The sequence below is a fragment of the Aethalodelphis obliquidens genome, unplaced genomic scaffold, assembly GCF_003676395.1.
Source record: "Aethalodelphis obliquidens isolate GAN/ISIS:26980383/991018 unplaced genomic scaffold, ASM367639v1 scaffold10, whole genome shotgun sequence".
Lineage (NCBI taxonomy): Eukaryota > Metazoa > Chordata > Mammalia > Artiodactyla > Delphinidae > Aethalodelphis > Aethalodelphis obliquidens.
The window spans coordinates 31,819,331-31,891,419 of NW_020837954.1; the positions used below are offsets into that span (position 1 = coordinate 31,819,331).

At 41.1% G+C, this 72,089-nt stretch overlaps 1 long non-coding RNA gene across 1 annotated transcript; it reads right to left on the bottom strand.

The window, feature by feature from the left end:
* Positions 1-14,534: 14,534 nt before the first annotated feature.
* On the bottom strand, positions 14,535-48,162 carry LOC113622799 (uncharacterized). Its single transcript, XR_003433664.1, has 5 exons — positions 47,532-48,162; positions 45,181-45,299; positions 42,429-42,551; positions 16,720-16,863; positions 14,535-16,317 (listed from the first exon to the last, which is right to left on the bottom strand). It is a non-coding gene; the product is annotated as an uncharacterized LOC113622799 (long non-coding RNA).
* Between the last annotated feature and the right edge of the window lie 23,927 nt (positions 48,163-72,089).

Consider the following 72,089-nt stretch of genomic DNA (forward strand, 5'->3'; position numbering starts at 1 on the left):
ACATTTTTCACAAAAGTCACAAAAGTTGTCGTATTCATCCAGTGAATACAGTTTGTGGAGCGCAGAACTCCAGGTCATCTTTCTTTCTCCACAAATAATAAATGTTCTCCCTGTGCACTCCTTCAAGGTTTTAGCAGCCTACAAACCTGTGGGGACAACATGGCTTTCTAAAGTTTGACTCGTTACAAAAAAAATCAGTGAATAGTTTTTATTGCAGGTTATATTTAGCTTATATTACCCTTTTTCTTGCTTAAAAGAAAGAAAAACCCTTAAAGGATAGAATTGGACGTTTTTAAAGTTAGGAAAAAATAATCATGGCTCTAAATGCTTTTTATCAGTTGGGAATCCCATCTTAGATCTCTGCCAGCTGTGTATGGAAATTTTCTAGAGGTTCTGTGGAAGGACAGCAGAGAGGAAACTCAAGCTCTTTTCCTATTCTGAAGCCACCTTCACAAGATTGAGAAGCAACCACTTGTCTTCTAGTGCCCCCTTTTGGGCAGCCATCAGCATCTTCATGAAGCTATGAGGCTACATTTATCCATGGAAAAAACTAATACCCAACATACACTGAGCACATGTTATGTGTCAGTTATTATATTCATTATCTCATTTAAACTTGACAAGTACTCTTTGAGATAGATTTGATTTCCATTATTCAGATTGTGAAAATAAGGCTTAGAGAACCTAAGAATCTTCCCCAAGGTCACCTAACTAGTAAGGGGAAAAGGCAGGATTCAAATCCAGCTCTATCTGTCTCCAAAGCCCACATTCTCTAGCATTACACCATGCTGCCTCCCAAGAAGTCATTTATCTTACTTCAGAAACTTGATCTCCTTTATAAAACTAAACTGAGATAACTTGTGGGTGACTCAATTCAAGCTCCTTGTGTCTAAATGCCTAACTCATAACCGATGCTCATTTTCCATCTTTTATTAGAATTCCCAGCTTTTGGCAGCTTTTTCCTTCAAAAAGAACGAGGCTATGTTATTCTTAGCCAACATGTCCATACATCCTCTTTCCTGGACCACAAGACACTAACAGCCAATCGGCAAGAGACACAGGCCAAGCTTTAAGGTCTTAGTTCCTGCAAACATGCTTTGTAGGTGCCCTGTTACTCTCTGCTCTTTACAGAGCTAAATGGAGTAAGGAGTGGGCAAAATGGGTAAAGGTGATTCAAAGTACAAACTTCCCGTTATAAAATAAATAAGTCCTAGGGATGTAATGTACAGCATGGTGACTGTAGCTAATAATACTGTATTGTATATTTGAAAGTTGCTAAGAGAGCAGATCTTAGAAGTTCTCAATACAAGAACAAAAATTTGTATCTGTATGGTAATGGATGTTAACTAGACTTAGTGAGGTGATCATTTTGCAATATATACAAATATCAAATCATTGTATTGAACACCTGAGTCTAATATAATGTTATATGTCAACTATATCTCAATAAAAAATGGTAAATTAAAAAAAAAGAAATAGAAAACACAAAAGACCCCGAATAGCCAAAGCAATGTTAAGAAAGAAAAACAGAGCTGGAGGTATCAGGCTCCCTGATGTCAGACCATACTACAAAGCTACAGTAATCAAGACAGTATGGTACTGGCACAAAAACAGAAATATAAATCAATGGAACAGGATAGAAAGCCCAGAGATAAACCCACACACATATGGTCACCTTATCTTTGATAAAGGAGGCAAGAATATACAATGGAGAAAAGAGAGCCTCTTCAATAAGTAGTGCTGGGAAAAATGGATAGCTACATGTAAAAGAATGAAATTAGAACACACCCTGACACCATACACAAAAATAAACTCAAAATGTATTAAAGACCTAAATGTGAGACTGGACACTATAAAACTCTTAGAGGAAAACATAGGCAGAACACTCTATGACATAAATCACGGCAAGATCCTTTTTGATCCACTCCCTAGAGTAAGGGAAATAAAAACAAAAATAAACAAATGGGACCTAATGAAACAAAAGCTTTTGCACAGCAAAGGAAACCATAAATAAGACCAAAAGACAACCCTCAGAATGGGAGAAAATATTTACAAATGAAGCAACTGACAAAGGATTAATCTCCAAAATATACAAGCATCTCATGCAGCTCAATATCACAAAAACAAACAACCCAATCCAAAAATGGGCAGAAGACCTAAATAGACATTTTTCCAAAGAAGACATACAGATGGCCAATAAATACATGAAAAGCTTCTCAACATCACTAATCATTAGAGAAATGCAAATCAAAACCACAACGAGGTATCACCTCACACTGGTCAGAATGGCCACCATCAAAAAATCTACAAACAATAAATGCTGGAGAGGGTGTGGAGAAAAGGGAACCCGCTTGCACTGTTGGTGGAAATGTAAATTGATACAGCCACTATTGAGAACAGTATGGAGGTTCCTTAAAAAACGAAAAATAGAGCTACCAAATGACCCACCAATCCTACTACTGGCCATATACCCTGAGAAAACCATAATTCAAAAAGAGTCATGTACCACAATGTTCATTGCAGCACTATTTACAATAGCCAGGACACAGAAGCAACCTAAAAGTCCATCAACAGATGAATGGATAAAGAAGATGTGGTACATATATACAATGGAATATTACTCAGCCATAAAAAGGAACTAAATTGAGTTATTTGTAATGAGGTGGATGGACCTAGAATCTGTCATACAGAGTGAAGTAAGTCAGAAAGAGAAAAACAAATACCATATGCTAACGCATATATATGGAATTTTAAAAAGCGATACTGATGAACCTAGTGGCAGGGCAGGAATAAAGAAGCAGACGTAGAGAATGGACTTGAGGGCAAGGGGAGGAAGGGGAAGCTGGGATGAAGTGAGAGAGTAGCATTGACATATATATACCACCAAATTTAAAATGGATGGCTAGTGGGAAGCAGCTGCATAGCACAAGGAAATCAACTCGATGCTTTGTGATGACCTAGACAGATGGGATAGGGAGGGTGGGAGGGAGGCTCAAGAGTGAGGGGATATGGGGATATATGTATACATATAGCAGATTCACTTTGTTGTACAGCAGAAACTAACACAACATTGTAAAGAATTTATACTCCAATAAAGATGTGAAGAAAAAAAAAAAGAAATAAACGGAGTTCTCAGGTTTATGGGAGAGATCTCACGTTTCCATATCAACAGAACAAACCAACCCCTCAAAGTAGGTGCTGAGTGAATTTCAGTTTAAGTACATGACAGTTCAAACCTCTTCCCAAAACAAAATAATCACTGGGATCCTTTTTATTCTTCATGAAAATTCAAAAGTATTTTGGTTCAATTTTAAATTTAGATAACTGACCACTAACTGTATCATACACCCACAACCCTAAATATAGTTAGGAGATATACCTGTATTCATCAGCCAAAGTTTTATTAGCCAGCTCATAGGAAGATAGTGAATGGAGGTAGACCACATCAAATCCTTTGTACAATTATACTGACACGTGGTAAAATAAATAAAAATTATAAAACTCAATGTTTAGCATAGTGTACAGGTATACATAAGTATTATTCAAGGTACTGTTCATTGCTATTATGGAAAGCAATCTGAAACTGAGGAAAAGAGCCTTAAAACAATTCATGACTTTTGAACTGGTAATTTCACATTAGAAGAAATTGATAATTTCATGTTCCAAGCTTAAAAGAAAGAAAAAAAGTCAATTGCACATATAGTTCCTTTGCAGCACTATTTAAACAGTGAAAGGATAAAAACTCAAGTCCCCAACAAGAGAAGAAATGGCTCCACAAACTATTATGTATACCAACATGATAACCTTTAAGAGAGAGTTATTTAGATCTATTAGTGCCTAGATATATAAAACAACAGTCAGTGAAAAAAGCAGAATAAAAACAACAAAAAGCAATGTAAAATATTTATCGTTGCTCAACTTTGCCCTGGCATGTTCTCCTTAAGATGATTTGTTGAACTATATTTGGGTACCTTTCTGTAAATATTTCAGTAAACAAACTTCTAAACTCTATTGCTGAATTTATACCAAATTCAGAGCAAAACTATTTACAGTCATGGAAATAAATTAACTTTTCACTCACCAAAAACTAATGACAAATAAAATCAACCAGTAATTTCAATTTTTTATATGGTTTCACTTGGTAAACTTAATCTAGCCATAAAGGAGGGGCTCACCTTCTTGACAGGACTGGAAAAAAATAGAAGTTATTTGAGAATTTCAGGGATAGACAGATTTTCCTGGCATCATCAACTAAAGAAAAATATCTTATTATATAACTAAGGAGCTGACCATTTGTCTTCTCTTCAACACCTGTTCTAAGTAAGCAGATAAGCCTTTTATTATACTTCACTGTCAGGTCAAATTGAAAATTATGAATTGGATGCCTAATTTGTGCAGTGTGCTGAACTGAATACAGTTGGAAGCTATGGAACTGCAGATGTCAGAAAGGGAGGCTACCTGGTACCTAAATGATGTCACCTGGCAGCACTGCATCTGTAGGGTCTGATTCTCAGCATCTTAAAGCAGAAACACACTCTTCTCCATATACACACAATTGGCCAGTATCTCAAGGATGGGATCATACTAGCCAAGCACAGGACATGGCAACAAAACAAACCAATCTGTGAACCCGGAAGCCCAATGTACTTTTTTAAGATTTTTTTAATTACGTGAACAATTTTTAAAGTCTTTACTGAATTTGTTACAATACTGCTTCTGTTTTATGTTTTAGCTTTTTTGGCCGTGAGGCATATGGAAACTTAGCGCCCCGGCCAGGGATTGAACCCTCACTCCCTGCATTGGAAGGCAAAGTCTTAACCACTGGACCACCAGGGAAGTTCCCCAATGTATTTTTTTAACAGTGATGTTCTTGACTCATCTGCTTCCACCTCCTATTTAGGACCCACTTCCACACATACAGATATCTTGGAGGCCAATCAGTAATTAGAAGGTATCTCAGTGAGAGTGGACTCAAAGCCAAGGACAGGAATCTTGAAGAGGGTTTCATCCTCTTTGTGATCTCCCTGTACCTGGTATTGGGTACAGCCCACCACACTGAATGGAATTTATTAATTTATACAATTGTCTTCCTGTGGACTTCCTGTGGACTCTTAAAGAGCAGAAGCCATGCCTTGGCTGTACGATAAGTGTATGTTGCATTGAAACTTTAAATTGGACTCTTTATCCCAAAATTCAACCCAGAATGCTAGTCAGAATACTAGTGCTTGCCAGATTCAGTGTGCATATCTCCCTTAGAAGGGACAGAGTAAACCATTCTGGCTATGGAGTGGAGAAAAGATTAGAAGGCAAGTGGAGATGCCTGTAGACCAATTAAGGGGCTAATTGGTAATTCAGGCAAGAAAAAATTGTGGGTGGACAAACAATTGTTGTAGATTCGTATAACAGAAAACTACACAATAGAGAAAAAGAATAAACTACTGATCTATGCAACAACATGAATGAATCTCATAGACATAATGTTACATGAAAGAAGCCAGACTCTAGACATATACAGTATGAGTCCATTTATATGAAGTTCAAGAACAGGCAAGACCAATGTATGGTGATAGGGGTCAAAATAACGATACCCTTTGGGAGGGTATCCACTGGCAGGGGACATGAGGGAGCCTTCTAGACCACTAGATATTTTCCCTATCTTGATCAGGGCAGTCCCCGTAAGGATATGTACATATATGCACTTAAAATGTGGGCACCTGATGGTATTGTGACCTTTTCTGTAAGCTCTTCATTTTATGTAACAGTGTTTTCAAATATTGTTGGTGGCCTGGCCTAGGGTGAGGGCAGTAGAGTCTAGCAGAAGTGAATAGATATTGGAGAGAGATTTGAGAGCCAAAGTCACTGAGAAGAAAAACTGAGCTAATGCCTATAAAGTGTTTATCACAGTGGCATATGGAAAGGCTCAGAAAAGGTTTGCTATGATAATAACTCCCTGAAAAGGTTGGCAAATAGATTAAATAATGTATGTAAAGTATTTAGATCTTGTCTGGAATATAGCAAATTCTCAGTGAGTGGTAACTTTTTCTTTTAACTGAGAAGGCTGTGCCTCTTTTCACATTCATCCTGTCTTGCTGTTCTCTGGAAGACAACCTGTACTGTACTATGGTATTTCCAGAAAATTCATTTCATCCCCTCTTATGAGTTTTACTAACTTAACTAAGTGAACCAGTGTAGCTGCCTATACATTGGCCCCCTAGGGATCCTGAGGACCTCCTATTCATAAACTCTGCCAGAAGCACTGAAGATAAAACCATACGAAGTTGATGCATGTACTTCTTACTCTCCTTCTGCTTGCTGTTTTGTCATATCAGGATTGTTAGCACCATTTCTTGCAACAGTGTGTCAAAAGACTCCCTGATAGGGTTAAAGCTCCTTAGCGTTGTGTGGGAAAGGACATCCCAGCCCCATCTGCCAGGCCTGCAATTCTATTAAACTGTCAGCGTGATAAATGACAAAGAGAAGGCACTGCAACAGGAGAAAATCTACAGTGGGGCACTGTGGTCATAAAACAAGGAGAACCAAAAAGGATTTAGGGCAAGTACACAAACCACCCTTTCTAATAAAATTTTCACTTGCAAGGAAGGAACGAAGAGACTGAACTATAACTCCTGGGTCCAGGCAGGAGGCAGTCAGACCATCAGCCCTCCTTCAGCCCTGACGTGCGATCACAGATCAGCGATGCACGCTTCAGCAGATCCACCTCTGCTTCCAACCAGGTCTCCTGGGGCTCATTGAAAACACACCCCGTCCACTTTGTGCAAGGAGATGTTATTTAGATAGCTGGTTACTCCGTGCATCACTCTCGCTTACAAAAATAGATAAATAAACATCTCTGAAATGGAAAATAATTTAGTTACTGCTCTTCAACTACAAATTATCTCAAGAGAGCAGTCAACCAGGGCATTGCTGCCCTGCTTCTAAATTTAGCCCTCACCAATGACATCTTCTGTAAACAGAGCGTAGGTAACGGGCTTCTGAATATTTGGGTTTGGGAATGAGTTCCAATCAGTCCCATTTAGAATCTCCAGGTAATAATGCCGATATTAAAAGCAATATTGACTCTATGGATGCTAATAGATGACTACTGAAGTGCTAAGAAACTTAAATGGCATTGAATATACCTTCTCCAGGTAGCAAAGAAACCACTGGCAGCAAAATCATGAATAATCTCCATACATAACATGTTTCCAGAAGCATCCCTAGACACTAATTTTTCTAAAGAGAAACATTATAGACACTAATAGCAATTAGCATTTATAGCATCTTGGGTTTTCCTGACACTTTAACCAAAACTAGGAAAACAAGAATATTAGTGGTGGCAGGGTAAAAATGCAATGGTCTCAATAACACAACTAGGCAAACCTTCTGCATTTTTCTGTGTATAGGCTGTATCACCACACTGAAATGCTTGAATTCCGTAAGTTAAACATGATTCATTGTATGCCTTCGCTTCAGGACATATAATGATTTTCCTTCTGGGCTTAAGACACATGGCATTGGGGTATTTTATTGCCTAGGAAATGGAAAGTTAGTAACTACGTTAACCAGATGTGTTCATGGGTGCTTCAAGCAGATCATTAAACACCTTAATGAATTTCTTGGGCAAAAACCAGAAGGAAACAGAGACACAAGAAACAGACCCATGAAAACACCTTCTGCCTCTTCTAATATATAAGCATATGATGCAACCATTCGTCCATTTCAAATGAGACAACAGGCACTTAAAATATCTGGCAGTTACTCAACTACTCAGTTTGCATGTCAACATTTCTATTATATTAAAGGAAAGAAACGTGAGATCAGCAAATTCAGTAAGATCCCTGTTTCTTTTTGCCAACTTATTCAGTCGGGAAATAAATATTGTTACTTGATACATACCCCCATGTTGCCTTATACATGCAGTTAATCTCTGTCATGAGTTTTCTCAGTAGATTTTCTAGGAATATCCTTCAATATTTCTGTAAATTAGAATTCATGATTTAAAACCACTTTCGGGAAAGGGTTGAAAGGTAGGAAGTAGCAGATCTAACCTGAGTGTTGAACTGGCTCAGGACCACCACACACAGCGCTCCAGATAGTCCACCTTTAAATTTGTATGATAGGGCTTCCCTGGTGGCGCAGTGGTTGAGAGTCCCCCTGCCAATGCAGGGGACACGGGTTCATGCCGCGGAGCGGCTGGGCCCGTGAGCCATGGCCGCTGAGCCTGCACGTCCGAAGCCTGTGCTCCGCAATGGGAGAGGCCACAACAGTGAGAGGCCCGCGTAGCACAAAAAAAAAAAAATTGTATGATAGCACGTACCGTGCTTATCTTACGAGGATGCTGGGAGAAACCAACAGTTAACATAATAGTGAAACACTTTGGGGACAGAAGTGTGCTACACAAACGTACAGGGTTTGTATAATTCTGAAATCTTTGGGCTTCAAATTAAGGATCATCCATCTGAAACTGCATTAAGCAAAAAGAATGTGTTAATCATGTCACTGGCAAGTCCAGGGCAAACAGGGCTGAACTAGGGGGCTCAGACATTGATGTCAGGGCTTTCTCTTTGCATCTCTTGGCTCTCCTTTTTCCTGCTTTGGCTGCAACATTATGCAGGCTCTTCTTCCACAGTGGCAAGATACTGAACCTATTCTCAGGGCAGGAAAAGGAAGATGCTGTCCTGGGTGTTACAGTGAATATTCCAGGATTACGTCTCATTATGTCACATGCCCATCCCTGGACCAATCACTGGGGTCAGGAGGAGAGTAATGTACTGATTGGTTTAGGTCTAGGTCATGTACTCAACTCAGAAGCCTAGTGCAAAGTCAGCTTCCTATATGCCACCTGGACTGAGGAAGTGAGAGGTGAAGGGGGTGGGGCAGTGCCCCAAAGAAACTGAAGTTCTCTTACCAGAAGAGGAAGTCACACAGAAAAAGAACCACTAAAATATTCTCATAATAAACGCTGTGCTTCATATCTGCTTACAGGACAATGACAGAGAATGCCTAGGAAATAATGTGTACCATGCTCCAGAGTTAGAAACTGCTTCCATATATCCTATATAATTCTATTCTCTTTATATCCTTACCAAGTACAAATCACCATTTCACAGATGAGCAAACTGAGTCCCAGCATAGTTAAGAGATTCACCCAAAACTACCCAGCTAATAAAAGGCAAAGCCAAACTTGAACTTCTTCTGATCTCACTTTAGGACTCTAAAAGCTGGTATAGGTTTATACTGGGAATATTGATTAAATGTCCCCTGGGAGTAAATTTTCCTTAAAGGAGGCATTACTAAGCACAAAATTTCAGGTAACAACATCTTGTTACCCTATACTTGGGGAAATATTAAACCGTCCCTCTGAGTGTGGACATTCACAACAAAACACGCCGCTCCAATACTTACTTCCTTACTAAACTGGACATTCCTGATGGCAATGTAAATTGTTGGTCTAGTCCTTTGGGAAGGCAATTTGGTAATAAAATATCAAGAGCTATAAAAATATTCATATCCTTTGACTTAAAATTCTACTTCTGGGAATTTACCCGATGAAAATGATTGAAATAAATGGAGAAAAATTCATGTGCATAAAAATGTTCATAGCAACATTCATCATAACATTAACAGTTTAGAATTCAAGGAGATAATATATGTAAAGTGCTTAGCAGGAGGCCGTGTGATCAATTAATGTAAGCTGCAGTAATTCCCTGCCTAGTCTCGAATGTTAATGGACCTTTACATTCGTGTTCTATCTACATGGAAAGTTCCTCCCCCAGGTCCCTTTGACTTTTTCCTTCAGGTCTCTGCCCAAATGCGACCCCATCAGAGAGGACTTTCCAAACCACCGTCTCTAAACAGCACATGCCCACTGTCCTATTTCTGTCTCCTTACTGTGCTTTATTTTCTTTAGCCCTTATTTCTACCTCATATATTTGTTTTTTGTTATTGTCTTTCTCTTCCCCATAGAAGATAAGCTCCATGAGGGCAGGGACTTTGGTTAGTTCAGTGCAATGTGTCCAACATCTAGAACAATATCTGGAACACTGTTAAATAAATTTTTTTTGTCTTTTATTCTTCAATCTTTGACTTCTGTATTTCTTCACTTATCAAAAATTGTTATTTGACAGCTCCTTCTTTTTTGTCAGAAATGGGGCTCAGGCAGAAACATGAAGGATCAGTCTGGGGAAGCCTCTGACAAGCAGATCCAGAAAGCCTGGTGGTTGGTCAAAGGCTGAGATCTGAACATATAAGCCCAAGTCAGAGTTCATAGTCTTGGGAAGGGCATATGAGAGGTAAGTCTTATGGTGAGTCCAGACCCGGATAATCAGCTCACAAGAAAAGAATGGGGGACCTAGGATCTACGACCTAGGGTGTCTATCAAATGAGGTATAGATCAGGTCATCACAAAGACAGTTCATCAATTTCAGAGAGTCACAGCCTCTCTCAGGGACCTTGTCATAGGAAAAATAAGATTCTGGAAAAAAAATTTCAGCCACTGGGCCATATAAGATGCCAGAGATAAATTTTATTATCGAGAAACTTAGATCCAAAGCAAAGACCCCAGTAACTGGGATACACCAAGGACTGATACAATGGGTCAGTCACAGGTCAAGGGCTGCCTGGAGAAAAGGAAACTCCCAGGCACTTCCAGGGAAAGCCACTCCAGTAGCCCGAGTTCATCCCTCCAAAAGAAGAGCTGCAGGTGCTGGTTGAGAGCCTAAAGCACACTGAAAGCAGGTAGAGAGAGCAGGCACCAAGAAAAATCAAATGGTATAAAGGATCCATGGTTGTGGAAGCTTTGTAATATGGAGATGCGGCTAGACCGGACTTCATATCTGAGAATCCCTTCCACCTAAGTTTCCGGTTAGGGAGGGCCAAAAATACACTTCGTACAAGATTTGGAGGCTGAAAGTGGAGCAGTGGCACTTTATTTTTTATGCTCAGAAGGTGGAGTCAGGCGTTTTTTTGTAGCTCACACATGTCGTTGCTTATCTGCTGGCTCGCTTCACTGATGTGGGACAGTGACCAGGCCTATAACTTACCCTTGGGTAAGGGAACTCCAAGGAGACTCCATTTGCCTTGGCTCTTCCTGTATCCTCTCCCACTCCTGGGTCAGGTGTTTGTTTAGCTCCATGACGAAGGCCACATGCTCCTCCTATGGGACACCCATGATATCAAGGCGGTAGGCAGTGAGAACTGACGTGGGCTCCAGCGCATGTTCGTGGATTCCAGCTGGTCCTTGTTTTCCCCCACTTTCTATCCATCCTCCCTTCCCAACTGCCTGCTCTGCATGCAGACTTCAGGATCCACCATCAGATATGAGATGACAGCCTCTCAGGAGACTGTTTAACCAGCCCCTACAATTACATAAGGTGAAATCTCTATTCTAAAAATCATACGTGTATCATACACACACACACACACACACCTCCTGGTGGTTCTGTTTCTCTAATTGAGCCCTGATTGATACAAAGTGGGTCTGGGTGGAAAACTAACCTTGTCTGCCAGAGTCTACTTTGGTCAAAACTGGGTCAAGGGCTTCCCTGGTGGCGCAGTTGTTGGGAGTCCGCCTGCCGATGCAGGGGACACGGGTTCGTGCCCCGGTCCGGGAAGATCCCACATGCTGCGGAGCGGCTGGGCCCGTGAGCCTGTGCTCCGCAACGGGAGAGGCCACAACAGTGAGAGGCCGGCAAAAACAAACAAACAACAACAACAAAAAAACTAATATAATTTAATTAATGTCTATTTTAAGTATTAGTCTACTCCCCTAAAATAAGGTTTATAGACAACTGTTTAAAGTATATTAACAGAAAATCCCCGATAAGAAAAATAATTATGTAAAAACTTCTCAAATTATTTACTCTGAATAAAGTTAATGCTTATCAGTAGTGCTGGTGATCTATCCTGATGGGTTTTTTAAAACTAATTCTTACAGACCTTCTTTTGACCCAGCAACAGATTTTCCTGAGCATATCATCAATTTCAATAAATCTTTTGATTCTGCCATTTGACATGAATCTTACAAGTTCTTTTCCTAAACAACTTAATTAACTGGTTGGGAGATGGAAGGATATTCTTGCAAAGAAAAAAAAAGTGCTGCCTTTACGGCTCAAGTTATTAGCTTGGGAAAGTGGAATCACTCAGTAACTTAATAAGGAATCATTATAAATATTTAGTAGTTTTCTATTTTGATGCATCTGTCACACTGATAGATTCATTAACAATTTAAGCCTGGAATTTGGGGTCTACACAAGCTTTGAATTATTCATTCCACCGTAAAAGTGTACACCGTAAAAAAAATCTCTGGAAGGTGTATCTGTTGGTAAAGTTCCACTAATGTGCATTTACAGTAATAGGAAAAGCAATGGCAACCTGTCTCTCATGCTCTGACTCAGAGAAAATGCTTAGTCCATTGAGAAGGTGTCCATTTTCATAATGAAAATCTGAACGGTGTTGCTCTATCCATAACGGAAGGCAAGCACCAGTCTCATATTCCTCTTGATTTAATGTACTGGTCAAAACATTCTCAAGGACTCCTGTGTCCCATTCTAAGTTTTGAATAAGTCCATTCACACAAAAGCAAGACAGTGAATTAGCAATGAATTTAGAAGCAAAACAAAATTGAACTGAATCCAAATTTTTGTTAGCTTTATATACATCTGACCAGAAAAGAATTAAGGAGAGAAACATTGAGAGGAGTTTTCTGCTTTTTCTGTTGGATCTCTTTGTCTTCTTTAAAGATGATATTTTCTAAACATTGACCCTGTGATGGGATCTGGGATACTTTTGTTTTTTACATATAACATCTTTAATCTACAGCTCTGCTGGGCAGATACCATCATTCTCCCCCATTTTCCTTTTTTCCAGTTTTATTGATGTGTAATTGACATGTAACAATGTATTAGTTTAAGGTGAACAATGTAATGGTTTAATATATGTATATATGGTGAAATGATCACCACAATAATTTTAGTTAACATCTGTCATCTCGCATATCTACAAAAAACTTTTTATGATAACTTTTAAGATCTACTTTCTTAGCAACTTTCAAATATACAATACAGTATTGTTAACCATAGTCACCATGCTGTACATTACATTCCAAGAATTTATTTATCTTATAACTGAAAGTTTGTATGTTTTGATCACCTTTACCCATTTTCCCCCACCTCCAATCCCTGTCACTGGCAACCACCAGGCTGTTCTCTATTTCTATGAGTTTGGTTTTTTAGATTCCACGTATGAGATCACACAATATTTGTCTTCCCCTGTCTGATTTATTTCACTTAGCACAATGCCCTCAAGATCCATCCATTTTGTCCATAAATGGCAGGATTTTCTTCCTTTTTACATACTCCATTGTACATAAACCACTTCTTTTTTATCCATTCATCTGTCGATGGACACTTAGGTTGTTTCCACATCTTGGCTGTCGTAAATAATGCTTCAATAAACATGAGGGTGCAGATATCTCTTCAAGATACTGATTTTGTTTCCTTTGGATATATATTCCACCCAGAAGTGGAATTGCTGGATCATATGGTAATTTTATTTTTAATATTTTGAGGAACCTCTATATTGTTTTCCATAGTGTCTACACCAATTTAAATTTCCACCAATAGTGTACAAGTATTCCCTTTTCCCCACATACTCACCAACACTTGTTACCTCTTGTCTTTTTGATGACAGACATTCTAACAAGTGTGAGGTGATATCTCATTGTGGTTTTGATTTGCATTTTCCTGATGATTTATGATGCTGAGCACTTTTTACGTACCTTTTGGCCATTTGTATGTGTTCTTTGGAAAAATGTCTATTCTGTTCTGTCCATTTTTTTAATCATCTTTATTGGAGTATAATTGCTTTACAATGGTGTGTTAGTTTCTGCTGTATAACAAAGTGAATCAGCTATACATATACATATGTCCCCATATCTCCTCCCTCTTGCGTCTCCCTCCCACCCTCCCTATCCCACCCCCTTCTGTCCGTTTTTAATCAGATTGTTTGGGGGTTTTTGCTATTGAGTTTTGTGAGTTCTTCTTTACATATTTTGAATATTAACCCCTTATCAGACTTAGGATTTGCGAATATGTTCTCCCATTCCTTAGTTGCCTTTTCATTTTTTGGATGATTTCCTTTGCTGTAGTTTGATGTAGTCCCACTTGTTTATTTTTGCTTTTGGTGTCAAATACAAGAAAAAAAATCGTTGCCAAGACTGATGTCAAGGAGCATACTGCCTATGTTTTCTTCTAGGAGTTTTATGGTTTGGGGCTCCCCATTTTAAAAATGAGGAAACTGAGGCTGAGAGAAGTTAAACAACTTTATCCAAGGTCAAAAAACTAGGATTTCATGGAGCTGGGATCAGAACCAGGTCTATCACCAAAGCCTGTGCTCTTAGGTTACTTCTTTCTACAGCCTTAACTTCACAAAAAGTAAACATAGAAAGACTGTTGAGGAGGGCTAGTTCATGTCTTTGAGACATGGTTCTTATATTATTCATCTAATGCTGAAGAACAAATAACCACAAAACTTAGCGGTTTACAGCAATAAGAATCATTTATTATCTCATCACTTCATGTAAGTCAGTCAAGACTTTGGTTGTTCAGATGATTCTGACTCAGGTCTCTCATGAAGCTAGATGTCCGCTGGAACGTCAGCCACCTGAATCATTAACTGGAGTTGGAGGATCCACTTCCAAGGTGTCTCAAGATGGCAGCCAAGTGGGTGCCAGTGTTTGACAGGAAGCCTCAGTTCCTCTACATGTGAGCCTCTCCTTGGGGCTGTTTGAGTGTCCCCACAGCATGATAACTGGTTTTCCCCAGAACCAGATATGCATCCGTATCTGTTGTTTTTAGGTGAATTATACCATTGGCAGAGAAACTAGGATAAAGCCCACAGATGCGCCTGATAAATCTAAGATCAGGAAAAGTAGTTAAGAGCTCAGTAAATGGTACTGCGGCAATACAGAGCAAAAGCGTTAAAATGTGTATTTTCTTTAACCCCCACTTTCACACCTAAGAATTCTTTCTGAAAATATATTTGTGTAAGTGGGTAAAACTCAATGTAAAAGGAAATTTACCACAGCAAATCACACCACAGCAAACCTAATAGCAAATCATATGAAGTAATTTAAATATCCAATAATAGAGGATTAGTTCAAAAAATTTTGGGATATCTACAACTGGACATCTATCAATCCATGAACCCAGGGAAGAAGCTGCAATGTCTTTCATGATCTGGCCTCAGAAATCATACACAGTGACTTCCACAGTGCTCTATTGGTCACACAGGTCCAAGGGGAACTGCAGAGGGTGGGAACGCCAGGAGGTAAGGATCCCAGGGGCCATCTTGAAGGCTGGTCAACCCCGCCCACTTGCTATTCCTCTGACAGTTAGCAGGTTACATGCTGCCTGTGACAGTGTTTCAGTTTCCTCTCTGGCAGTGCAGAGTTAGAAAGTCAGGGAATCACTGCAAAACTACTGAACCCTTTAGCTGGTGGTATGAATGCCAGCAGCTGAAAGCAGATGAGTTCAGACTTTCAGTTACAGTAGGTGAAGGAGAGCTTTCCACCCTGTTTGGAGTGGGTGGCAGTAAACAACAGCAGTGAGGGAAAGATAGCTTTTAGAAAATGGAATTCTTCAGAGAGAAAGAAAAGTCCACATGAAAAAGACAATGGATAGCAGAGGGTAGAGAAAACTGCAGGAGGGAGAAGGAACGCAATGAAAACAAGAACAGGGAAAGGGCATGTGAGGAAAGGAAAGCAAGTTTAAAAGAATTTGAAGTAAAACATCAAATCTCAAAGGATGGAGGCACTGACAGTGACTTGGTAAGGAGGAGACCTTGTACCCACAGCACACAGCAGAGGGCAGGAGATCAGAAAGAGGATGTAGAAATAGAAGCAGTACACACACCTAGCACTGCAGGCATGAGAAGAAAGAGCATCCCCCTGGTGAGGAGGGCTTGTGAACAAAACTGAGGCCACACCTTGGCAGGATATAGTTTCTATAAAAAAAAATTATTGCAAAAGTAATAGATGTTGTTGAAAACTCAAACGACACAGAAATAATGAAAAGAGAAAGTTGAAGTTCCTCGTCCCCTTCAGATGACTAACACTTAACAATTTGGTATGTGTCCTTGCAGACCTTTTCTGAGAATGTACAGCCATCTAGAGAATTGTATCAGATTGCACTTGCCTGTTCATGTAATAATATAGCTTTGACATCTCTCTGGATCAGTAACTACAGAAATGCCTCACTCTTCTTAAGTCTCTTGGTATTCTCTTTTATGATTGTTGCTTGATTTATTTAACGAAATCTCCTAAAAAAGGACATTTGAATTACTTCTAATTATTCACCACTATAAACAGCACTTAAGGGAACATCCTATGCAATATCCTGGCATAACTCTGGGACTATTTTGGTGGAAAAATTCCCAGAAGTAGGATTGCTGGACCAAAGAGTATGCACATGCAAATTTTTAATAGATACTGTCTTCCCAAAAGGTTGTACCAATTTGCATGCTTTTATTTTACATTAGATGTTTATCATTAACTTAACTTCCAAGCAAACCCAACTCTAAGCTTATTCAGAGTGTAAATAAGCTTTTGTCAAATAGTTCTAAGCCTTGTGTGTTAGGGTGAAAACTCCATACATTTGGAAAGAGTCATCATATTCATATTGCAGAGTAAAATACGTCAAATGACCAAGGCATTGTACTTACGTAAGTAATTATGTACATGTTTCCACAGGTTTGAGGTGTACATTAAAGGCTTCCCAGCTACCATATGGCTCCAGTCCAGAAGCCACAGTGTCTCCTTGATTTTCCTTCCACTTCCCAATTCCCAACATTCTTCAACATTTCCTCCTATTGACAGAAAACATCTAATAAGCCAGGATCATTTTAGAGTGTTTCGGCTATGCCTGTGACCCTTTTCAGGAATATTTGCATTTTAGAATTGAGGGCAGAGAAATTAATTTATAATGGTATTATTTCTGATGAAAATATTAAAAGGTGTTTAAACAAATAGAAGGGGAGATGAAAGTCACCAAAAACAAGCTCACAGTTGCCTAGAAACTACTTCCCATAAATCAACGGAAGGTACCACTATTAACTCTTAGATGTGTCTGGGAGCATAGGTTTCTGGTCCCAATCAATAGATGGGCATCTACTATTAAATATCTCAGTTTCCCTGGTAGATCTCTAAAATGGTTACTAGCAGCCAACCTTCTCCTTCCCCCACCCTCTGGTGCCCCCTCATTGACCTCATCTACCAGGCTTCCCAGCAGGCAGGGGAGAACAGCTAGGCAGGACCCCAACCCCACCCCTTCCATTCTGGATTCCACGGAGAACCTGCATCTAAGTGCATTGACCTCCCCCAGGGACTTCACTGCAAATTACCTCCCAGATGCCTCCGAGGCTTAAAGGAAATGAAAGCAGCTCCGCTTCACCAACAACTGAGGATGAGTTGAATAGGTGAACGTTTCATTTAGGCCAATCTTTGGGATAATGGGAATGTTTTCACAATACTATTTTCTTCTCACAAACACTTTCTGTACTTCTGCCTTTCTGATTTCTTTATCTGGTCATAAATTTTGTTCACTGAATTCTAAGTAGGCATTAAAGTACCTATTCAGTATCCATGTGTCTCCCCCTTAAGGATTCTACCACTTCATATTTTCCCTTCCCTCAAATTCAACCCAATAACCCAGGCTGACATCCACGGTCTCCGCGCCTCTAGCTTAAGCGGTGAGAGACAGTACTGGGCTCTGATGTGCTCAGCTCTGTGCACAGGGTCCTGGCTGCCCAAGGTGCTCAAGGGCAGAGAAACTAAGAATCCAGTAGTGATTCACACCAGCCCAGCCCAACTTGGAAAATCAATACACTTCGTTACAATCCTAAGTAACAATCCGCCTCAGCTGCAAAGAAAAAAAATCCTCTTTTTAGCGAAGAGTGACTGGAAAAGACCCATCAAAAGCATTATTTCATGAGCACTGATATCCAAGAACATGGGTTGGGGTGTCTCCCTTGCGTTGGGTGGTCCCCATGTCATGTTTGCACGAATAAGCTTATTTGGGGGGCTTGGGTTAGTTGGCGTATAAACCGTTTAGGACCCTGATATACAGTTCCCCTTGGACATTGTTAAGACATTCATGTTAGTTTGTCTATTCATTCAACACGTGTATGAACCTGTCTGAACAAGGCACTGTGTTGGGGCTGATGTGGAAACAGTCGTAGGTGCTGAAAGAGAAGCAAGCATGACCAGGATGTGATTTCAAAATATATTTATTTTAGCCATGCCAACAGGGGAAGAAATAAGCGTGTCCTTCTCCAGCCCTGTAATTATCTAGAGTAAAGTTGCAGAACAGGGAAGGGCTGCTGCAGGCAGTGGATGGGGACCCTGATGCACAACTTGCTGCTGACCCTTCTACAACAGTTCCCGTCACACATTGCCAGCACTTCCAAAGGCTTGGCGTAGGTCTGATGGTGGAGATTGAACAGTACAGGGTCCAGCCAAACTCAAGGACAGCTTTGAAAACTCTGCTTGCTGGACTGGAGTGAGGCAATTTGGCAGGGAATAAGTATGTTAATACCATGGTTCTCACCCACACTAAGATAGTGTGACAGAGACTGCTAGCTAACCCCCCAAAATGTATGCTCCCCCTTTTGGGTGTGAATTCATTGCTGGGAAGTGACTGTCCAACCATTATTTCCCGGTACCCCTTGTATCCAGATGTGGCCATCAGACTTGTTCTCACCGATGGAATGTGAGTAGAAGAGATGTGCCATTTTAAGAATTTTCCATTAACCGGAAGCAGAAGAAGATTCTCAAGATAGAAGGAACCTTAGCATCTGGATTTCCATAAGTAAGAACGCTCTCTGCTGAGTAGGATTATACACATCAGACTGTTACATAATGGAGAAATAAACTTCCCTTGTGTTAAGCCACTAAAAATTTGAGGTTTCTCTGCACTGTTGGTGGGAAAGTAAGTTGATGCAGCCACTATGGAAAACACTATGGAGGTTCCTTAAAAAACTAAAAATAGAGTTGCCATATGACCCAGCCATCCCACTCCTGAGCATATATCCAGAGAAAACTCTAATTCAAAAAGTTACACGTACCCCAATATTCATGGCAGTACTATTTACAATAGCCAAGACATGGAAGCAACCTAAATGTCCATCAACAGATGAATGGATAAAGAAGATGTGGTATACACACACACACCATGGAATATTACTCAGCCATAAAAAATAATGAAATAATGAGATTTGCAGCTACATGGATGGACCTAGAGAATATCATACCAAGTGAAGTAAGCCGGACAGAGAAAGGGTGATGGGGAAATTAGGAGTCTGAGATTAGCAGATACACACTACTATACATAAAATAGATAAACAACAAGGTCCTACTGTATAGCACAGGCAACAATATTGAATACTCTGTAACAACCTATAATGGAAAACAATATGATAAAAAATGTATATATATAACTGAATCACTGTGCTATACACCAGAAACTAACACAACATTGTAAATCAACTATACTTCTATTTTTTAAAAGTTTGAGGTTTGGGCTTCCCTGGTGGTGCAGTGGTTGAGAGTCTGCCTGCCAAAATATATGGCAATATAAACAATGATATTACAGATATAATCCTCCCTCTCCACTGAAAAGAAGAAAAATTAAAGGTGATTCCATTTTCACATGTTCTAATATTTTAGGCACAGACCATCTTCCTAGCATACTTTGTACTCCTTTCATTTCTTCAGTTATTATCATGCTTATTTCAGGAGATTATTCATCTTGTTGAACAAGGACACACATCAACATTGTGGAAGCTCAGGCGGACATAAGCTCATTATCCCTCAGGGCAGTGACAGCACAGAAATGAGGCAAAACCCAGAGATGCACTGGTTATTGGCTATAAGAACCCAGGTCAGCATAGCATGCCATGCAGGGGGACAGAGAGGCAGGAATGCACAAAGCAGGTTCAGTATCAGGAAGTTGCAAGCTATTCCCATGAGAGGCAATCCCAGGGCAAGAGAAGGGCTAAATCTGGGTTTTATCCTCATTCCACCATCTAGCTGTATGACCTTGGGCAGTTACCCGAAGCCTCCCTATATTGTGGCCTTTCATCTCTAAAGTTGGCATGATAATAGTACCTAATGTCCTTAGACCAGTGTATTAATTCGTGAGGGCTGCCTTAACAAATAACCACAAACTGGCTAGCTTAAACAACAGAATATTTACTGTCTCACAGTTCTGAAACTGTCAGAAGGCTAGAAGTCTAAAATCAAGTGTTGGTTCCTTCTGAGAGCTATGCGTGAAGGCCCCCTCCATGGCCTGAAATGGCCATCTTCTCCCTGTGTCTCTTCACTCTGTCTTCCCGCTGCATGGGTCTACCTCTGTGTCAAGTCTCCCCGTTTTCGAGGACAGCAGTCATATTGGGTTAGGGGCCCACCCTACACCAATATAACCTCATCATAACTAATTACATCCGCAGCAACCCTAGTTTCCAAGCAAGGTCACATTCTGAGGTACGAGGGGTTAGAACTTCAACACATAAATTTTTGGAGGAAGAAAATTCAACCCATGACAACCAGTTTGCTATAAATGTTATCTGCCGTTTTCTTGTGATTACCCCAGTGCCTTTGGGTGCTTTTTCAGGCCTCAGGGACAGTCCCGGCTAGACTGATGGCAGACTGAGGAGGATCTGGACAAAGCGGCATGTGCTCAGGCTTCACTGCTGTGAGATCTTTTCTCCTACATCACATGTCTCATCAACTTCAGGGAACCCACTGAGACAGGTCCCAGGAAACCTACGCAGGGCATACTCAGAGGGATTTTTAGCTTGTCCACTAGGTCAGTGGTTTTCAAACTTCACCCAGGGAGCTTATTTAAAAGGCAGATGCCTCAGCTACATCCCTAGAGATTCTGATTCAGCAGAATCCATTGGAGATAGGGTCCAGGAATTCATGCTGCTACTTTCCCTTTCCACACCCAAAGCAGATATTATTCACCCATCATAGAACTCTGTCTTGTTGAACCTGGAAATGGTCAAAGAATACTCCTCAACATAGCTCCCCAGGCAACTACAAATAATCGATGGCGAGAAGAAATCAATCTGCTCTTCCAGCCTAGGCCTTGGGGCAGCTCCAGGTCTCCTAGGGTGAAGGAGAGCCTTCATTATACATAGAGTCTTTATTATCTGTGCCTGAAAGTAAAGTTGACCTTGGGGCATATTCAGGGTTCTCTTTGTCCCTCTCCTCCCCACCCTGGGTTTCTGCTGGGTGGATGAAAGGATAGTGAAATGCAAGGTCAGACCAACTCTCTTTCACAACTTAGTCAAGCCTCTGGAATTGGCAGCTTGGACCTGGGCAGCAGGGATCTTGACACTGGCTTAGTTTTGTGACCTATGGAAATGTATCTGGGCTTGGATTTTCACGTGTGTAAAGTGTGGCATTAGGCTGGATGAGCCAGCAGCTTCCTTCTTTCTCTTAAGCAACCTATTCTGAGTTGCTGGAGTTAGTGAAATTCCAGAGAAACAAACTATTGTCCAACATTTCAGGCAAATAAAAGCTGAAGACTTCAATGCAGTGGGTTCAGTGGACAAACTAACATCTGAGGGCCGACAATGTGGCTGAAAGCTCTACATGCCTTATCATCTCTCACTCCACCCCTATGAGGTATGTAGATGTTATTATATCTATTTTTCAGATGAGAAAACTGAGACTCAGGAGTTGAGCTAACTTGCCCAAGTCCGTACATCTACTAAGAAAAAGCTCCAGAATTCAAATATCTTTTGACATCCAAGTCCATTCCTTCCCACATATTCAGTTTCATAGTCCTTTTCAAACATTCTAGAAATGGATTTAAGATTAGGAGAATACATGTGATTGAAACATAAGAAATTGTTGATATTCCACATCTTTTTTCCTCTAAAAATGGCAGTTTGAAAACTTTAACCTCATAGTTCACTGACAGGTGATCCTTCCACATTGGTTGCTCTTGAGTTGATTTACTTTGTTCGCTCACCTCCCTCCAACCACCCAGAGAGCCAGGTGAGCTGATCCTTGCTGGTCTCGTAGTCACGGAATGTTGTAAGCTTGGCAGGGCAACCAGAAGTGGCTCTGGTTCCTGGAAATACAGAAACTCTACCCACCAACGACATAAAGTAACCAGAAAATTGTTCAAATACCTGCCTCAACTTCCTTAAAATCTGTGAAGAAGATCCAAATACATACGCCCACCCAACCACAGGGCTTCCCCATTCCACGTCTCTCCAAAGATCCCATCCTGATGCTTTTAGCTTCTTTTCTTTGCCCTACTCCCATTCCTTCTTTTTGTGGACTGACGGAGCTTCTCCAGAGGCAAGAAAGGATCTTCCCTCCTTAGTTGGGCGAAGAGGAGGGGAACTGAGCTCCTGTTTGGAGGAGGCTTGTCAGAGAGGAAGAAGGAGGTGAGTTGTTTGAACATTCCCGTGTTAATCATTTCTGCCCTGTCCACAAATCTCAGGCTGGTTTGTTGTTTGATTCTCCCCTATATTCTCCATAGCCTATGTGGAGTCCCAAGGAATGAGGAGATTCTTTGAATAACGACTTACTGGTAGTAGTTTATTTGGGAGCACACTCTGTCTTTTCCGCGTTTCAGAGGACTGGTTGACTGCAAAGACCAAGATTTGGCAAGGACAGATCCTCCTTGGAAATGGGAAGGAAGGAAGGAAGTAAGAAGACAGGCAGGAAGGACCTGGTGTAAAATAGATAGAGAAACACTTCTTCTAGTTGGAGAGTTCTGAGCCAAGTTCGAAGGAATTTTTCCTTTAAATGGAAATGGAAGGATAACATTTATTCATGTTTTGTCAACAGGATAATGTGTGTTGTATTACAAAGTATATAGACATGCTTGAGTTGGCTTGCTGTTAGAGCATCCACAGCCAATTAAAACAATACCAAAAATACCCCCTAGCTTAGACCTGAAAACGAGTTCACAATTCATATTTATGAAGTGCTCACTCCTGGCATAACCATCTCTCCCCCTCTCACTGCCTCAATTATCTGCCGCTTCCTGAGCACTTATGACGGTCGTCTGCCTAGCTATCTGTGGGGGGTGGCTTCCAGGACCCACCGAGGATAACAAAATCCACAGACTCTCAAGTCCCTTATATCAAGTGGCCTAATACAATTGGCCCTCCCTCCGTACCCGAGGGTTCTGCATCTGTGGATTCAACCAATAGTAGATTGAATTCCAGAACCCACAGATATTGAGGGCCCACGGAACCTGCCCATTTACTGCTTTTTTTTCCTCTCTCTTTTCTGTTTAAAGATAGTATGGCATATGCAGATCTGGTTCATAAATGAACATCACCATTTACTAGTTCTGTGAGCATAAGCAAGTTCTTTCATCTCTTTGACTATCAATTCCCATATGTGTAAAGCAGGAATGCTTCTCACTACCTTGCAGAATGGTTGAGAGCACTTAGTAATGCTACTAACGCCCTGCCTGGCCCACAGCAGATGCTCCAAACAGGCCAGCTACCATTTTTACTAACGAACCATAAAGCCCTTGTGGCAGGGCCTGTGTCACCAACCTTTTTATACCTGCAGCACCTCTCCAGTGTTTGACACATGACCTATAAATGCTTGCTCTGCAATGCTCTGGCTGCCAACTGTTAGGATATTTCCATTGTCTCTTTAGAAAAGAATTTTGATGCATCCTTTCACTAAGAAAATTTACAAGCAGACACCACATGAAACTTTATCCCACCACTTACACGATCATGAAAACACACTCACACAGCCTTTTCCACTTCCAGCTGCTGCTGTATATTTACTAAGAGGAGAAACAACTTTCCAACGCTAAAGGTAGTGATGAAAAAGCATTCTGATGCTAGAAAGCAAGTTAGGAAAAAAGTTTACCTGGGGAAATATCTAAATAGGTACACATCTGCCCGTGCTGTGCACTGCTCTTGCAAATCAAAAGTGAGAGATGGGGAAATCTCTAATAAACTGAACAGCTAATATGATTTCCTTCTTCTGGGAAGATACCCTTAACCATTTCTTTAAAAAAAAAAAAAAACTAATGTAGCAATGGAATAGGGTGGGGGACGGTGGATATATGTAGCAAAAGGCATAGTGACGGGTTTGAGAGGGGACAAGAAGGCAAGTGGGCCTGGTCTGAGATTACCCTTGTTCCCCAAAGATGTGCTCCATCTGCATCCTCCCGTCACCTCCAGCAGAGACGGGTGACGTCCCGCTTCAATCCCACAGCCTCCCTCTGGCCTCTTTTTTGTCCGGCTGAGTAGAGGAGAAGCAATGCTGAAATGAGCCACAAACTGAGAGAATGACAAGAAACACTGCCAAGTGACCAGCCTGGAGAATGAAGGCAGCATCCCCAAAGCCAGCAGCTCTACCTTTTCTTAAAGGCACAGCAGGTGTAACCTGCCCCCGAGATGGCCCCTCCAAGCAGGACCCCACCAACACTGCATCTGGGGGTCTGACTAGCTGAGCCCTTTCTGTGGATCAGGGCTTTGCCATTCTGCAAGCTGTCCTACTTCCGTTGAAATACACAAGCCCCTGGAAGAGTGGTAGTAACACTTGATTGTAATAATCCCTGCCTTGGGTGCAAGCCTGCAGTTTTACAGAGACTCTCCTATGTACAATGCCTTACTTCTCAAAGGATCTGGGTCATAATCAGAGGCTCCTTCTGGTGGTTCGGAAGGACCCAAGGTTTAGAACCGCTTGATCTCTCAGCCTCACACCCAGAATTTCTGACTGGTTACCTTTGTCTGGAAAACCTTTGCCTTCTTTGTCTGACTTACTAGGGGTGTGTGTGTGTGTGTGTGTGTGTGTGTGTGTGTGTTTGAATTAAAGTTTTTATTTTGAAACAGTTGTATATACACATGCAGTTGTAAGCAATAAAACCAAGAGATCCCCTGTATCCTTTCTCCAGTTCCGGCCAGGGTAACATATTGCAAAACTATAGACAATATCACAGCCAGGATATTGACATTGATACAGTCAAGATATTGAACAATTCTATCACCACAGGATCTCTCATGTTGCCCTTTTATAACCACATCTACTTCCTTCCTGCCTCCATGCCCTCCCTAGCCTTGGACAACCACTAATCTGTACTCCATCTCTATAATTGTGTCATTTCAAGAATGTTGTATAAATGGAATCATACAGTATGTAAACTTTTGAGATTGACTTTTTTTACTTCACATAATTCTCTAGAGATTCATCTGGTCATTGTGTATGCCAACAGTTCATTTCTTTTCTTTTTTTTTTTTTTTTGGCTGAAGTGTATTCCATGATATGAATGTACTAGTTAGTTTATTCATTCACCCACTAAAGGACTGGGTTGTTTCCAGTTTTTGACTATTATAAATAAAGTTGCTCTAAACATTTGTGTATAGGTGTTTATGTGAGAATAACTCTTCAGTTCTCTGGAATAAGTGCCCAGGAGGGCAACTGCTGGGTTGTATGGTTGTTACACATTTAGCTTTGTAAGAAATTACCACAGCAGTTTTCAAGAGTAGCTGTACCATTTTACACTCCTACGAGCAATTTATGAGTGACCCAGTTTCTCAACAGCCTCAACAGCATGTGGTGTTGTTGGTATTTTTTATTTTAGCAATTCTGGTAGGTAGGTAGTGATGTTTTAATTTGCATTTCCTTAATAGCTAATAATGTTGAACGTCTTTTCAAGTGTTATCTGCCATCTATAGATCCTCTTTGGTAAAATGTCTCTTCATGTCTTGCCCATTTTGAATTGAATTGTTTGACTTTTTACTGTTGAACTTTGAGAGTTTTTTTTTTTTCAAATGTATTCTATATATGAATCCATTGGTGAATATGTGGTTTGCAAATATTTTCCCCCAATCTATAGCTTATCTTTTTATCTTCTTAACATAATCACAGAACAAAAGTTTTTAAATTTGATGACATCCTATGTATCAATTTTTCCTATTATGGATCATGCCTTTAGTGTCAAGTCTAAGAACTCTTTGTCTAGCCCTAGACACCCAATATGTTCTACATTTTTTCTAAAAGCATTCTAAATTTTAGGTTTTACATTTAAATCTGTGATTTAAGACAGAAAGCTTTCAGATAGTAACTGGTCTGCTCCAACATAGCTCCACAGAAAAAAACTGAGGATTCACTCTCCCCTATACCAGCAAAAGCTAAGTGGAGAACCTAGGCTTCTATCCTCAGCCCACTCTAATGAGGCACCCCAATACCCCCACCAGGGTGGTGTCAGAAAAGGCCAAATAGGAAGCCAGCACTTTTTTCTGTGCCAGTAACAAGTCTCCTCTCTCTTCCTCTACTCACCCTGCACAGTGTTAGTGGGGACTATGTGGGGAGCCTGTACTTCTACCCTCACCAGGCAGAAGATACCCCTTCTTCTCTCCACTGGGGTGGTATCAGAGGTGGCCTAGTGGACAGTCAGGACTTTCACCATCACTCAGTGGTAACAAGGTCACCTCCACTGCAGTGTCAGTTAATGAAGAGCACATGGGGAGCTGGGACTCCCATCCAACAGTCATGAGGAGCCTCCTCCCTCTGGTGTCAACTGAGGCTGAGTGGGAAACCTGGACTTCCACTTCCACCTGGCAGTAATGAGGCAAAGGCCCTTCCCTGCCAGAGTGGTGTCAGATAAAGCCAGGTTTAAGTAAGATTCAGAGTCTCATAACATAATCTAAAAAGCCTGTTTCAACTGAAAACCTATTGTCATATCAAGAACCAGGAAGATCTCAAACTGAATGAAAAAAATTAAAGTATGCCAACACCAAAGTGACAGAGATGTTAGAATTACCTGACAAACATTTTGAAGCAGCTATGGTAATAATGCTTCAACAAGCAATTACGAATACTTTTAAATGAAAAAAATGGAAAACCTCCGCAAAGAAATAGAACTAAATGGAAATTTACAACTATTTGTAATTTCTATCTTCCAGTTCACTGACTTTTTCCTCTGTCTCCTCCGCTACATCAGTTATTGAATAACTGAAAACAAATAAATGCTCAGTGGATGGGTTCAACAGCAGAATGGAGGACACAGAGGAAAGAATCAGTGAAATGGAAGATAGAACAATAGGAATTAACAAATGGGAACAATAGGCAGAAAACAGACTGAAAAAAAACAACTGATCAAAACCTGCACAGGAACTAGTACTGAAATGTAAGTAGTTTTGAGGTGTAAAACATTGTGTTACCTCTGTAAGAGCAGTGGGCTTGGACTGAGGAATATATGGTATCTAGAGGTGTAGAAGATGAGCTTCTATTTCCTCATCTGCAATGTTCTCCTCAATGGTTGGCTAAACAAATTGGTCTAGTCCCTTGATCTCTCCTTGTCCAGTGGACAAAGTGAAAGAATTAATGAAAGAAGAGTAAACAAAGCAAAGTAGAGTAAAAATAGAATACTTTCATCTTTAATGTGGCATCTTTGGTGGGACCAAGTCCACTAAGAAGGAAAGAATCACTGGCATTCAGGAGATACTGACACTAAGATCTGTAACTGTTGAGGAGTGTTCCTCACTTTTGCATCCATCCTCTTCAAAATCCTCTCATGGCTACCACTGCTTTAGGAAACACACAGATTTGATGTATAACACTGTCCACCAACCTTTCTTAACCACTCCATCGCTGTAACATTCAGAGTTACTTGTAAGGTTAAAAACAGAATGATTGAAGAGAGAAAATACACTGTGTAATCTACTTCCTCCAGAAGAAAGCCACAGGTTACAAAATGTCAGAACAGCGTGAAACAAAGACACATCAAATAAATGAAACCTCCCCTCCGCCAGCACAGCCCCGAAGAAAAGTGAGTCTCCCGGCATGCACCTCTGACCCTACACTCTCACAGAAGCTGCAGGGTGGGTACTAGCAACACTGGCAGAGTCTAGGTGTTCTTTCCCCCCTTAACAGAAATGAGTTCGTTTAGAAAGAAACTGCAGCAACCTACCCATCTTAGATTCTTAACAGGGAGTATGTTTTATAAAGGGATGGGGGAAGATTTACTGTATTCTTCACCTCTAAAAAATCTTCCTCTGTAAAAATGGTGGTGTTAGCAAAACTCCCTGTGCAGAACATTCTCTTCTCAACTCTAATTATAGGTCTGAAATTCAGGCAAAATGCAAACAAAGAGACTCTGGAGGAGCTATGAGAAAGTGTCACAAGTTAATATAATGTGATTCCCTTCCCTGCCTTTCGGTTCTCGAATGCTCACTGAGAACTACACTAGTTTCATACAAAGTAACATGGACAGACCCAAGCTAAGGGAAATTGTGCAGCAAATTTGTTTTGGGGGCCCTTGGTGTCTGCTGACTTCCTTCTTCGCAGCTGCCTACAACTTTCGCCACCACTAATCTCTCATCCACCTCCCTCCTGAGCTCCCCATTGTCTCTGACTCTGATTCCCACCTGGTAGCAACACCAGCAGGCATTGTACAGATTTTTGATGTATCACGCACTCCTCTGCCCTATAAAAACGTTACCATTGTGTCTCTCTTGCTCCAAGGTGCTGAAGTCAGTTAGCCAGCTCATTGGGAAAACCCAGATAAAAGCATTCCCATTAAGCTGAGACAGGCTTGATGTGTTGCCTCCCCAGGGCATATGTACATTAACAGAGTTCAGGTGCTTTATCTGCAAGAAAAAAACTCCTGAGGATGGAATTTCAGAGGTAGGCCAATGTGGGAAATATTTGGATGTAGCCCCCTTCCGATAATGTTTAAAAGGCAGTCTCCTGATCTGCCCACACCTCAAGTCTAACAGTGCCTGTCAAGACCATAAAGAAAGGAAGAGTAGCAGAACCGGAAGGATGCCTCCTCCAGGGAAACTCTGAAATGGTAATTAAGGGAAAAAAATTAGAATAAAAAATTGAATGTCAAGAAAGTCAAGAAAAATGTTTTTGTGATTTTTCACTTTGTAAGAAAATGAAGTATCAAAATCATAATGTTAGACCTGAAGGAAACCCTAGAAATTGTGGAGAAGAATGTTGCCTGCCATATCAGTAAACAAAGGATGCTGTGGCCATCAAGCCATCAGCCATAGCAGCTTCCCCTGACTGTGCACCCTGAGGGGATTCAGGATGGAAAAAAAGATCTAGGATATTGCCCCTAGATAGTTAAGATGCATATCAAATGAATGATTTCAATGAGCTCTGACTCATGCATCTTCCCATACATAGAAAAGTGCTAAATTCACTAACTTGAGGTGTCTGGTTTTTCTTTAAATCACAGTAATCTTCTGATTACTTGGTTTTTGTTGCAAAAACTCCTGTATATCCTTGCTTCTCCTTTACCTCTTCTGAACAGTCCATCAGAGCTATCTGACAGGCTGTTTCCCAGGCTTATGTCCTCAGTATGTCCACCAAATAAAACATAATTCTCATCTTTTAGATGGTGCATTTTTTTCAGTTGACAAAGTCAACTGTTTCTACCCCTCTGTACAGAGAAGGAAACTGAATCCCAGAGGCTTGCTCAAGATTACACCGTGAATCGGTGTCAGAATCAAAATCAGAATCAGAATTTAGACCTCACTGCCAGTCCAGTTCTTCTTTTAGTACACCTCATTGGTGGTGTCCAGTTTCACAGACTAGATACCCAGAGATGAGAAAAATAACTTTCCGATGCTTTTCTCTATACTTCTTACATCATCATACTGGAATTTTGAATTTGTCATATTTCAATTCAACCCTTTCTATTTATAGAGTTAAAAGAGGACCTCTAATCAATGTCCACAAAATTATTGTCTGACAAAGATCAAACTAAAAGGAAAGACACAGGACTAGGCAGATTCTCTACAAGGTATGTGCAGATGTGCCAGCCAGCTGGCTTGGTGATGTGAATTTGGAAAATAGTCTATTAGAAATGAGAAACTGTAAGTTCAAGTCACATAAAAATGAAATGAGTCCTTTCCACGTAGCTGGGGGGAAAATAACAATCTGCTGCATCAAACAGAGATTGGTGATACCCCATCCTCCCCTTTGAACATCACATCGCTTTGTCCTGACTGTGAAACCTCCAATTGCTGGAGGTCTGTGGCTCCTCCACTCTCTGGTAACCAATTACCTCACAGCTGCTTCAATACCAAACAAAACACCCCAAGTCCCAAACTGACTTTACATCAAATGAAGCACAAAGCACAACAGAAAACCAAAAATGCCCTAAAGAAATTGCTTGAGTTTGGGATAACAAAGCCAGTATTAATCTTCCCAATCCCCACCCCAACCCCAATGTGTACAAAGTTCTGTACGTGAAGGGTGAGGAGTAAACTATCATCTGCAGGGTAGACTTAAAGTTACATAGGAGTAGGATCAGGAAAAGCCCTAAATCTACACATTTTCTCTTGTCAGTCTCCTGTGTCCTTGAAGGAGATCTTCATTCATTCTCTGGTGCATCTCACTGCCTTGCTGACACTGTTAAAATATTCATATCTTTTATGGGAAATAAGTCTTCCTTTAACATTTTCCCCCAGTTTTCCATTCATATAACTCAAAGACAAAAACTGTAGTGTCAGGCCCTTGCCTTCAGGGAAGGCAAGATTTGAGATTCGTTCTACTGCTCCTCGCTGGACTGCCTTGCGAGTAAACCCTCTATTCACTGCAAACCTCAGTGTCTCAGCACTTTGACTTGACAGCCGTGTGTCTGACAGGGTCTTGGTGCTCCAGGTGGGTGTCAGGCCTGAGCATCAGAGGTGGGAGAGCCGATTTCAGGATATGGGACCACCAGAGACCTTCCAGCCCCACGTAACATCAATCAGCGAGAGCTCTCCCAGAGATCTCCGGCTCAATGCTAAGACCCAGTTCCACTCAACAATCAGCAAGCTCCAGTGCTGGACACCCCCATGCCAATCAACTAGCAAGACAGGAACACAACACCACCCAGTAGCAGAGAGGCTGCTTAAAATCATAATAAGTTCACAGACACCCCAAAACACACCACCAGACTCAGTCCTGCCCACCAGAAATACAATATCCACCCTCATCCACCAAAACACAGGCACCAGTCCCCTCCACCAGGAAGCTGACACAACCCACTGAACCAACCTGACCCACTGGGGACAGACACCAAAAACAACAGGAACTACGAACCTGCAGCGTGCAAAAAGGAGACCCCAAACACAGTAAGTTAAGCAAAATGAGAAGACAGAGAAACACACAGGAGATAAAGGAGCAAAGTAAAAATCCACAAGACCAAGCAAATGAAGAGGAAATAGGCAGTCTACGTGGAAAACAATTCTGAATAATGACAGTAAACATGATCCAAAATCTTGGAAATAGAATGGAGAAAATACAAGAAATGTTTAACAAGGATCTAGAAGAACAAAAGAGCAAACAAAAAATGATGAACAACACAATAAATGAAATTAAAAATTCTCTAGACAGAATCAATAGCAGAATAATTGAGGCAGAAGAACGGATAAGTGACCTGGAAGATAAAATAGTGGAAATAACTACTGCAGACTAAAGAATGAAAAGAATTGAGGACAGTCTCAGAGACCTCTGGGACAACATTAAACTCACCAACATTCGAATTATAGGGGTCCCAGAAAAAGAAGAGAAAAAGAAAGGGATTGAGAAAATATTTGAAGAGATTATAGTTGAAAACTTCCCTAATATGGAAAAGGAACTAGTCAGTCAAGTACAGAAAACACAGAGAGTCCCATACAGGATAAATCCAAGGAGACACATGCCAAGACACATATTAATCAAACTATCAAAAATTAAATACAAAGAAAAAATATTAAAAGCAAAAAGGGAAAAGCAACAAATAAAATAGAAGGGAATCACCATAAGCTTAACAGCTGATCTTTCAGCAGAAACTCTGCAAGCCAGAAGGGACTGGCAGGACATATTTAAAGTGATGAAAGGGAAAAACTTACAACCAAGATTACTCTACCCAGCAAGGACCTCATTCATATTTGACAGAGAAAATAAAACATTTACAGACAAGCAAAAGCTAAGAGAATTCAGCACCACCAAACCAGCTTTACAACAAATGTTAAAGGAAATTCTCTAGGCAGGAAACACAAGCAAGGAAAAGACCTTCAAAAGCAAACCCTAAACAATTAAGAAAATGGTAATAGGAACGTACATATCGATAATTACCTTAAATGTAAATGGATTGAATGCTCCACCCAAAAGACATGGACTGGCCGAATGAATACAAAAACAAAACCCATATATATGCTATCTGCAAGTGACCCACTACAGACCTCAGAATGCATACAGAAAGAAAGTGAGGGGATGGAAAAAGATATTCCATGCAAATGGAAATCAAAAGAAAGTTGGAGTAGCAATTCTCATATCAGACAAAATAGGCTTTAAAATAAAGACTATTACAAGAGACAAAGAAGGACACTACATAATGATCAAGGGATCAACCCAAGAACATATAACAATTGTAAATATTTATGCACCCAACATAGGAACACCTCAATACATAAGGCAAATGCTAACAGACATAAAAGGGGAAAGTGACAGTAACACAATCATAGTAGGGGACGTTAACACCCCACTTTCACCAATTGACAGATCATCAAAAACGAAAATAAATAAGGAAACACAAGCTTTAAATGATACATTAAACAATATGGACTTAATTGATATTTATAGGACATTCCATCCAAAAAGAACAGAATACACTTTCCTCTCAAGTGCTCATGGAACATTCTCCAGGATAGATCATATCTTGGGTCACAAATCAAGCCTTGGTAAATTTAAGAAAATTGTATCAACTATCTTTTCTGACTACAACGTTCTGAGACTAGATACCAATTACAGGAAAAATCTGTACAAAATACAAACACATGAAGGCTAAACAATACACTACTTAATAACCAAGAGATCACTGAAGAAATCAAAGAGGAAATCAAAAAATACCAAGAAAAAAATGACAGTGAAAACACGACAACCCAAAACCTATGGGATGCAGCAAAGGCAGTTCTAAGAGGGAAGTTTATAGCAATACAATCCTACCTCAAGAAACAAGAAAAATCTCAAATAAACAACCTAACCTTACACCTAAAGCAAATAGAGAAAGAAGAACAGAAAAACCCAAAGTTTCCATAAGGAAAGAAATCATAAAGACCAGATCAGAAACAAATTGAAAAGAAAAGAAGGAAACAGTAGCAAAGATCAATAAAACTAAAAGCTGGCTCTTTGAGAAGATAACCAAAATTGATAAACCATTAGCCAGACTCATCAAGGAAAAAAATGGAGAAGACTCAAATCAACAGAATTAGAAATGAAAAAGAAGTAACAACTGACACTGCAGAAATACAAAGGATCATGAGAGATTACTACAAGCAACTGTATGCCAATAAAATGTACAACCTGGAACAAATGGACAAATTCTTAGAAAAACACAACCTTCCAAGACTAAACCAGGAAGAAATAGAAAATATGAACAGACCAATCACAAGCACTGAAATTGAAACTATGATTAAAAGTCTTCCAAGAAACAAAAGCCCAGGACTAGATGACTTCACAGGTGAATTGTATCAAACATTTAGAGAAGAGCTAACACCTATCCTTTTCAAACTCTTCCAAAATATAGCAGAGGGAGGAACACTCCCAAACTCATTCTACGAGGCCACCATCACCCTGATACCAAAACCAGACAAAGATGTCACAAAAAAATAAAACTACAGGCCAATATCACTGATGAACATAGATGCAAAAATCCTCAACAAACTACTAGCAAACAGAATCCAACAGCACATTAAAAGGATCATACACCATGATCAAGTGGGGTTTATCCCAGAAATGCAAGGATTCTTCAATATAGGTAAATCAAACAATGTGATACACCATATTAACAAATTAAAGGAGAAAAAAAATATGATCTTCTCAATAGATGCAGAAAAAGCTTTCAACAAAATTCAATACCCATTTATGATTAAAAAAAAACTTTCCAGAAAGTAGGCATAGAGGGAACTTACCTCAACATAATAAAGGCCATATATGACAAACCCATAGCCAACATCATCCTCAATAGTGAAAAACTGAAACCATTTCCACTAAGATCAGGAACAAGACAAGGTTGCCCACTCTCATCACCATTATTCAACATAGTTTTGGAAGCTTTAGCCACAGCAATCAGAGAAGAAAAAGAAATAAAAGGAATCCAAATCAGAAAAGAAGTAAAACTGTCACTGTTTGCAGACAACATGATACTATATACATAGAGAATCCTAAAGATACTACCAGAAAACTACTAGAGCTAAGCAATGAATTTGATACAGTAGCAGGATACAAAATTCATGCACAGAAATTTCTTGCATTCCTATAAACTAATGTTGAAAAATCTGAAAGAGAAGTCAAGGAAACACTCCCGTTTAGCATTGCAACAAAAAGAATAAAATACCTAGGAATAAACTTACCTAAAGAGACAAAAGACCTGTATGCAGAAAACTATAACACACTGATGAAAGAAATTAAAGATCACACAAATAGATGGAGAGATATACCATGTTCTTGGATTGGAAGAATCAACAATGTGAAAATGACTATACTACTCAAAGCAGTCTACAGATTCAATACAATCCCCAGCAAACTACCAATGGCATTTTTAACAGAACTAGAACAAAAAGTTTCACAATTTATATGGAAACACAAAAGACCCCAAATAGCCAAAGCAACATTGAGAAAGAAAAACGGAGCTGGAGGAATCAGGCTCCCTGACTTCAGACTATACTACAAAGCTACAGTAATCAAGACAGTATGGTACTGGCACAAAAAAGAAATACAGATCGATGGAACAGGATAGAAAGCCCAGAGATAAACCCACGCACATGTGGTCAGCTTATCTTTGATAAAGGAGGCAAGAATATACAATGGAGAAAAGAGAACCTCTTCATTAAGTGGTGCTGGGAAAACTGGACAGGTACATGTGAAAGAATGAAATTAGAACACTCCCTAACACCATACACAAAAATAAACTCAAAATGGATTAAACACCTAAATGTAAGGTCAAACACTATAAAACTCTTAGAGGAAAACATAGGCAGAACACTCTATGACATAAGTCACAGCAAGATCCTTTTTGACCCACCTCCTAGAGAAATGGAAATAAAAACAAAAATAAACAAATGGGACCTAATGAAACTTCAAAGCTTTTGCACAGCAAAGGAAACCATAACAAGACCAAAAGACAATGCTCAGAATTGGGAGAAAATATTTGCAAATGAAGCAACTGACAAAGGGTTAATCTCCAAAATATACAAGCAGCTCATGCAGCTCAATATCAAAAAAACAAACAACCCAATCCAAAAATGGGCAGAAGACTCAAACAGACATTTCTCCAGAGAAGATATACAGATTGCCAACAAGCACATGAAAGAATGCTCAATGTCATTAATCATTAGAGAAATGCAAATCAAAACTACAATGAGATATCATCTCACACCAGTCAGAATGGCCGTCATCAAAAAATCTAGAAACAATAAATGCTGGAGAGGGTGTGGAGAAGAGGGAACCCTCTTGCACTGTTGGTGGGAACGTAAATTGATACAGCCACTATGGAGAACAGTATGGAAGTTCCTTAAAAAACTAAAAATAGAACTACCATATGACCCAGCAATCCCACTACTGGGTATATACCCCAAGAAAACCATAATTCCAAAGTGTCATGTACCAAAATGTTCATTGCAGCTCTATTTACAATAGCCAGGACATGGATGCAACCTAAGTGTCCATCAACAGATGAATGGATAAAGAAGATGTGGCACATATATACAATGGAATATTACTCAGCCATAAAACGAAACAAAATTGAGTTATTTGTAGTGAGGTGGATGGATCTAGAGTCTGTCATACAGAGTGAAGTAAGTCACAAAGAGAAAAACAAATACTGTATGCTAACATATATGTATGGAATCTAAAAGAAAAAAGAAAAAAAATGGTCATAAAGAACCTAGGGGCAAGACGGGAATAGAGACACAAACCTACTAGAGAATGAACTTGAGGACCCTGGGTGGGGGAAGGGTAAGTTGGGACAAAGTGAGAAAGTGGCATGGACATATATACACTACCAAATGCAAAATAGATAGCTAGTAGGAAGCAGCCGCATAGCACAGGGAGATCAGCTCTGTGCTTTGTGACCACCTAGAGGGGTGGGATAGGGAGAGTGGGAGGGAGGGAGATGCAAGAGGGAAGAGATATGGGTATATATGTATATGTATAGCTGATTCACTTTGTTATAAAGCAGAAACTAACACAGCATTGTAAAGTAATTATACTCCAATAAAGATGTTAAAAAAAAAAAAGAGTCATGTACCACAATGTTCATTGCAGCTCTATTTACAACAGCCAGGACATGGAAGCAAGCTAATGTGTCCATCAACAGATGAATGGATAAAGAAGATGTGTCACATATACACAATGGAATATTACTCAGCCATAAAAAGAAACAAAATTGAGGTATTTGTAGTGAGGTGGATAGATCTAGAGTCTGTCATACAGAGTGAAGTAAGTCAGAAAGAGAAAAACAGATACCATATGCTAACACATATATATGGAATCTAAAAAAAAAAAAGGTTCTGAAGAACCTAGGGGTAGGACAGGAATAAAGATGCAGACATAGAGAATGGACTTGAGGACACAGGGAGTGGGAAGGGTAAGCTGGGACAAAGTGAGAGAGTGGCATGGACATATATACACTACCAAATGTAAATAGATAGCTAGCGGGAAGCAGCCGCATAGCACAGGGAGATCAGCTCGGTGATTTGTGACCACCTAGAAGGGTGGGATAGGGAGGGTGGGAGCGAGGGAGACGCAAGAGGGAAGAGATGTGGGAACATGTGTATATGTATAACTGATTCACTTTGTTATAAAGCAGAAACTAACACAACATTGTAAAGCAATTATACGCCAATAAAGATGTTAAAAAGAATGATTAGAAAGTAAAAAAATAATAATGGTAAAAATAAAATACACAATACAAGTAAAAAAAAAAATTGTCCATTTGCTAGAGTTCGGCAGTGTTAGTTGTTTGTTTAGCCAGAGCTTTACACGGTTTTTATGATGAGAATATCTCTGGTTCTTGTTCTCTGAAGAACTCCTCCACCTCTTTATTTCTTCTCAAAACATTGCATTTTTCAGACAAACTAACAGAAATTGACTTCAAACCATGATCTGTAGATAGTGGGACCAAACACCCAGAACATGTTCAGTTCATACCTGTTGTCCCATTGGATTAACAATAGCACTCCCAGTCACTCAACAAGTGTCTCTGGATAAAGCATACAGTCATCCTGCATATATATATATATTTATATACATGAATACGGAAAGATGTCAAAACTATGATTGGGGAAAAAATCAAGTCACCTAATAGCGTGTAAAGTATAATCCCATTTGTGTAAAAAAATTCAAATATGTGTGCTTAAAAATATGTATGTAGACCAACGCTCTGTGGTGACCTAAATGGGAAGGAAATCCAAAAAAGAGGGGATATACGTATACGTAGAGCTAATTCACTTTCCTGTACAGCAGAAAGAACTAACACAACACTATAAAGCAACCTATACTCCAATAAAAATTAATTTTTTAAAAAAGTTGAAGGTGTTCATTGCCAATGTATGTAGAAAATTGATGAAAGAAACTTTGCAATGAATATTTTGAAGAAATGAGAATTGAGGGTGGGAGATGGTGAAGGGTTTTTTTTTTTATGTCGGTCTGTCTATTTGATCTCTTACAATTAGCATGAATTTATTTTATAATAATAAAAAAGAATGATCAAGGGACTGAAGGTTTAGAATTCCTGTGATGCAAAGGGGTGCTAAGGTTTCTTACCAAGGTTAGTATTTCATCAACTTATTTACCTGCCCCAAATGGTGACGACCAAAGAGTATATAGCAGCAGTCTGTACCATGAAATATATGATTGAGAACTACCTCTGCTGGCCCCAACCCCCATATTCTGTCCTCTTTCTCTCCTCTTACATGGGTAAGAGAGAAAAAAATAAGGTACATAAAGGAAGAAGAATAAAATTCACTGGTAAATCTAAAGAATGGTGGCATGATGGGCTTGAACCCATCTGGGGTAGGTCTTCTGCCGGGCAGTTCCCAAGACTAGCCTTCATTTCTCTCTCCCTTCCTGCCTACTTCTCCCCTCAAGATACACATGCAGCTTGACTTTTCTCTGGCTACAATTATGGACAGCATATAATAAAATGTGTCACACTCACAGCTGAATAGAAATCATGGATATAGATTAAACAGAAGCTCTGCGTTTCTGAGGCAATACAGATTTCATCCTCTCTACCATGGGAAAATGACATTCCCCCATTTCCCTGCTGGTATCGACCTCAGAAGGTCAATGAAGCAAAGTTCTTTCCTATTACTTTTGGAGTTTCGTGCAGTAAGTTTGGTATCTCATTCAAAGACCCCACAGATTGTTAGGTTCCCTACAGCACAGAGCCCCTGAGCTGTGAGGAGAATAAAGCTAGTTACTTGGTCTCCTTGTTTAATCAGTGAGATACCTTTCCCTCTTGTATGCTGCGTCTTCTCTTACTAAAAATAAGAGAACAACACTGATGCCAGTCGGTTGAGTGGCTAAGTCAGCCAAGAAGGGTTTGACAGAAGATTCCTTTCTGCTCTGGCACAACGCCATTTATTTGAAAAGGTAGCTGGAGAGCATCTCTTCATTGAAATCAATGCAGATTGCTTAACACAGATATTGACAAAATGAAATAAAACCAAATGGGAAAAAAAACTTAGGGGATTTTAGACCTAGATAATCAATCTACATCCATATTTTTAAGCACACATATTTGAATTTTTTTACACAAATGCTGCTAAAACCTTCCTTTTAAAATTGCATTAAGGACAAAGCACAACATGAATCAGGAAGAAATTGCAGCAATTATCTCTCCTTGAGTGCACCTGAAGCAAGAAATAAAGTCTTGGCATGAAAAGATAATTAAAACACCTTAACAATTTGAGCAGAATAGGTTTGTTTAAAGAACAGGATATTTTGCCCCAGTCACTAGGGGTTTACCCTCACTCTTCATCTATATTATTTTTTTATTTCCATAAATTTAAAGCAAAGTCCACTTGCATGAATTATGAGGGTCACTGATTCATTCTGACAAAAAAATCAACAAAGAAGATGAATTTAATGGGTGGGAGCTTTCATGGCCAAGTCCCAAGTGAGCCAGGCTCCACGCTTTGAGGCTTTAGGGTGCCCTTATTAACCAATTATCAGGGAGGCTCAAGCCTATAAAAAAAACCTTCCTTCCTTCCTGCTTTTCCCTTAGGAAGGCCTTTTCTTTTTCCCACCCAAGACACACAGTAGTCTTGACCCCCAACTTCACAGGCCGGTCCATCTGCCAGAATGCAAACATTCGCCTGGGCAAGATTTTCCTAACGGGGACATCCGTCCTCCATCTGCTTTCACTGCCCGGCCAGGGTCACACTCGTACACTTCATGAAGAATCCTGGCACACAGTTACACTTGAAATGAGAAGAGTCCCGAGACATGGAAATTATTGTCATATCATCTCTTACCAGACACTGCAGTGACGCTTTTCTTTGCTTAAATCACCACGTCTGCACAGAAACCGAGCCGGATCCTCCCGGGATCTCTGTTGCCCTCTAGTTAGTTGTTGGATGTGTTTGATCACTGCGAGCAACTCTTAAGCAATGAAAATGCTGTTCAAGCACCGCAGCAGAAAAACACAAGCTGGTCTCAATTTTCTCTTGGGGTCAATATCTTTCAGGTGGGCTTTTCCCAGTTTCAGCCCTCCCTCCATAGATTGTTGTGGAGTGCTGGGGAAGAACATGTTGCTACAACTCCCCTAACTCCTGCCTCTGCCACGGGGGCCTGAGGAAGATTGTATCAGTGGCAGGCTGGCCTCTAGACCCTGAGGCGACAGGTGGGGATATTTCCCCTGCCATTCTCTCCCTCACTCACTCTGAAGTCACACTGGCCTCCTTTCTGTTCCTCAGACACCCAAAGCTCATTCCCACCTCATGGCCTTTGGAACGCTCTGCCCCCAGCTGGTCTCACGACCAGCTTCTCTGGTTCCTTGGATCTCGGCTCAGACGGCATCTCCTCAGGGAGGCCTTCCTTGCTCACCCATCTAAACAAGCAATCCCCACTTCTTGGGTTAAGTATCCCAGAAGCAAACCCTGAGACGCGGGTTCACATACAGGTGATTTGTTAGGGATGCACCGCCTGGGGAAACCAGTGAGGGAGGGGCAGGGACACAGGATGAGACATCAGAACAAGCCAGCCGAGGGTGTGAATTGAGGCAGAGTCCCGGCCTCAGCCTGATCCCACAGGAGCTCTGGTGTCCATTAGGCCTGAGAGTTTGCCTGGACTCGTTGCAAGGGAGCTGGGCTTGCACACCCCTGCACCTGTCAGTCATTGGGTAAAGCTGGCTGGAGAAGAGTCCTGTGAACAGAAACGCCCAGCACTCCTAGCTCTTGCACCTGCCTATGAAGTGACTCCAGAAACACAAAGGCAGACCTTTGAAGAGAGTCCCGGGTGCGGGTTGTGTGAGGGCAAATGCTCAGAAGCAGGGCATGGGCACACAGACCCAGCAAATGCGCCGACGGCATCCACTCACCCTCCAACCCCACCATTCTCAAATACACAGCCTTGCTTTATTTTCTTAAGTGCCCTTAGCGCTATCTGAGATTCTCTCGTTTATAAACATGTTTACTTACTGTCTGTCTTCCCAGCTAGAAAACGGTCTCCATGAGAACAAAGATCCATCTGTCTTGTTCACTGCCCACCCCCAGGGGTAGAACCAGTGCCTGGAACACAGAGGATGCTCAACAAATATTTGTTGAATAAATGAATGAACCAGGCTGACACACTCTGACATGCTACACAACAGCCTGGGACCCAGAGGAGGCACTAACCCTTGGACTCTGTCCTGGAAGTCAGAGGGAAACTGTGATAGAGTGAAATAAGCACAGGATCTGGAGTCCATAAACTTGGCTTTAGTAGCCATGTGAACTCAGGCAAGTGAGGCCGCTATGCCTCCTTGGCCCCAGTTTTCTCAGGTGTATAGTAAAGGCGAGTGTCTACAGACTTAACTACAAAGATATTTGTCACACTGTTGTTTATTACAGCTAATCATTGGAAAGAGCCTGAACATCCAACGCTGGGAGATTAATCATACCCACACAATAAAATACAAAAGAAACCACAGAAATGATGCCATGAAAATACTATTTAACGACATGCAAAGATTTCCAAAATATATTATTAGGTGACAAAACAGTGCCTTCCAAAACAGTATATACAGTACAACTTTATCTTAATGTATTTTATGTGTTTGTTTCAACATACATTAAAAACTAGAAGAATATACATTCAAATATTTATGGTGGAGTGAGTGGAGAGATTATGGGTTATTTTTACTTCCTCCTTTCATCTTGTCTATGTTTTCTGAACTTTTCAAAGTAAAGTATATTACTTTTGTAAGTGGAGAAAGTTATTTTTTAATTGCTTTTTTATAATACCAAAATAATCTCCAAGCACTGTTCCAACCTTGTTTATTCTTAGGAGAACAGTTTGTGATGCTGTGGAAAGAACATGAGACAGGTTCTAGTTCACCCTCTGATCCCTGTTAACCAAGTTGCAGGGGGAAGGGTGATGGGGAGGGTGGACAGTGGTTAGGAAACTTTGAAACATGCATCTCTCTGGGTTCAGCTTCCTCATCTGTAAAATCAGCACGTCTAACAGATGTTGCCTTCAGAACACGAAGATGTACATTGCATAAAAGAGCAAGCAGTACACATGTTATGTCCCACAGTTCATGCTCCCGGGATAGAGGGATTACTGGCTCTTTGGATTTGAACTTAGTCATTCTGGCTGACTCTGTTACAGTAAATACACAGTAAGAACTCCTGGTCAGAAGGACCCCATAGGATGAGGCATTCTAAGCACCTGTCACCTGCTTGAACACAGCAGTAAAATGTTTGTTGTCCCCTAATGGGGCCAGGTCCTCCCTAAAAGCTCCCTCATGGGTAACCAATAGCAGAGCTGTTGCTCTTACTTGATAAATTTGTGACTGAGAGTTGAGTGCAGAAAGTCTGAGGCTGATAATTAATTACCTCTTTTTCTTCTCTGACTTCTGAACCAACTAAGAAAGAGACAGAAAAATAATGGAGGATCAACTTGTCAGTCTGATTACTCACCAGCTTGATTACTGATACGGAGAAGAGAACTGGGGTCTGGAGTCACAACTGGGCTTTGAATCCTTTTCCCTGAGCATTGAATTACCAACCCCTAACCATAGAGACACAGTGCCCCAAGGGGAGCAGTCTACAGGAAGGAGCAGCAAGACGTGCTTCCGAAAGAGAAAAGGGAGACTTGGCCCACGATTCACACCCACTTCCCAGTCTCAACAACCATATAGGATTGGGGAGGAGTGAGTGAGGGTGATAGAGAGAAGGTTAGAACTTACCTTTCCATTATTTTCCTTCTTGGAGTCAGATGTTCCTTCTTGAAATAGAATGTAATCTCCCCAAGGATTTCTCTATTTTGTTCACTGCTGAGTCCCAAGTCCATAGATCTCAGTAAATACCCACTGAAGAATAGAAACATGAGAACTACGGAATAGGATTTTCCCTAACAGTAAGTTCTTTGAAAGTATTTCTACAGCTCAACGAGCTATCCATTTGTTCAATTGAAAGTACTAGATATAAAAGAGCGGCATTGTCTGTCCTTGTTGAAGGGGGTTTTGGTGACTTAAAAGAGTGGTCAAAGCACCCAGTACACACACTGAGGGGTCTTGGAGAGGCTGTAGGAAGAAGCTCATTTCACCCCCAAGCCATTAAACTGGGTTCTACTTCAGGATTAGGCAAAAGATAACAAGTTATCAAATCTTCCAGACCCCACTTTTCTCATTCACAAAATGGCCCCTACTAGTTTTACCTTTCTTAGAGTCTAGATAACAAAGACTAAGAATGGGTATTCGTAGAGTGGTGTACCTATCCAATCAGTTCTAGGGTTCATATCCTTACAGTTCAGGTGGTGTCCTATTTATTGCTATTACTAATACTTTACCATGTCCATATATACTGTTTCTTCCAGGGATTTAAACCAACTGAACAAATTTCTGTACAATCATAATAATTACTAATTCATTCCTGTATTCCAAATGCTTTGCGCTAGTTTCACGAAGAAAAAAAATCCAATCTAAAATTAGGATTTTGATTTTGAAAGTAATGATATTAAAGCCAATTCTTAATATCAAAAACTGATTTAGAAATAAGTTTGAATTAAATCAGCAGTATGTGTACTTGGGAAAAATGTGGAGAATTATGAAAGCATCTCTGCAAAGATTTGTATATTAAGCTTCAATTTTGTTCTTTACTGTATCTCTGAATTACAGACATGCTGAATGCAGACCTCAGTTTCAAAGGACAATTTTTAAACTTAAAGAACATGACCATGAAACTACCAGCTAGAAGTAGGCATGGATCAGATGTATTTTTCTTTATAAAGGCTGTTACAGCCAGACAACGGGGATGAGGCTACAGAGACAGAGTTTAAAGCTCTTATAGAATATAGGCATATTTATAATGGTGTCCTCCAAGTTAATATTCTAAATCAGTTGGAAAACATCCTGCGATGTGACTTTTGTGACCCAGAAAATAGCTCCCATCTCTAACCCTTCTGCAAAAACTGACAGCTCCGTTGGTTCAGATCTTCTTTCATTACATTAGACCAGTGTCTCTCAGTTAGGGGGGGATTTTGAGTCTCTCCTTCCCCAGGGGACATTTGGCAATGTCTGGGATATTTTTTGGTTTTTAGAAATAGGGGAGGGTGTGCTCCTGGCATCTGGAATAGAGGCCAGGGCTGCTGCTAAGCATCCTACAATGCACAGGACAGTCCCCTACCACAAAGAATTATCTTTCCCGACGTGTCAATAATGCCACGATTGGCAAACTCTGCACTAGACTCCTTTTTTAATAATTTTTTAAAATTAATTAGATTATTTATTCATTTATTTTTGGCTGCGTTGGGTCTTCGTTGCTGCGCGTGGGCTTTCTCTAGTTGCGGCAATCCGGGGCTACTCTTCGTTGTGGTGTGTGGGCTTTTCATTGCGGTGGCTTCTCTGTTGCGGAGCACGGGCTCTAGGCGCGCAGGCTTCAGTAGCTGTGGCACGCAGGCTCAGTAGTTGTGGCTCACGGGCTTAGTTGCTCCGTGGCATGTGGGATCTTCCCGGACCAGGGCTTGAACCCGTGTCTCCTGAATTGGCAGGTGGATTCTTAACCACTGCACCACCAGGGAAGCCCTGCACTAGACTCTTAATATTGAGCAATCTTCTGGATCTCTGCTGTGGAATGACTATGGGGAGATCCATGGAAGAAATATGTCTTCTGTTGAGCCTTAAAAAGATGGGCATGATTTGGGTAAGTGGAGGGCCATTCCAGGAGGAAATTTCAATGGAGAAAAGGGGGTCCATATGCAGGCACATACTTGAAATGTTGAAGGAACACTGTTCAAGCCATCCTATCTTTAACGGAGAGCCCATATTGAGATATGATAAGACATGACACAGTGATGCTGGATTTGGGAAGACCTTAAGTGTATAACATTAAAGAATTGAGGTCTACCCTTATATTTAGTAGTGCAAAATTGACACCTCTAAAGTAGGAAATGAATATATATTTTACCCACTTTTGAAATGCAGCTGCCCTGAACCAGGTCCAGGAAATTCAGAATGTGTAGTCCAGTTTAGATTTGAAAAGACAGAAGACAGAAAGGTCACTTACTAGTTTATCATAAATAACCAAATATACGAGCCCAAATGATAGTAGTGACGGCAGAATTAAAAGAAAGGGACAAGAAAAAAAGGAGATATCACAAAGAATGAAAGATCTGGCTCTTCCTCTGGGAGTTTGGTGATGATGGTAAATGAAGGAATTCGGAGATGGGAAGCTGGGACTCTGAGAACCAGGAATATACTGAAGCTGAAGGTCTGGGCAGGAGGGGGGGTCAACAACCAGACAGGTGATAAAGGGTAAAGAAGTGCATCTGAGTCAGAAATCAGAGAAATGCATCATCACGTCAGATCCTAGCTAGGCAGACAGCAATAAATTATCGTCTCCCCAACATCACACGCACATTCTTCCTTCGGAACCTTTTCCCATTAAATTCTCATCTGTAATGCTCTCTCCCCTCTCTCTCCACTTCCCAATAAGACCCACCTTGGAGGCCAGTTAAAGAAAGACACATCTTTCGTATTGATACTCTCCTTGTCACCGCAGAGCAAGAATACAGAAGATGGTCCAATATTCAATCTTGCATGGTACAAAAAGACATGAGCCTGAGGAGACATGAATATTTACAGATGAGAGATACAGCCTAGAGCAGGCAGGGGCAGAAATCCAGCAGCCAAACAGTTCAATACTAAGAAAACCCAGATGCCAAAGACAGGCAGCCAGGGAACTCTCAAGCTGACAGAGGGGAAAACAAAAGGGTACAATAGGAGGTTATGTTTAGTGACAAAGAGGGGAAAAAATGTCAAGGGGAGTGTGGTGAACAGTCCAGTGGGATGCTGTGGTCTGCTTGAGAACATGATCTGCAGAGTCAGACAGACGAGGCTCAGAGTCGGCTCCCTGGTCCACTTACTGTGAGATCACCAGCACCTCACTTAACTTTCCAGAGCCTGTTTGCTGCGCTGTAAAATGGAGAAAAATATGTCCGCCTCACGGGACTGTTGTGGTTACATAAGATGACTGATGAGATGAGATGTGACTAAATGAAATCAAATGATACATATGCAGCTGGAAAAATGTTTCAAATTTATTAAGGTGATTTTCTCTTTTGCCTTTGATGACACAGCCTTTGTCCTAATCCACTGCTTCTCAAATTTTGATGTTCACACTTACCACCTGAAGATTTTGTTAAAGTGCAGATTCTGGTTCAGTGGAACTGGGTAGAGTCTACGTTACACACTCCTGACAAACTCTGCTAGAGATGCTGCTGCTGCATAGATCACACTTTAGCAGCAAGACTGCAGGGTGCCCGAGGCATTCGACTGATGGGGATTTGTTGCAGGTGAAGGTTTGTGACAGAAGGGATGCAAAAGTAAGACTGAGATAATATTCAACTTCTGTTCTTCAAAACTAGGATTCTGCAATAAGACTGTAGATGTGTAAGCAGGTTCAGGACTAGACCCTAGTTTTATGTAAATGGCGTCCAGATTAAAGAGGAAGGGGAGACAGCCAACTTCATTCCAGGACCAGAGGATTGTGGGGAGAGGAAGCTGGAGGGGAGTAGCAGAGCAAAGTGGGGAGATGCATGCTTCAGGACTCCTCTCTCCGGGCTTTACCCCAGAGAGGGAGAGGTGCATGCAATGAATGAGGGTAGTCCTGAGGGAAAGATTTAGCTTTCCCAAGCTGCTCTGGAATTCCATGTTGCTTTGGTAGGTTTCTACGACAGCTGAGATTCTGCCTTGGAAGCTATCCAGGGAGGATCTCCATGACAGTGGTGAAAGACTCCAAAGCCGACCTCCTGAGCTGGGACCAAATGGGGGTTACAGCAGATCTCAAAGGAGTTTCTCAATCAGCTAGACTGGAGGGAGACTAAGTCAGCCAGGGAAAAGGACCACAGGCTGCCCAGGGCAAGAGAGAACAGCCACGGACTTTAGCCACCTATGTCACCAGATCAAACAGGTGGACAAGGGACATTGGCCAGGAGGCCAGAAGAGAAAAGGACATCCCCTGTAAGGACCCTGGTTCTTCCACGTTGCCCTGGGGTTACGGAAAGCTGCCCCTCCCTGCATATCCCTAGAAAAGGAGCAGCAGAGGGAGAGAGGTTCTCTGAGAAGCTGAGCATTTTAATCCAACAAGGACTCCATGCTACCTAAGGGAACTATTTAATTGGACGAAGTCTGAGATTGATTTGGACAGTTAAATCATTTGAGTTGGGGCTTGAAAAGAAGGCCAAACTTCTTAGAGATAAAATAAAGATATTACATTTTTCTCTAAACAACCAAGTTATACAGTGAGTTAAGTTTACAACCACACTACAAATATATAAAGTACTTAGCAACGTGTCTGCCATATAGAAAGTGATCAATAAACGGTAACCAGGTTAAACAGGTTAAGTAAGAACTAAGAAAAGGCCACTGGATCTGCCAGTTAAGAAGCTATCATTCCCTTTTGAGAGAGCAGTTTCAGCAAAGGATGGGGATGAAAAGTAGCCACAGAGGATGCTCATTCTGACCATGAAAGCCATTATGGCCAACATTCTACAACACTCAGCACAGCTTTCATTTTACGTAGAGACCAGAAGGGGTGTGAATTGAGTAAAGATGAAGCTGACCTTCCCAGGTCAAGGCTCAAGATTATCATCCACTGAGTGGAAGTAACCCTGAAGGGAGTTTAAATCCTATTTCCGGAAATTGGCTCCAAAGCAATTTTCTTGATGAAATGGGTTTTTTGCTAAGTGTGAGATGGCAGATAAATATGAAAAAATGTTACATATTCCAAAGCGATAGCCAAGAATTCTACCTTTAAAAACAATCCTTAAAAGATTGGTTCATTCTACTTACCCCACAATTGTGGTTTTAAAGACGAGGCTTGCACCACCCCACAGTCTTGATTTTCTCAAAGCTCTCTCATCTTTCTTATCTCAGATAAAGGCTGCTTTCGCACATGCTCCCAGGCATAGAGGTTTTCTGATGACCAGTCCATAGTTCTGCTACCTCTCCCTGAGCGGTGCAGGTCATTTATTCATCAGCAGAGTAGTCACTCCTAGAGAAATTGTGAAATAGGGAGGCTGGTCCTACCACCACACTTATCTCTCTGGGATCATGCAAGCTCATTTTGCCATCTTTCCAACCTCACCAATACACAAGGCCCTCAGTCCATCCCATGATTGCCTAGGTGTCTCCTCTCCCAAATTCTCTTACACAACTGCTCCCCTTCCCCAAACTCAAACTGCGCCCAAGCCTGCCCTTATCTTTCTTTTCTTTCTCCTCCTCTCAAAATTGACTAGTCCTTTGTTCTGTGATCTCAGGTCCCACTCCCTTCCAGGGACAAGCTGATAATGTCTTTCAGATGACCTGGCATCATTATTCATAAGTAGCTTTGGTTACCTTGTCAAAATACATAATATCACATGAAAAGATGCTGAGCTTGATTATTCATTAGGAAAATGCAAATCAAAACCACAGTGAGATACCACCTCATACCTACTAAGATGATTCTCATCAAAAATGTGGAAAATAACAAGGATAACAAGTGGTGGCGAGGATGTAGAGATTGGAACCCTTGTACATTGCTGCTAGGAATCTAAAATGTTGCAGCTGCTGTGCAAAAACAGTTTGGCGGCTCTTCAAAAATTTAAACATAGAATTACAATATGACTCAGCAATTCCACTCCTAAATATATAACCAAAAGAATTGAAACTAGGTACTCAAACTAGTACTTGTACACAAATATTCAAAGAAACAATATGTACAATAGCTGAAAGGTAGAAACACCCAAATGTCCACCAACAAATGGATAAACAAATTGTGTTATATCCATACAATAGAATACTGTTCAGCTGTTAAAAAAAAAAAACGTGAAGCACTGATACAGGCTACAACAATGTGGATGAACCTTGGAAACATTACACTAAGTCAAAGAAGCCAGACACAAAACTCACATATTGTATGATTTCATTGGTATGAAATATTCAGAATAGGTAAATAGAGACAGACTGCAGAGGGGAGTCTGGGGGAAAAGCAGGGTAAGGAGTAACTGCTTAATGACATGAGGTTTTACTTTGGAGTGAGAGAAGTGTTTTGGAACTTGGTAGAGGTAATGGTTACACAATACTGTGTATGTACTAAACACCACTGGATGGTTCACTTTAAAATGGTTAATTTTTGAGTTATTTGTAGTGAGGTGGATGGACCTAGAGTCTGTCATACAGAGTGAAGTAAGTCAGAAAGAGAAAAACAAATACCGTATGCTAACACATATATATATGAAATCTAAAAAAAAAAAAAAAAAGGTCATGAAGAACCTAGGGGCAAGACGGGAATAAAGACACAGACCTACTAGAGAATGGACTTGAGGATATGGGGAGGGGGAAGGGTAAGCTGGGACAAAGTGAGAGAGTGGCATGGACATATATACACTACCAAACGTAAAATCGATAGCTAGTGGGAAGCAGCCACATAGCACAGGGAGATCAGCTCGGTGCTTTGTGACCACCTAGAGGGGTGGGATAGGGAGAGTGGGAGGGAGGGAGATGCAAGAGGGAAGAGATATGGGTATATATGTATATGTATAGCTGATTCACTTTGTTATAAAGCAGAAACTAACACACCATTGTAAAGTAATTATACTCCAATAAAGATGTTTAAAAAAATAAATAAATAAAATGGTTAATTTTACATTAGGTGAATTTCACCTCGATTTGTTTAAAAATGCTCATGTGAGCTTAAGACCATTAAAATGTAACCCAGAGCGAGAATACACGGCCTATAAACATCTTGAGAATAGAGGTTATATCTCATATGATAATTTTTTTTTTTAATACGCTGAGGCACTCTCGTCTATATTGCTTCTTTTTGCCTTGCAGAAAGAATTACCATGCCCTCAGTTCCTGCTGCAGCCGCCAACAGTTTTTGCATACCACTGACAATATTAAAGACACCACGTACGGGAACTGAGTGCCATTTTCAAGTTACCTAACTGTCGTCTATACAGCTGCTATTTACTGAAGACTTCGGCAAAGAGCAGTGGGATTCTCACCCTATTCCTGATGTGATTTTTAATTTCCCGCTATTCTCCAATCTCCTTTCATTAAGTCCAGTCCTCCCATGCACGAGTTTGTACCCTTTCCAAAAGGAGAGACCTGATGTCACGTGCTGTGATATCTATGATTTTTCCAGCTCCTGTATTTCTTTCTTTCTCTGTTGTAGCTAATAGCTTCACCACATGGTGCTTCAGCCTGGCAAACAGCAGTGCCCGTTCCAGTGAGCTTCCTCTCTGTCCCGCTCACGCTGCCCTGGGTTACTGTAGTTTGCCATGATGCAGCAGGATTCTTCCCCATCCTGCCACTTCCCCGGCTCCTCTTCTTTCCCCACTGCCTCTGCACATCCCAGAGTTGGGTGTCCCAGCCCCAGTGTCTGTATGGACCATAGACAGACCCAGATGAGCTTCTTCCCTACTACCAATGCTGGTTTTGATTCTTAAATCTTGGAAACGTGCCAGATTTGCTGAAGGATATTGGGGACGTGAATATCCCCAGTGGTTCTTCCTGTCATGGAGTCCTTGGCAGCAACTCCCTTCTTCCTTCCCTCTGGGCCTTACTTCCCTTCTGAGGGGGAACTGACGATAGGTTCATAAACACCTGGTTTCTTTCTACTCTCCTGGACACACCGATGGGCAAGTCAACAGGCAGCTACCACACTCACGATGGCTCCAGCACATGACTCAGCACATTTCCTCTGATGCACAGCTCACTCCCCTCCCCAGATGAGCTCAAGGTACATTGTCCTCTGCACAGACATCCCCCAAGCTCCGCACCAGTTTCTGTCTCACTCTTGTGGTGGCTGCAAAGTCAACACTGTTTTTGTTCCTCCAGAGTCATCCCTATGTCGCCAAGTACCAGGCTACCAACGCTCAATGTTCTTCTACCTCTACTGATGCAAGTATTCGATTTCTACCAAGAAAACGTGAACACAAATATTCCCAGATATCCATAACCACAAACAAAGCCTCTTATCAGTGTCCTTTCACATGCATACATATGAGTTAACCCAGTAATTTCTCCCACGTTGAAAATATAGCTTTTCTTCCTGAATAGTCCTATCAAGCTCTCCCATTCTTGACAAACTTTTACGTATTTCTTGCTTCCTAATAAAAAGTATCCAAACTTTCCCCCATCCCCACTGCTTGCATTTCCCTCACTCCTCTCTTCTTAATCAGGGCTGCCTACCTTCTCATCTCACATTCATTATTTACTCTCCAAAACTGTGCTTTTTGAGGCTTTTACAACACACCACCCAGCTAAGGTGGCCACTTGCTGAAAGCCATGCATCTACAAATAGGTCATGAGTTCATGAATTTCCAGAGAGAACAGTCCAGAGACCATAAAGCTACTATTTCTGCTTTGAGTGAATGAATTGTGAATTCCCACTGTGATACAAAAGGACGATTAAGAGGCAGCTGTTGTCATCACGGTCCCTTTAGTAGGTGAGAAAACTGGGGTTCAGATAAATGAAGTGCATTGTCCAGATGTTCAGAGCTGATAAATGGCCGACTGGACCTCAACCCCCAGGCTGTGGACATAACCATGATGCCAACCTGCCATTATAGCCAAGTTTTCCTGCCCCAATTGCAGCCTCACCAACAAGGCTGTCGCTAGTAATTTGGCTTCCTTTCTGGCTTTCCTCAAGGTTTAGAATCTACTAAGCAGCCAAAAAGAATATTGGACTACATTTAACCACTACATTTCTCTCTCTGAATTAACAAACTGGCATCTTCTAAATTAAAGGAACAGAAAGTCGATTTATCCTAATCTTTAAAACTTTTCCAAAGTATTTCTGCCCATTAACATCCAAGACAAATGAGTTTTACTTCAAAGTCTCTTTTTTTTAAATTTTATTTGATTTATTTTTTTATACAGCAGGTTCTTATTAGTTATCCAATTTATACATTAGTGCATATGTGTCAAAGTCTCACCATATTCCAAAGCTCTTTTTGTATGTGTTCTAGTAATTCCTCGCTGCAATGTGGTATTTAGTCATTCCTCGTTACACTGCTGTATACATTGGAGTAATGAACGCTGGGTACCACAGCAGCTCTGAATTACAAAGGCTTATTTCTCTCACATAGGATGGTATGATGCAGAGCCCACCTGCTCTCCATCCTGTAGCTACTACATCTGGAATTTGTGACCTTCGAGCTCACCACATGCATATATTTAAGGACCAGGCCTCAGAGCAGCTTGAATCATTTCCAACAATATTCCATTGGCCAGAACCTGATAACCGGACCCCCAAACATACAAGGGAGGCAGGAAAATGTACAGAAGCACATGGATATTTGAGTACAGACTCTGCTATAACACTTCATTTATGTTGAGCACAGAAAATTGAAAGATACAAGGAAAGAATAAAAAAGAAAAAATCTCTCATCTTAAATCTCATTCACTGAGACTGTTAAATTTTCCAGGCATTTGTATATTTATATATAGATACAGATATATAAAGGATAGAGAGAGAGAAAGAGAGATGGCATCACATCAAACACAAGCTCTTTTTTTTAAACGTCTTTATTGGAGTATAATTGCTTTACAATGGTGTGTTAGTTTCTGCTTTATAACAAAGTGAATCAGCTATACATATACATATATCCCCATATCTCCTCCCTCTTGCATCTCCCTCCTACCCTCCCAATCCCACCCCTCTAGGTGGTCACCAAGCACGGAGCTGATCTCCCTGTGCTATGCGGCTGCTTCCCACTAGCTATCTATTTTACATTTGGTAGTGTATATATGTCCATGCCACTCTCTCACTTTGTCCCAGCTTACCCTTCCCCCTCCCCATGTCCTCAAGTCCATTCTCTATGTTTACATCTTTATTCCTGTCCTGTCCCTAGGTTCTTCAGAACCATTTTTTTTTTTTTAGATTCCATGTATATGTGTTAGCATATGGTATTTGTTTCTCTCTTTCTGACTTACTTCACTCTGTATGACAGACTCTAGGTCCATCCACCTCAATACAAATAACTCAATTTCATTTCTTTTTATGGCTGAGTAATATTCTATTGTATATATGTGCCACATCTTCTCTATGCATTCATCTGTCAATGGACACTTAGGTTGCTTCCATGTCCAGGCTATTGTAAATAGAGCTGCAATGAACATTGTGGTACATGGCTCTTTTTGAATTATGGCTTTCTCAGGGTATATGACCAGTAGTGGGATTGCTGGGTCGTATGGTAGTTCTATTTTTAGTTTTTTAAGGAACCTCCATACTGTTCTCCATAGTGGCTGTATCAATTTACATTCCCACCAACAGTGCAAGAGGGTTCCCTTTTCTCCATACCCTCTCCAGCATTTATTGTTTCTAGATTTTTTGATGATGGCCATTCTGACTGGTGTGAGGTGATACCTCATTGTAGTTTTGATCTGCATTTCTCTAATGATTAATGATGTTGAGCATTCTTTCATGTGTTTGTTGGCAATCTGTATATCTTCTTTGGAGAAATGTTTATTTAGACCTTCTGCCCGTTTTTGGATTGGGTTGTTTTTTTGATATTGAGCTGCATGAGCTGCTTGTAAATTTTGGTGATGAATCCTTTGTCAGTTGCTTCATTTGGAAATATTTTCTCCCATTCTGAGGGTTGTCTTTTGGTCTTGTTTATGGTTTCCTTTGCTGTGCAAAAGCTTTGAAGTTTCATTAGGTCCCATTTGTTTATTTTTGTTTTTATTTCCATTTCTCTAGGAGGTGGGTCAAAAAGGATCTTGCTGTGATTGATGTCATAGAGAAACACACGCTTTTGGATAGTTTGATATCATCCCACAGGTCTGTGAGGCTTTGTTCAATGGAGCAATGTATATATTGGTATGAGAAATGTTTTGTTAAAAAAAACAGGCTATGTTTATATATATATATAAATATTTTATTTATATATATATATTATATATATATAATATTTTAAAAATATAAATATTTTATCAATATCCATATGGGATATTGATAAAATAGGCTGTTTTTTAACAAAACATCTCCCATATCAACGTATACATCAACATCACTCCATCAAAATTATTTATTTATTTTTGGCTGCGTTGGGTCTTCGTTGCTGCACACGGGCTTTCTCTAGCTGTGGTGAGCAGGGGCTACTCTTTGTTGTGGTGCGTGGGCTTCTCATTGCGGTGGCTTCTCTTGTGGCAGAGCACAGGCTCTAGGCACACGGGCTTCAGTAGTTGTGGCACACTGGCTTAGTTGCTCCACAGCATGTGGGATATTCCCAGACTAGGGCTTGAACCCGTGTCCCCTGCATTAGGCAGGTGGATTCTTAACCACTGTGCCACCAGGGAAGCCCCAAAATTCTTAATTACCACATAACCTTCCATTTTATAGTTATCCCATAATTTGTTTAAGCATTTCCCTGTTATTTCCCATTTAAATTTTTGCCAATTTTTTTTTTTTTTACTGTTATGGACGATACTGTATAAGCATCCTTATAAATGCACACACCTTTGGGAACTTGTTACATTAGATTAAGCCCCTAGAAATAGAATTGCTTGGCCAAAATATATTTAGGTTTAGATGCTCATTATACATATTGCTGAACAACCCCATACAAAAGTTATACTGATTTACACTCCTTTATAACTTTTAAATCATTTCAACCTGTTATGGTCCTATGCTCTATGAATGTTTTGTGACTTTGTGACAATGGCTTCTATTTTGTTATTATTCAACACTGTAATGTTAAAATGTTACTGACAGCATCCTTCAGTCAAACACTCATGGATGGCTGCAATGGAATAGCCCTGCTACATCCTACCTCTCTCACTGATTACAACTCAACACTGGATGAATACAGGAAACTATTACCTGGGAACTCTGGAAAGTAAACCAGAACAGGCATATTGGGGAGGGAAGTCAAAATTTAAAGAATGATCAGTATAGTGGTGAGTTTCTTAGTTTTGGGGGGTTTTCTTCTCCTTTATCTCCTGGTTTTGATCTGAAGTCAGGCTGAATTGGGGAATCGAGGAGTAGGCGCAGACAGCAAAACTCCTGAGAGGAACCCATTTTCCTGGTCAGAGGATAGAGAAATGGGTCCTGTGAGAGCTACAGAATGTGAGGGGAATCCCTATCTCTTGAACTTATTTTTTCTCTTCCAACCCTGCCAAGACCAGCCTGCTGCAGGGATGGTGGTGGCCTCAGTGCAGCGCCTAAAATCTCTAAGGAAAACCTGACTCTGTGGAGAGTAAAATCAGCAAACAGGGCATCTGTGTGCAAGGAGCGTGAGTGGGATCCTCCTTGCTATTTTTTCTCTCTTTTACTTCCGCACATCACCTGCAAAGGCGGGCCACGTCATACAGAAGTGCATAACAGCATGGGAGACTCAGACTCTGAGAGAACCCCATTCTCTGGCCATAGGAATTGGGAAAAGAGATGTCAGAAGCCAGAGAGGAGAGAACTGAAGAACGGGATGCCCTGCTTTTGTTTATAGACCAGCACAAAGCACTGGCTCCCCACCATGCAGCATGTGTGAGGGACACTCATAAAGAAGCCGAGTACAGACTCTAAGAACTAAACTACGATATAAACCACCACCCAAGTCCCAGACTAACCCCTGAGTGGCCCAAGCAAGAGGCAGACTCAAACAGCAGAGTTAAGGTTTTGAAAACTAAACTGACATTACTCCCAATAAAAAGAGCAAAGGAAATATGAACAATTCTCCAAGGAAAAGATAATCAGCAGATGTCATCCTGAGCAACTATTATAACTCTTCTCCATGAGGTAGAGGTAAACACTCTTGAACTGAATGTGAAGATAGATTTCTCAGCAGAGATATGGAAATGATTTCTTAATGGAGAATTGCAAACCAAAAATATGCTATCAGAAGAAAAAAATATGCACTGGGTGTATTTTTAAGTGACAGAGGAAATGACAGAGGAAAAAGTCAGTAAACTTAAAAATGGATCGATTGAAATTATCTTATTGGGAGAACAGAGAAGAAAAATTTGAGGAAAAAAGAAAAGAAAAGAAAAGAAAACATTAACAAAGCCTCATGGACCTGTGGAATGCTATCAAATGGTCCAGTATGCCTATCGTACTCCCTGAAGGAGAGAAGGCACTGATGCAGAAAAATATTTGAAGTAGTAATGTCTAAAAAATCTCCAAATTTGGCAAAGGCATATATTAAAACCACAGTGATATACAATTGATCTTCATTACTCATAGATTCTGTATGTGCAAATTTACTGACTCACTAAAATTTATTTGTAACCCTCAAACCAAAATTCACAACGCTTTCACGGTCATTCATGGACATGCACAGAACAGCGAAAATTTTGAGCCTCCCGCAGTGCTCATCGCCAGCTGAGATCAACCTCTTAGAGGAAAACATAGGCAGAACACTCTATGACATAAATCACAGCAAGATCCTTTTTGACCCACCTCCTAGAGAAATGGAAATAAAAACAAAAATAAACAAATGGGACCTAATGAAACTTAAAAGCTTTTGCACAGCAAAGGAAACCATAAACAAGACCAAAAGACAACCCTCAGAATGGGAGAAAATATTTCCAAATGAAGCAACTGACAAAGGATTAATCTCCAAAATTTACAAGCAGCTCATGCAGCTCAATATCAAAAAAACAACCAACCCAATCCAAAAATGGGCAGAAGACCTAAATAGACATTTCTCCAAAGAAGATATACAGACTGCCAACAAACACATGAAAGAATGCTCAGTATCACTAATCATTAGAGAAATGCAAATCAAAACTACGAGATATCATCTCACAGCCGTCAGAATGGCCATCATCAAAAAATCTAGAAACAATAAATGCTGGAGAGGGTATGGAGAAAAGGGAACACTCTTGCACTGTTGGTGGGAATGTAAATTGATACAGCCACTATGGAGAACAGTATGGAGGTTCCTTAAAAAACTAAAAATAGAACTACCATATGACCCAGCAATCCCACTACTGGTCATATACCCTGAGAAAACCATAATTCCAAAGAGTCATGTACCAAAATGTTCATTGTAGCTCTATTTACAATAGCCAGGACATGGAAGCAACCTAGGTGTCCATCATCGGATGAATGGATAAAGAAGATGTGGCACATATATACAATGGAATATCACTAAGCCATAAAAAGAAACGAAATTGAGTTATTTGTAGTGAGGTGGATGGACCTAGAGTCTGTCATACAGAGTGAAGTCAGAAAGAGAAAAACAAATACCATATGCTAACACATATATATGGAATCTAAGAAAAAAAAGAAAAAAAATAGTCATGAAGAACCTAGGGGTAAGACGGGAACAAAGACACAGACCTACTAGAGAATGGCCTTGAGGATATGGGGAGGGGGAAGGGTAAACTGTGACAAAGTGAGAGTGGCATGGACATATATACACTACCAAACATAAAATAGATAGCTAGTGGGAGGCAGCCACATAGCACAGGGAGATCAGCTCAGTGCTTTGTGACCACCTAGAGGGGTGGGATAGGGAGGGTGGGAGGGAGGGAGATGCAAGAGGTAAGAGATATGGAAACATATGTATATGTATAGCTGATTCACTTTGTTATAAAGCAGAAACTAACACACCATTGTAAAGCAATTATACTCCAATAAAGATGTTAAAATACAAAACAAAACAAAAACAGGAATAATATTCATAAATAAATTTTTTAAAAAACGAAAAGGTGACTCTGTGCACGCTCATTTCAAGCCTCATGCAGAAGTGGCCAGAGGACTAGCCGGTTGGGGGCAGCGCAGTATACAGCAGGAAGTTCTGGCTCTGGGGCCAGCTGGACAGCGTTTGTATCCCAACCTAGCCTGTACCTGTTAGTGAGGTAGCCTCAAGGAAGTTACTTAACACCCCTGAATCTCCCATTCCCTTTTGTAAAAAAGGGAGGGAAGAAGGGAGGGAGGGAGAATCTACCAGGATGAGTTATTTTTCAGATTTAAGATTAAAACCTATGTAATATATATGTACATATTTCTCCTAGGACCAATGGTTCAATATCTGCTAATTCATTATTTGCAGTGACTTCATAGAATTTAACTACTGTGAATAAGGAGAATCAACTGTATTAGTCACAAAAAGGAATGAAGTATATGTTACAATGTGGATGAACCTTGAAAACATTATGCTCAGTGAAAGGAGCCAGTCAAAATGTATATATGGTTCTATTTATAAGAAATGTCTAAAATAGGCAAACTCATGGAGACAGCAAGTAGATTAGTGGTTTTCAGGACCTGTAAGTAGAGGGGAGTAGGAAGTGACTAATAGGTATGGGGTTTCTTTCTGGGGTGATGAAAATATTCTAGAACTAGATAAAGGTGATGGTTTCTTACTTTTGAATAAAAACCACTGAATTCTACACTTTAAAAGGATGTTTTGTGGTATGTGAATTATATCTCAATTTTTAAAAACACAATGGTATTCCTCTACACAGCTATTAGAATACCTAAAATTTAAAAATTAAAAAAAAAAAGGAAATGCCAAGTGTTGACAAGGATGTGGAGGAATTGGAACTCTCATATACTACTGGTGCAACCAATTTGGAAAATAGCTTGGTAGTATTCTGTAAAGTTAAACATACACCTAACATACAACTAAGCAGTCCCACTCCTAGGTTCATCAAAGTGAAACTAAAAGCTATGTTCACACAAAAACCTATATGTGAAGGTTTATGGCAGCTTTATTTGTTATTGCAATAATCTGGAAACATTCCAAGTGACCCTCAACTGGGAAATGGATAAAAAAAAATTGTGGTATACAGAGCTAGAACAAATAATCTTAAATTTTATATGGAACCACAGAAGACCCAGAATTGCCAAAGCAATCCTGAGGAAAAAGAACAAAGCTGGAGGCATAACCCTCCCAGACTTCAGACAATACTGCAAAGCTATAGTAATCAAAACAAGGTGGTATTGGCACACAAACAGATATGTAGATCAATGGGATGGAGTAGAAAGTCCAGAAATAAACCCACACACCTACAGTCAACTAATCTTTGACAAAGGAGGCAAGAATATACAATGGAGAAAAGACAGTCCCTTCAGCAAGTGGTGCTTGGATAGCTGGACAGACACGTGTAAATCAATGAAGTTCGAACACTCCCTCACACCATACACAAAAATAAACTCAAAATGGCTTAAAGACTTAAATGTATGACATGACACCATAAAACTTCTCGAAAAGAACATAGGCAAAACACTCTCTGATGTAAATCGTAGCAATATTTTCTTAGATCAGTCTCCCAAGGTGAAAGAAATAAAAGCAAAAATAAACAAATGGGACCTAATCAAATTTATAAGCTTTTGCACAGCAAAGGAAGCCATAAACAAAACAAAGAGACAACTTACGGAATGGGAGAAAATATTTGCAAACGATGCAACCGACAAGAGACTAATATCCAAAATATACAAACAGCTCATACAACTCAAAAGAAAAACAAAACCAACCCAATCCAAAAAAAGGATGAGAAGAAAGGAGATGGGCAGGAGGAGAATAGCTACCATCTAATGACCACCTACTCAGTGCTGAGCTCTGACCTATGCACTTTATAAACAATATTTTAGTATTTTCTATGGCATATGTGCTGCTGGTTGTAACCCTGGGTCATTTTAAAGATACAGAAAAAAACTGTTTTACTTTAAGAATCATGAATTTTTAGTTAGAGTATATTTATGGCTTTTCATTCATGGTAGTAATATAGTTTCCTTTTTAAAATATTTATTTTTCTTCAAGTCAACCTATGGCAAATCTTAACTAGCAAAAATCATAAAGGCATGAAGTTTAGGAAATCCAGTATTATCTCTTTAGATCTCAAAATCATCCAGCGTGAGGAAGGCAGAATTAGACCCAGGTTACAGAAGAGGAAACTGAGGTTCCAAGAGGTCAAGTAACACTCTCAAATCACACAACTACCGATAGAGTCAGAATTTAATATGAGCTCTGTCTGACTACAAAATATATGGCCCTGTCAGGTGACCTTTTCACCCAAGGCCCCCCCCCCCCAGCCATGACAGATGTGATCACATTTGTGGTAGAAAGCCATGAGCTACACTGTGTGAAGATTTAAAACACTGACTTGAGTCAGCCCTTACCACCCACCAGTCCTATGACCTTAGACAGGTAACTTACCTTCCCTAAGCTTCATTTTCCTTATCTGAAAGTGGGGTTGCTAATATCTGCCTGGTACATCTGTGATGAGGATTTGTTATTAAGAGCTTATAAAGTGCCTGGCACATACAAGGTGCTCCATAAATGTTATTTACGACTGCTATTGTTACTAACATTAATAAGACTATTCCAGGCTATTAGACGGAGGCTATGGACATTCCTGGTCATGCCAGGCTTAGAAAATGAGCTGGGCTGAGGCTCCATCTTGGAAGAGGACCTCAGGGACTCCTGCTGAGAGCAGCTGGGAAAAGCCGGATCTGACCAGGAGTCCTTCAGGCACTACCCAGAGACAGGAGAGTATCGCCAGGGCTCTGGAGCCAGTCTGCCTGGGATGAGTTATTTAACTTTTTTGTTCCTCAGTTTCCTCATCTGTGAAATGGTAGTAATAACAACACAGCTGACCCTTAAACAACATGGTTCCAACTGCACAGGTCCACTTATGCTCAGATTTTTTTCACTAAATACGTACTACGGTACAGCATGATCCGCAGGTGTATGAATCTGCAGGTACAGAACCACAGATATGGAGGAACCCCGAACACAAAGAGCTGTAAATTACCCTCAGACTCTAAGTTATACACAGACTTGCAGCTGTGGCAGGTGGGGGGATCAGCACCTCTAACCCTCGCATTGTTCAAAGGTCAACTGTAGTTACCTCATGAGATTATATATTAACTGTGTTGACCCAAATAAAGAGGTAAACTGAGGCAAGCTCAAAAAGATAAGTTTATTCAGGAATAGCAGAGGAATTGCAACTTGGGACAAGCAAACTGTGGCAAGCTGCAAGCAAGTCCGTTGAGGGTTTGGGGCAAGTTGTGTTGATGGGCAGGGGATGTGAAGAGGGAAGAGTTCAGTTAGAGTCAGTTAAAATCAAAAACAAAGCAGACCAGCCTTGAAAACCTCCCACACAGACAAAATCGATCCAGTCACACAAAACTCAATTCAGCCCACATTGTGAGACCAGCCCAACCTGGGTTACTTCCTGTTCAGGCGTCTGGTAAATTCCCCAAGGCTGATATGAGACAACTTCTGATCAACCCCTCCCCCATCATCCAAGAAAATTCTGACACTATCAGTTTTCTGTAACTCAGGCATTTATGGGAAATCAGTCACTTAGTCCTTAAATGTTATATTCCCAAGGGCACATGCGTGAGATTCTCCACTTGATATCCCCGGTTCTATTTTAGACTGAAATTCTTTCACAACTGCAAGTTAATAGGCAGCACATGGTAAAGAGTTATGTGTTAGCTATTTTTACCAGGTCCTCTTTTCGCTCTGCAGAAGCTGGCGGTTTGGGCAATGGTGTCTGCTCAGAGGACCCTGGTGCTGGACCAAGACTTCAGTGCCTGAAGACCCCCTTGATATCCGTTGCGGGCATAGCTGATCCTGGTCAGCCGTAATAACACTGCCCCAAGAAGCACCAACAGCCTTGGGGCTCACTGAGATGCCACCAGACAAAGGACTCTGCATCCGGCCATCATGTCCAGAAAGGCATTTCTTACGTCCCCTTTGGTTCCCTCCCCTTTTCAGGAGACCCACCTTCTGAAAAATGTTTGACCCCAAACATTCTTTAATTACTCCAAGTCTCTCTGTCTTTTCTTCCCCCCTATCATTCTGCCGATGTCTATCCAGGAATACTTAAGAATGCCCAAATATGAGAAATAATGAACACAAACTGAATCAAAAAACCTTGAGTAGAGCTTCCGGGAAGATGGCAGAAGAGTAAGACGCGGAGATCACCTTCCTCCCCACAGATACATCAGAAATACATCTACACGTGGAACAACTCCTACTGAACACTGGCAGAAGACCTCAGACCTCCCAAAAGGCAAGAAACACCCCCCCCCCCCAACGTACCTGGGTAGGGCAAAAGAAAAAAGAATAAACACAGACAAAAGAATAGGGACGGGACCTGCACCTCAGGGAGGGAGCTGTGAAGGAGGAAAGGTTACCACACACTAGGAAGCCCCTTCGCGGGCGGAGACTGCGGGTGGCGGAGGGGGAAAGCTTCGGAGCTGCGAAGGAGAGCGCAGAAACAGGGGTGCGGAGGGCAAAGCGGAGAGATTCCTGCACAGAGGATCAGGGCCGACCGGCACTCACCAGCCCGAGAGGCTTGTCTGCTCACCCGCTGGGGCGGGCGGGGCTGGGAGCTGAGGCTCAGGCTTCAGAAGTCGCATTCCAGGGAGAGGATTGGGGCTGGCGGCGTGAACACAGCCTGAAGGGCTAGGCGGGAGGGAGTCCGGGGAAAAGTCTGGCCCTGCCGAAGAGGCAAGAGACTTTTTCTTCCCTCTTTGTTTCCTGGTGCGCCAGGAGAGGGGATTAAGAACCCTGTCTAAAGGAGCTCCAGAGACGGGCGCGAGCCGCGGCTAAAAGCGCGGACCCCAGAGGCGGGCATGAGACGCTAAGGCTGCTGCTGCCGCCACCAAGAAGCCTGTGTGCGAGCACAGGTCACTATCCACACACCGCTTCCGGGGAGCCTGTGCAGGCCGCCACTGGCAGGGTCCCGGGATCCAGGGACAACTCCCCCGGGAGCACGCACGGCGCGCCTCAGGCTGGTGCAACGTCACGCCGGCCTCTGCCGCCGCAGGCCCGCCCCGCACTCCAAGCCCCTCCCTCCCCCTGGCCTGAGTGAGCCAGAGCCCCCGAGTCAGCGGCTCCTTTAACCCCGTCCTGTCTGAGCGAAGAACACACGCACTCCAGCGACCTACACGCAGAGGCGGGGCCAAATCCAAAGCTGAGCCCTGGAAGCTGTGAGAACAAAGAAGAGAAAGGGAAATCTCTCCCAGCAGCCTCAGAAACAGCGGATTAAAGCTCCACAATCAACTTGATGTACCCTGCATATGTGGAATACATGAATAGACAACGAATCATCCCAAATTGAGGAGGTGGACTTTGAGAGCAAGATTTATGATTTTTTCCCCTTTTCCTGTTTTCGTGAGTGTGCATGTGTATGCCTCTGTGTGAGATTTTGTCTGTATAGCTTTGCTTCCACCATTTGTCCTAGGGTTCTATCCGTCCGTTTTTTGTTTGTTGGTTTATTTTTTTTCCTTAATAATTATTTTTTATTTTAATAACTTTATTATATTTTATCTTACTTTATTTTATTTTACTTTATCTCCTTTCTTTCTTTCTTTTTTCCTTCCTTCCCTCCTTCCTTCATTCCTTCCTCCCTCCCTCACTCTGTCCCTCCCTCCCTCCTTTCTTTCTTTTTTCTACTTCTACTAATTCTTTATTCTACTTTTTCTGCCTTTTGCTCTGAGCTGTGTGGATGAAAGGCTCTTGGTGCTGCTGCCAGGAGTCAGTGCTGTGCCTCTGAGGTGGGAGAGCCAACTTCAGGGCACTGCTCCACAAGAGACCTCCCAGCTCCACATAATATCAAACGGTGAAAATCTCCCAGAGATCTCCATCTCAACACCAACACCCAGCTTCACTCAATGACCAGCAAGCTACAGTGCTGGACATCCTATGCCAAACAACTAGCAAGACAGGAACACAACCCCACACATTAGCAGAGAGGCTGCCTAAAATCATAATAAGTCCACAGACACCGCAAAACACACCACCAGACGTGGTCCTGCCCACCACACCAGAAAGACAAGATCCAGCCTCATCCACCAGAACACAGGCACTAGTCCCCTACACCAGGAAGCCTACACAACCCACTGAAACAACCTTAGCCACTGGGGGCAGACACCAAAAACAACGGGAACTACGAACCTGCAGCCTGCAAAAAGGAGACCCCAAACACAGTAAGATAAGCAAAATGCAAAGACAGAGAAACACACAGCAGATGAAGGAGCAAGGCAAAAACCCACCAGACCTAACAAATGAAGAGGAAATAAGCATTCTACCTGAAAAAGAATTCAGAATAATGATAGTAAAGATGATCCAAAATCTTGGAAATGGAATGGACAAAATGCAAGAAACATTTAACAAGGACCTAGAAGAACTAAAGATGAAACAAACAATGATGAACAACACAATAAATGAAATTAAAAATACTCTAGATGGGATCAATAGCAGAATAACTGAGGCAGAAGAACGGATAAGTGACCTGGAAGATAAAATAGTGGAAATAACTACTGCAGAGCAGAATAAAGAAAAAAGAATGAAAAGAACTGAAGACAATCTCAGAGACCTCTGGGACAACATTAAATGCACCAACATTCAAATTATGGGGGTTCCAGAAGAAGAAGAGAAAAAGAAACGGACTGAGAAAATATTTGAAGAGATTATAGTTGAAAACTTCCCTAATATGGGAAAGGAAATAGTTAACCAAGTCCAGGAAGCACAGAGAGTCCCATACAGGATAAATCCAAGGAGAAATACACCAAGACACATATTAATCAAACTGTCAAAAATTAAATACAAAGAAAATATATTAAAAGCAGCAAGGGAATAACAACAAATAACTCACAAGGGAATCCCCATAAGGTTAACAGCTGAAATTTCAGCAGAAACTCTGCAAACCAGAAGGGACTGGCAGGACATATTTAAAGTGGTGAAGGAGAAAAACCTGCAACCAACATTACTCTACCAAGCAAGGATCTCATTCATATTTGATGGAGAAATTAAAACCTTTACAGACAAGCAAAAGCTGAGAGAGTTCAGCACCACCAAACCAGCTTTACAACAACTGCTAAAGGAACTTCTCTAGGCAAGAAACACAAGAGAAGGAAAAGACCCACAATAATGAACCCAAAACAATTATGAAAATGAGAATAGGAACATACATATCAATAATTACCTTAAATGTAAATGGACTAAATCCTCCCACCAAAAGACACAGATTGGCTGAACGGATGCAAAAACAAGACCCATATATTTGCTGTCTACAACAGACCCACTTCAAACCTAGAGACACATACAGACTGAAAGTAAGGGGATGGAAAAAGATATTTCATGCAAATGGAAACCAAAAGAAAGCTGGAGTAGCAATTCTCATATCAGACAAAATAGACTTTAAAATAAAAACTATTACAAGAGACAAAGAAGGACACTACATAATGAACAAGGATTGATCCAAGAAGATATAACAATTGTAAATATTTATGCACCCAACATAGGAGCACCTCAATACATAAGGCAAATACTAACAGCCATAAAAGGGGAAATCGACAGTAACACAATCATAGTAGGGGATGTTAACACCCCACTTTCACCAATGGACAGATTATCCAAAATGAAAATAAATAAGGACACACGAGCTTTAAATGATACATTAAACAAGATGGACTTAATTGATATTTATAGGACATTCCATCCGAAAACAACACAATACACTTTCTTCTCAAGTGCTCATGGAACATTCTCCAGGATAGATCATATCTTGGGTCACAAGTCAAGCCTTGGTAAATTTAAGAAAATTGAAATTGTTTCAAGTATCTTTTCCGACCACAATGCTATGAGACTAGATATCAATTACAGGAAAAGATCTGTAAAAAATACAAACACATGGAGGCTAAACAATACACTACTTAATAACCAAGTGATCACTGAAGAGATCAAAGAGGAAATCAAAAAATAACGAGAAACAAATGACAATGGAGACACGATGACCCAAAATCTATGGGATGGAGAAAAACCAGTTCTAAGAGGGAAGTTTATAGCAATACAATCCTACTTTAAGAAACAGGAAACATCTCGAATAAACAACCTAACCTTGCACCTAAAGCAATTAGAGAAAGAAGAACAAAAAAACCCCAAGGTTAGCAGAAGGAAAGAAATCGTAAAAATCAGATCAGAAATAAATGAAAAAGAAATGAAGGAAACAATAGCAAAGATCAATAAAACTAAAAGCTGGTTCTTTGAGAAGAGAAACAAAATTGACAAACCATTAGCCAGACTCATCAAGAAAAAAAGGGAGAAGACTCAAATCAATAGAAATGAAAAAGGAGAAGTAACTGACACTGCAGAAATACAAAAGAGCATGAGAGATTACTACAAGCAACTCTATGCCAATAAAATGGACAACCTGGAAGAAATGGACAAATTCTTAGAAATGCACAACCTGCCAAGACTGAATCAGGAAGAAATAGAAAATGTGAACAGAGCAATCACAAGCACTGAAATTGAAACTGTGATTAAAAATCTTCCAACAAACAAATGCCCAGGACCACATGGCTTCACAGGCAAGTTCTATCAAACATTTAGAGAAGAGCTAACACGTATCCTTCTCAAACTCTTCCAAAATATAGCAGAGGGAGGAACACTCCCAAACTCACTCTACGAGGCCACCATCACCTTGATACCAAAACCAGACAAGGATGTCACAAAGAAATAAAACTACAGACCAATATCACTGATGAACATAGATGCAAAAATCCTCAACAAAATACTAGCAAACAGAATCCAACAGCACATTAAAAGGATCATACACCATGATCAAGTGGGGTTTATTCCAGGAATGCAAGGATTCTTCAATATATGCAAAACAATCAATGTGATAAACCATATTAACAAATTGAAGGAGAAAAACCATGTGATCATCTCAAAAGATGCAGAGAAAGCTTTCTACAAAATTCAACACCCATTTATGATAAAAACCCTCCAGAAAGTAGGCATAGAGGGAACTTTCCTCAACATAATAAAGGCCATATATGACAAACCCACAGGCAACATCATCCTCAATGGTGAACAACTGAAAGCATTTCCACTAAGATCAGGAACAAGACAAGATTGCCCACTCTCACCACTCTTATTCAACATAGTTTTGGAAGTTTTAGCCACAGCAATCAGAGAAGAAAAGGAAATAAAAGGAATCCAAATCGGAAACGAAGAAGTAAAGCTGTCACTGTTTGCAGATGACAGGATACTATACAGAGAGAATCCTAAAGATGCTACCAGAAAACTACTAGAGCTAATCAATGAATTTGGTAAGTAGCAGCATACAAAATTAATGCACAGAAATCTCTAGCATTCCTATACACTAATGATAAAAAATCTGAAAGTGAAATCAAGAAAACACTCCCATTTACCACTGCAACAAAAAGAATAAAATATCTAGGAATAAACCTACCTAAGGAGACAAAAGACCTGTATGCAGAAAATTATAAGAAACTGATGAAAATAATTAAAGATGATACAAATAGATGGAGAGATATACCATGTTCTTGGATTGGAAGAATCGACACTGTGAAAATGACTCTACTACCCAAAGCAATCTATAGATTCAATGCAATCCCTATCAAACTACCACGGGTATTTTTCACAGAACTAGAACAAAAAATTTCACAATTTGTATGGAAACACAAAAGACCCCGAATAGCCAAAACAATCCTGAGAACGAAAAATGGAGCTGGGGGAATCAGGCTCCCTGACTTCATACTATACTACAAAGCTACAGTAATCAAGACAGTATGGTGCCAGCACAAAAACAAAAAGATAGATCAATGGAACAGGAGAGAAAGTCCAGAGATAAACCCACGCACATATGGTCACCTTATCTTTGATAAAGGAGGCAGGGATGTACAGTGGAGAAAGGACAGCCTCTTCAATAAGTGGTGCTGGGAAAACTGGACAGGTACATGTAAAAGTATGAGATTAGATCACTCCCTAACACCATACACAAAAATAAGCTCAAAATGGATTAAAGACCTAAAGGTAAGGCCAGAAACTATCAAACTCTTAGAGGAAAACATAGGCAGAAGACTCTGTGACATAAATCACAGCAAGATCCTTTTTGACCCACCTCCTAGAGAAATGGAAATAAAAACAAAAATAAACAAATGGGACCTAATGAAACTTCAAAGCTTTTGCACAGCAAAGGAAACCATAAACAAGACCAAAAGACAACCCTCAGAATGGGAGAAAATATTTCCAAATGAAGCAACTGACAAAGGATTAATCTCCAAAATTTATAAGCAGCTCATGCAGCTCAAAAACAAACAACCCAATCCAAAATTGGGCAGAAGACCTAAACAGACATTTCTCCAAAGAAGATATACAGACTGCCAACAAATACATGAAAGAATGCTCAACTTCATTAATCATTAGAGAAATGCAAGTCAAAACTACAATAAGATATCATCTCACACCAGTCAGAATGGCCATCATCAAAAAATCTAGAAACAATAAATGCTGGAGAGGGTGTGGAGAAAAGGGAAGCCTCTTGCACTGTTGGTGGGAATGTAAATTGATACAGCCACTGTGGAGAACAGTATGGAGGTTCCTTAAAAAACTAAAAAGAGACCTAGCATATGACCCAGCAATCCCACTACTGGGCATATACCCTGAGAAAACCATAATTCAAAAAGAGTCATGTACCAAAATGTTCATTGCAGCTCTATTTACAATAGCCCAGAGATGAAAACAACGTAAGTGTTCATCATCGGATGAATGGGTAAAGATGATGTGGCACATATATACAATGGAATATTACTCAGCCGTCAAAAGAAACGAAATTGAGCTACTTGTAATGAGGTGGATAGACCTAGAGTCTGTCATACAGAGTGAAGTAGGTCAGAAAGAGAAAGACAAATACCGTATGCTAACACATATATATGGAATTTAAGAAAAAAAATTTCATGAAGAACCTAGGGGTAAGACAGGAATAAAGACACAGACCTACTAGAGAATGGCCTTGAGGATATGGGGAGGGGGAAGGTTAAGCTGTGACAAAGCGAGAGAGAGGCATGGACATATATGCACTACCAAACGTAAGATAGATAGCTAGTGGGAAGCAGCCGCATAGCACAGGGAGATCAGCTCGGTGCTTTGTGACCACCTGGAGGGGTGAGATAGGGAGGGTGGGAGGGAGGGAGACGCAAGAGGGAAGAGATATGGGAACTTATGTGTATGTATAACTGATTCACTTTGTTATAAAGCAGAAACTAACACACCATTGTAAAGCAATTATACTCCAATAAAGATGTAAAAAAAAAAAACACCTTGAGTAGTCCTACCAGCCACCCGAAACAGGAAGTGAGAAAAGGATCAAAGACACTGGCAGGAGAAGTAACTTTATTTAGGGTGGCCTGATTCCTAGAGGGAACTGGGAGATTTACCCTCTTCTAATTCTAGCAGTTCTCTCGGTTGGTAGGCAGATGATCTACAATAGAAGAAATCTAGGAACACCTGGGTTGGAGATAGGGAGTGCTGGGAAGAATTAGGTCGACCATCAAGGAGATGGTCCAGGGTCGCCCACAGCTCCTGACGTGAGCTCAGTCTCACCTCCGCCCTCCTGGTCCTCCACCGTGAACAAGTATATAAATGAACTGGGGGGGTCCCTGGAGATACTGCAGGCCTTTCTGTAGGACCCTGGGCAAGCGTGAAGACTGGGTCTTCCCTCCAGCTGGGAATTAGCGTGGGTGGAGGCAAGGTGGGGCTGCAGTCCCGACACAGACTCGGCCGTGAGACGCCTTGAGCAGATGAGTCAGCTGCATCTGTCTCCCATTCGGAAACAGACACTCGATTTGCTGGCTGCTGGCACTTGGGCTGGGCCCTGGGCCCCATACTTAGTGAGCTGTGGGTACCAGTCTGGTTTCTCTGTAACTCATAAAAATCTGCATCAAGACTAAATACCATCTCTAGGAAAGCAAATTATTTTTCATAATTCATTGGCTTACTGGTGGGGCATTGAGTCCCAGAAGAACAGCGAGGACATCCAGAGGAGACAGAGGAAATTCCTGGCAGGCTGCATTGTAGAGAACAGAGCAGGGCCACAGAGTAAACAAGTCCCAAGGAGAGAGTCCTGAAATTAACTGGCTGTTCCGTGACACCTCGGGGCAACTGACGCTCCTTGGGACTTTTCCCCTCTCCAACAATTCTTCTCCCCGCTCTAGTCTGGCCTCCTCATGTCAGCCAGAGACATGGTTTAAACACTAAAACTAGATTTGATCATGTCCCTTACCTACTTAAACCTCTCAGGGCTCTTGGATAAGAGTACAAGGTTCTCACCATGTCTATCAGCCCCAATCTCCAGCGTCGGCTTCCAGCGTGCTCCTCTTGCCCGTCACTCTTTGTCTAACCACACTGGCCTTCTCCCACAGAAGGTGCTGCCCCAGGATCTTTGCACGTACATGATGCTCTCTCCAGTTGGAATGCTTCCGCATGTTTGTCAGGTTAATTCCTTTGCCTTCTTCCTATCTCAGTTCTCCCTGCCTCACATTCTCCTGTTCAAATACCCTCATCGCTCCCTGTGTGTTTCTTTCTCAGCTCTTACCGGTGTTGTACATAATTATCAGTGTATCTGTTTAACATCCGCCTTCCTCCAGGGCCCTGTAAGTTCCATTAGAGCAGAGACTTGATCACAGATGGCTGAACACAGATGCCCAGCACAGGTAGATGCTTAAGAAATATTTCTGAGGAAATAACTAATAAAGGAATGAATGGATTGATCGATCCACCAAAAGAGATGGCAGGACTTGTTTCTGGTTGTAGAGCTGGAATCCAAACTCAGTCCTGTTTAAGCCAGAGCTCATGCCCTGAACAACTATATTTTTTACTAGCAGTTTAAAAATTCTTTGAATTTATGACTTTGTTCTCACATTCCAAGGTTCTCCAACAAGAAGAAAATTTATCATAGAGTTAGTAGAAAAGCACCAAGTGGGCCAAGTGTCCAGGGTTACAAGAGGCTGGAGGTCTGGGTGGCCTATTGGGATGACAAGGAAAGGAGGAGAACCAAATGGAGACCACTTCCTGAGGATGTGGCCTGACTTAGGGCTCTGGGGGCGGCTCTAAGCCCAGGTCAGTCCATGCGGAAGGCCCTGTGGGGCTCTGGTCAGCACACGAGTGGCTGGGTCCCAGACTCCCATCCCTGCCCCGTCTATAGGAAAGGGAGCCCATTCCTGCCCCCTGACCAAACTGTCTAACCCTATCTGACTCCTGGATGCCTGTGATGTACTGGGCATCCCCTGGAGGAAAGCAAAATGTACACAGTCCTAGGCAGCAGCCCCAAGGGACTAGAGAGTCATTAGATCAGTTGTTGATTAAAAAGCAAGAGGAAACTTGGGAATCACCTAGCAGTGCTTCTCTGTAAAAAGAAAACTTCTGTGCTGGTATGTCTCCCAGGAGAAATTTTAGAAAAAGCTCCACCCATCCCTTCTAGATACACACCTCCCTACCCTCCCTCTGCTGCTGCAACCTGTGTAAAATCTCAGTTTTGATTGCTCTTCTGTTCTTGTTTATATGTTGCAATCCTGCAGCAGGCTACATGCCGGAGGCTGAGGGAGCAGAAACACACGGGGCGGTCTTTTTTGCCCACTAAGTAGGAAGAAAAAGGGAAAGAACGCATATACTTTCCAGTGCTGTGTGGACTGCTGGGTGCTGCCGGGTGATCCAAGTTGCACGAATCCCAAAGGAGAACAGGAGGGAGTTGCTCTGAGTCCACTCCTTGCTCTGGACCTTCTCACTTGGGTGACTGATGTTCTGCAGAAGCCCTGCCATCTTTTCAAGTTAAAACTCAGGATTAACTCCTAGCCTTGTTTGCTTTGGGCGGTATGGATTCTTCCAGCCCCTCCATGGGGATGATGGCTGCTGGACAAGGGAGCCAGTCCAGCCTACAGCTGGTCAGCTGTTCAACTCTTCTCTTGCTCCCCACACGTGGCTTGCTGGCCTCTAACACTGATTTACCCGGAGCAAGACTGGCCAACGCGGATGGAGCCTTGAGCGCCAGTACAGGGCAGGGGGGCGTGCCCTCCTCTGGAGCCTTTTGCTCAGAGCTCCTCTGCTCAGTGGCCCAGCAGCATCTTCTTGAGAGCAGCCCCTGAGGCTGGAGACTCACTGGACAAAGGGAAGGAAGGGACACAGGCTCAGTAGCGGGTCCCTCAGTGCTGCTTCCTAAAAGGCGGAAAAAAGCAAGCTGTCACCAAACAGAAATGAGCCATCTGACTTCTACCAAGCGAGTCAGCCTGTCAGTAGTCAGCGTTCACAGAGGGCTCACAGCAGACACACAACCCCTGGGCACCTGGAAAAAGATAAACAGCCCATGGTCCATCTTGAGGGTAGTGGGCTGCCCACCCGCCCAACCCCTAGAATTTTCATTCTAGCTCCTCCTTAATAAACAGCATTGTTGTGCAGGAGCCATTGTACTTGAACATTTACTAGGACAGGCAGATTTGGGGGGAGATCTGTTCTCCTCACTTGGAAGAGTTGAATCACTGACTTGGTATATGTAAATCTCGGAGACAGAGCCTTGGGAGGAGGGAGGAAGTGAAGGGGTCCCGGTGGGTGGATGGGTCCCACTTTTAACAATCTACTAACCTCCCACAGCCACCAGTGT